This window comes from Nicotiana attenuata, unplaced genomic scaffold, assembly GCF_001879085.1.
Source record: "Nicotiana attenuata strain UT unplaced genomic scaffold, NIATTr2, whole genome shotgun sequence".
NCBI classification, from domain to species: domain Eukaryota; kingdom Viridiplantae; phylum Streptophyta; class Magnoliopsida; order Solanales; family Solanaceae; genus Nicotiana; species Nicotiana attenuata.
The window spans coordinates 98,435-170,523 of record NW_017672094.1 but is presented as its reverse complement, the minus strand read 5'-3'; the positions used below and the strand labels follow the sequence as shown (position 1 = coordinate 170,523).

The following is a 72,089-nucleotide window of genomic DNA, read 5'->3' as shown; positions in this document are numbered from 1 at the left end:
TATACTCGTACCTAATTGTCAACCTGGTAAATGAACTTAGGATTTTTCCGTGCTTCTACTTGATCAACTACCTACTAATAAACATATCTGACGGTTGACCATGCTTACATGGGTAAAGATGTGTGTCTATCGCTCATAAAGAGCGTGCATTTGGTGATTTAGTTTTTGATGAAACACTAAAATAAGAAAAACCAAAAGGAAAAAAGAAAAAAGGAAATCTCTCCAGATAGGCTCTTTTAGCCCGTTTGGCCAAGTTTTTTTTTTTTGGCCAAAAGTGCTTTAAAAAATTGAGGTGTTTGGTCAAGCTTTTGGAAGGAAAAAAAGTACTTTTGAGGAGAAGCAGAAAAAAGTAGCTTCGCTCCAAAAGCACTTTTTTGAGAAGCACTTTTGAGAAAAATACACTTAGAAGCAGATTTTTAAAGCTTGGCCAAACACTAATTGCTGCTCAGAAGTGCTTTTCAAACTAATTAGCCAAACACAAACTGCTTCTCACCAAAAGTACTTTTGAGAAAAGCACTTTTGAGAAAAAACACTTCTCGAAATAAGCGAATTTTTGTAGCTTGGCCAAACGGGCTATTTGTCTCCTTCTTTCTTCACGTGCCACCCCCACCCCACCCCCTTCTCCCTCCCTTCATCTTTCTTTCTTTAATTTCACATCTTCTTCGTTCAAGCTTTCATGGCCACAAAACCATTCCGGCAAATTCTGGGAACCTATTTTTCTTTTTGCAAACGGAATGGGTACTCTTCAAACCTTCCCAAGCCCCCAAAACTACTCCGGCAAGCTCGTTGCTACTGGAAAAAGTTCAGACGACGCCAGATTCAATTTTAAAGGAAAAGTTCAGACGACGGTAGATTTAATTTCAAGGCTTTACCTATTAAAATAAAAGTCCCCACGACAGAACAGACCCCTCAAGCTCCATTTTTAAATCCAACAAACAGCGGTCCCCTACCCCCCCCCCCCCCCTCGTTTTCTCAAAAAAAAATTCGAGTGGACTCCACCCGTCACACAAAAAGTTAAGATTGTAGGTCCCGCATACAACCCAAGCCTTCTATTGTTGTGGTTTCCTCGTTTTGGGCTCAAAATTTCAATTTTCGACTTTTCTAAAAATATAAATCGAGGTATTCCGATTTAGTTTATGTAGAAACTCGTGTAATAATGCATATTAGTTGTCTTGAATATGTTTCTACGTCGTTAGTTGTCTTGAATGTGTTTCTACGTTGTTTTGTGTTTTGTTTGCCATTAAATTAGCATGTTAGTTTTATTCGGATTAAATTAGTAGTGTTTAAAAAAAAAAGTTAAAAGTTGAGAAATAATTTTTCTTGTCAATAAAAATGTTCATAAATTTCTTTTACTATTTTATATGTAATTTCGTGAATGTTATGTTATTAAAATATGTTTGTTGTTTTTATTTAGTTTGGATTGTTTATTTGCTTGAAGACTAGTGCCCTTACAGCGTAGTAAAATATAGAGCCTTATAGCGTAGTAAAATATAGAGCCTTTAGCGTAGTAAAATATAGAGCCTTTTAGGGTAGAATCTCTGTAGTTTAAGTATCTACTAACTACAAACTCTGTCCAATTACACTTTATAAAAATTAATTATTTAATTTATAAAACAAACACACAAAACTAACAAATTAATATATGCTGTCCAATTAAATATCGAGCCTGGAACCCAAGATATATACGTTGTCCAATTAAAAATTAACTATTTAATTTATAAAACAAACAAAATTCTAAAAATATTGAAATTGACACACATAAGAATTCAGGATAGCTTGGTGCTGCTGGGCCTCAAATATCGAGCCTGGAACTCATAGATATATACGTAGTCCAATTAAATAATTAAATATTAATTATTATAACACAAACAAAATTCTAAAAATATTGAAATTGACACACATAAGAATTCAGGATAGCTTGGTGCTACTGGGCCTCAAATATCGAGCCTGGAACCCATAGATATATACGCTGTCCAATTAAATAATTAAATATTAATTATTATAACATAAACACACAATTAATATTGTTTAATTTACAGTAGACGACATGGACGTGCCGCATGTGCATCCTGGACCTTTCTCGGATGAGATATTAGTGTTATAGGGCGATCATAGGTCCGCCTACGTATGGGCGGGAGAGCTAGTGGAGCAAACTCTCCACGCCAGGAGAGTGGACGACGTGTGGGACTTTATGAGGGGCAGAAATGTCCATCCCTGCGTAGTCCAGCTCCTGAGGGATACCGGCTTCTATAGGATTTTTAAGATTGGGCGGCTGCAGCTCGACTGGTCTCTGATCACGGCGTTGATAGAGCGGTGGCGACTAGAGACGCACACTTTCCACCTGCCTATTGGCGAGGGCCACCATCACGCTTCAGGATGTTCAGGTTTTATATGGGTTACCTGCTGATGGACTGGCCGTTGCACTGCCTCGGTATATGAGATCTATGTTTGGACTTGCTGCAGTAGTTCATTGGTTTCAGGCCACAGGGTGAGGCTGCAGCTTCTGGGGGCAGTCGCATTTCTGTGACAGCTATTAGACAGCATTTGGAGGTATTGGACCCCGACATCACCGGCGAGACAGATGATCTACATTTTCACCGGTACACGTGATTGGCGTTGCTCCTTCTTTTTGGTGGTGTCTTGTTCCCGAACACTTCGGGAAATCTAGTGAGTATGCGATTTCTACATCATCTTCAGCAGCTAGATGAGTTACCCCAGTACAGCTGGGGTGCTGCTGTTCTCGCTTACCTGTACAGGAGTACGTGCCAGGCTAGCATGGGCACCCAGAGCAACATATGTGGTTTTCTGCCGCTTCTACAAGTGACAACATATTCGAATACTCTGTTCATTACTTCCAATTCTATATAGTCAAAATGACTCTTAAACTTTACGTCAACCTTGTATGTTAGGTTTGGGCCTGGGAGCGCTTCCTGCCGTTGCAGCCACCTCTACCACCATTACCTCCGGATGTAGCACCTCCGTTTCTCCCTCTAGCTAGGAGGTGAGTTCTCCGGTTTGGAAATTACCGAGCCATTGATGCTCATCATAATCTCCCCCTTGTTAGGGATGTGTTGGGTATGCTGGAGGCCGCACAGGTAAATATGTACCTAAACTTACTTGTTATAAATTCACTTGGTTGCGCATACTCACTTTTATATTATTATTTGATAGTTCATCTGGATGCCATACAGCGACGACTTGATAGCTGGCCTGCCCGATGATTGCTCGGCCGGCCGACTAATTTGGAGCACTTCCGTCCCGCTGATGTGCCTCGATATTGTGGAGCATCATGCCACAGAGCGGGTACTTCGCCAGTTTGGCCGTCCGCGGACTATACCGAGGGGGCCTACATGGGAGGCTACACATCATCAGCGGGATGATCGTTCGAGGGCGGACGACGCATTTCTAGCATGGCTAGAGGCGCAGGTCCATACTTGGGACCAGCGAGAGGACCTGATTCCACCGCCACCTTCACAGATCCAGGCGGCGACTATTCCGATGTATACGTCCTGGTACCGCGGCGTTACCCGACTTTTTATCGGGAACCCCGTTCATCAAGCTGGCGGTCGGTACAGACCATACGCCGGGAGGCACGAGGCACTGGTATGTTATTTTTGGAAACATACTTGTAACTGTGATATAGCGTTCTGTAATTAATATTTTAAATGTTGTGTAGGCTATTGGTCATCATTTATTCTACCAGTTGGGACTGCAGATGCAGCAGCATGCCGACAATCCTGCAGTCACTGAGTATGGCTGGCAGGTGATAGAGCTGGCTCTCCGGACACTGCAGCGAGCCAGAGAGGGCGAGAGGTTAGATCATGAAGCTTCTTATGTGGCACCAGAGCACTACCACCTGGGTAGGCCGGTCGCACGCCCGAGGGGACGGACACGAGGCAGGGGTGCCCCACGGGGTCGTGGGGGACGGGGAGGTGGTGGTCCCCTGCAAGGGGGCGTTGAGGCACCCGTTGAGGCACCTGATGAGGATCTTAGAGAGGATCAGCCGGGTTACATCACTCAGGAAGACGAGCCTTCCAACAGCATGCCGTCGTACAGCCTTCAGCTGGAGCTGCCAGCATCGCAGGTGACCCTGCCAGATCCATTGTTGATCATGGGCAGGAGCTTCACCGCAGACATAGAGCAGTTCTTTTCAGGCCCATCTACCGCAGCTGAGGATCGGCCGACTCGAGACTTGGATGGTGGGAGCAGGTTGAGTTTTGGCTCATCGTCGGCGATTGCGGCAGATCTATCACAGGCGCAGGTATGTTTGTATTAATATTAAATTTTAATATTAATGAGGTCCAATTTATCTTATATATTTTAGTTGTTCTTTATTTTAGACATGGGGAATAACTTCCGTTCATACTTTTCTTCTTGTTATCAAGCATTTTTTTATAATGTCTGAAGAGCCAAAAATAAGGGTTTCATTATATTGGGGGGTGAGGTTGTAATGGAGAATAACTCTGTGAGGTATACTTTATGTCCACAGTGTCATGTTAAATTGCCGCTTACAATGGAGTACGATAAATTGGTATCATTGATATGTAAAAGAATGAGTGTGAGGAAACGTTCGGTGAACCTTAAAGTAACCGGTAGATTTCCGTATTCTGTGACTCCGCGGGGGTTTGCTTATTATTCTGAGTTTAACATCGAAGATGATGAAACTCTTAGAGATTTTTTGCGGATTCCGGATGAATACAGGGAATTTATTGTAATAAAATTGTTGGAAATGCACATCAAGGTCGAAGACGTTCCCAATAATGAGATTGTGCATAGTAGGAATAACCCCTAGTCATCGGGTGGTTATTCTGGAGTAGTTTTTGCCGGACAGAAACCTGATGAAAGAGTTTGCCTTGATTTAAACTTATCACCACCGGCGAATGAGCAGCGAGGAAATAATTTTTCGACTTTACATAATCCACAAGACGACTGGTGATAAGTTAGGATTTTAACATGATTATACCCCCTTCTTGCTATTGCTTTTGTTACAAATTACCACAAAGTAGTCCCAAAATGCTTACAAGTTGCGCTTGATTGCAGGTTTGAGCAACAAGATGACAAATGTCAAAGATCGGCTCAAAACGGAGTGAAACCTGCCAAGTGTCAAAAACCAAGGAAAGTGGGGAACAGGAAGACCTAGCGCGGACCGCACTGATATGCCACGCGACCGCGCTAGGAGATTCAGAGACTGGCTAATTCAAGGGTATTCCGCGCGGCCGCGCTCCATTTCTACGCGGTCCGCGCCAGTCATGTTCAGAGACCACAAATGCAAGACAAAGTCCCACGCGGCCGCGCTACATTTTTACGCGGTCCGCGTGGATGAGATTCAGAGAGTTGGAGTTTTGGTCAAATCTAGCCACGCGGCCGCGCTGCATTTCTGCGCGGTCCGCGCCAGTCTTCCACCGCGGCCGCATTACATTTCTACGTGGTCCGCGGTCCCAACTTCAGAGAGCAGATTTCAAGAGTCCAAGAGCCAACGCGGCCGCTATACCTTTTTGCGCGGTCTGCGCTGACCCCGCAAGGGTATTTTTGTCCAGATTTTCCAGCCCGGTATAAATAGGACATTTTACCATTTTTAGGTCATGTTTTAGCTTCTGAACAAGGCTGCGCTCGTGAGACATGTTGTGTAGCCTATTTTGGCATTTTCCTCTTGAATATCATAAATTCTAATTAGTAATCAATTATTATGTTATTTCATCATCTATTTCTTCTGTTTCTTCACTAATTATGTCTAGCTAAACCCATTAGCTAGGGTTGTGGCTCAACCCTAGTGTGGGTAGTTAATGGGTGTTGCATTCTAGGGTGAGATTGAGTTTGGGTATTTGTTATTTGGGTTAATTTTGTGTTTCAATCTAGAATTTGTGGTTGCAAACATGAACTCAAGCTTAGTGGGTCAAACTCTTCTTGAGAAAGAGAGTCATATGACCCTAAAAGTTGACCTAACAAGGAATTGGGATGGACCCATGAGAATGATAGTCCCAATTAACGGGTTAAATCTCGAAAGAGTAACTACCCTACTTGAGCCCTAGTTGCTCGGTCTAATTGGCCTACCTAATTGGTCTCGAGAGAGCCAATTGGGCAAAATCGTTCTCTCTACCGAGAGGTGTGAGAATGAGTGCAATTGTGTAGCGGTTATAGTAATAAATCCAAATTTATCAATCTCCCCTTAGTAGTTTCTACCCGTTAGCTAGCCACCTAGGTAGTGTCAGGACCCTAGTGCCTTTTTCCTATATTAAGCACAACTTAGCAATATTCTCCTAGCATAATTTAGTTTAAATCATTAGTTTTACAAGAGTAGTTTAAAAAGGAAACCCGAAAAATGTGTGAAGTGACATTAGAAGCACAACCGCAACTCTAGGCTAGACAGATATTCTAACTCCTTTACTAGCTCCCTGTGCAATTTCGACCTCGATCCACTATTCGGGTATTAGTTATTGCTACCCACTCTTCCTACCATTGTGTAGTGTTGAGACGGCCGCGATCAGGAGTCGTGATGGCGCCTACTCGTGGAAGCTAGGCAAGCCAAGAACACTCGCAAACATTATCCTAACTCATTTTATCCATGATTAAGCAATTTAAATTATAGATGAATAGCAATTAAAATACTGCGATTAATAAAAGATAGCAGAAGTCTGAACTGAAAATATAGCAACAACGTCTAAACATCAGTACAAGTCTCTACCCAGCACCTGGTGTCACAACATTTCACGGACCATCTAAGAATGCTAAATGCAAAGTCTGAAACAAAATAATAAAACTCTATCTCGGTACAAGGGAAACAGGGCAGAAAGGGGATAAAAGAGATGCCGGGCCTGTGGACGCCTGCAGGACTACCTCGGGATCTCGTGGACTGAAGGACTGCTCCCTGGCTACTGCTGTGCACCGTAAGCTGCTATGACAACTGGATCTGTGCAAAAGAGCACAGAGTGTAGCATCAGCACAACCGACCCCATGTGCTGGTAAGTGCCTGGCCTAACCCCGGCGAGTTAGTGACGAGGCTAGGACCAGACTCCAGATAAACTTGTGAAGATATATATATACAATACAATGAAGAGGCAACAGAAATTAACAATTAAACTGGGGGAGGGAATATGCTTCAGGGATAACAGATATAAATAGAACATCAGGAATAATAGAGGAGAAATCTACAGTCTAGCTTGTAACACGGAAATAAGAAATAAGGACAATTTTCATGTTCAGGTCATCTTGTTGTAGGCGTGCAACCCAATCCCATTTCTCAATAACTCGTGGTAGGTGTACCACCCGCACCCAGTTTGTAAACTCTTGTGGTAGGCGTACCACCCGCTCCCATTTCATAAACTCTTGTGGTAGGCGTACCACCCGCTCCCATTTCATAAACTCTTATGGTAGGCGTACCACCTGCTCCTATTTCATCAATCACTTGTGGTAGGCATACCACCCGCTCCCATTTCAATCCAACACAACATAACAAAATAATCCCGGCTGGGGGACAACAATATAATAACTTCCCGGTAAGGGAAATAAAATATCAAATCAAATGTCCCGGCAAGGGAGAGTCAGCTATAACCAATCTTGTTCAACTTCTACTTGACACAATTAATACCAATACTCAGTCATAACTAAAGTCCACGCAAATAAACTAAATCCTCGCTTAATATCGAGAATCATCAATCAAGCTTTCATAGAATCCATTAAGAATACAAGAATTATCAATTTAAGACCCACGGTCATGCTCGACAAAAACGTATAGATACTCGTCACCATGCCTATACGTCGTACTCGAGACAAAACAAATAGCAAATAAGACTCAACTCCTAATCCCTCAAGCTAAGGTTAGACCGAACACTTACCTCGATGCTTTGACTTCAACTCAAACCTCAATTATAGCTTTACCCCTTGATTCCACCACCAATCCGNTAGACTAACAATATCCAACTCCTTCCTAGCTTCCTGTGGAAATTGACCCCGATACCACTATTGGGTAAAAGTATTAGCGCCCACTCTTCCAAAGGTTGAGTCCGCTGCGACCTAATCACTTTTTGGCGCCGTTGCCGGGGAGCTTACGGTGTTGACTATCTGTGTAGCTAGTTTTGTGTTTTGCTTCTCTTTCCTTCTTTTTACTAATTTTGCTTGTGTCAATCTATCAGGTACAAATGGCTCTCAACGGAAATGACCCTCTTGGCAATGTTTTGGCGGGGGAGGAGGTTGAAGATATTGATCAAGATGAGCTACCGGCACCTCAAGTACCACGTAGAGGTAGAAATGCCAATGCAAATCCGAATGAGCAAATCCCAGACCCTCCTCCGCCACCGCCAAGAGTGGCTCCAAGGGTGCCGCCAAATCAAGGGTATGCTAGTGCTATTGTTCCTCCCCGAATCCGGGCGGGGAACTTTCAAATTACAAATGTCATGTTGACTTTGCTCGAGCAAAGAGGGTATTTTACGGGCGCCTCCGACCAAAATGCTTACAAGCACTTGAAGGGGTTCGTAGATACTTGCTGGGGATGTAAACAAACAAACGTGTCCGAGGATGCTTTGAGATTGAGGCTTTTCCCGTTCTCTCTTCGGGGTAAAGCATTTGACTGGTTAGAAAGGCTCCCCAATCATTCTATCACCATATGGGATGAATTGGCGGACAAATTTATTGCCAAGTTCTTTTCTCCAAGTCATATGGCAGCTCTTCGGGACGAAATTCTAGCTTTCAAGCAAATGCCAACAGAACCATTGCACGAGATCTGGGAACGATATAGAACAATGGTGAAGGAGTTCCCTAACAATGACATGACTGAGGCGATGATCCAGCAGACTTTTTATAGGGGCATCAACACCACAAATCAGTGCATTGTGAACCAATTGGCCGGTGGGAACTTTATGAAACTTTCTTACCAAGAAGCTTGTGATGTCCTTGATGAAATGGACGACACTTATTCGGCATGGCAAAGCCGAGCAAATGTGCCCCAAGGTGACCCCACGGTCATCCATTTGCACAAGGAATTGAATGACCATGGCCAAGCTATTGCCGAACTTACAACAACAATGAATGTGTCTATGTTGAAAAGGAGGCAAAGGGGGCAACAACAACAACAAGGTAATTGTGAGCAGTTTGACAACAACAATGATGATGGTGGTTATTCGAACGAGTGCTATGATGAGCAAAGTGAGGAATACCAATATGTCAATAATTACCAAGGAAATAGAGGAAATCAGGGAAATCAACAATGGCGCCCCCAAGGTAATTGGGGCAATCAACAAGGTGGCGGAAATTGGAACAACAACAATTAACAACAAAGTGGTGGAAATTGGAACAGGAACAATCAAAACAATAACTGGGGGAACCAAAATAACAATCAAAGCAATTGGAATGGGAACAAAAGCAATTGGGGCAACAACAATCAAGGAGGGTGGAATAATAGTGGCAATCAAGGCAACCGGGGGCAAGGCTTTCAAAGGCCCCCCATGTACCAACAACCAAATAATCCACCCCCCTTTCAATCACAAGGGACTAGTTCTTCGGGGAGTGATATGGGACGGATAGAAATGATGTTCGAGCAGATGATGAAGAAGAGCAAGATTCCGACGCACAATTGGCTTCACATAGCACATCTATCTGGAACCTAGAGGTGCAAATAGGACAAATTTCCCAAGCCTTAAATACCCGACCTAAGGGTGCGCTACCAAGTGACACGGTAGTGAACCCGAAGGGGGGTAACAATCATGTGATGGCAGTTACAACTAGGAGTGGAAGAGGCGGTGATGTGCATGTCTCGGATGAGAATCGGGTTGTGAATGATGAAGTTGAGTCGCATGATGATGATGTGCCTTTGAATGTTGACAATGTGGTTGAACCAATAGTGACAAATGATGTGCGGATTGATATTGATGATGAGGCCAGGGTAGAGACTCAAGATGCCGTGAACCCGTCTAGGGAACACATTATAGATATACCCGAGCCGGCGGTGCCCAAGGCTAAGGCACCCGTGCCTAGGCCACCCCCACCTTACCCGCAAAGATTAGCAAAGCAAAAAGGAGACAACCAATTCAAAAAATTCATTGAAATGATGAAGAGTCTTACTATAAATGTGCCATTGGTGGAAGCCCTTGAACAAATGCCGGGGTACGCAAAATTTATGAAGGATTTGGTAACCAAGAAGAGGTCGATGGAGTGTGAAACAATTAAAATGACGCATCAAGTGAGTTCTATTGTTCATTCTATGGCCCCAAAACTCGAGGATCCAGGTGCTTTCACCATCCCGTGCACTATTGGTAGTGCGGAGTTTTGCTAAACGCCCTATGTGACTTGGGGCTATTATAACTTGATGCCATATTCTGTTTTCAAAACCTTGGGGATCGGTCAACCGAGACAAACTTCCATGAGACTTCAAATGGCGGCCGATCAATGAAGNTAGTCATATATAGTTGTCTGGAATTAATTAGTAGAACTAAATACCCTATTGGTATAATTATATGTCATATTGGTATCATATGGTAGTTGAAATATTTTTTTGTTGTTTTAGCTGTATTTTTAAGTGAATTCTATTCTGAAATGATTTATACGATCATGTTTTGCTTTATTGGATTTTCTTGTACCTATGGACATAGATTTTGTGTATTATGTAATAGTTTTTATATTTATATGCAGTTGTTGGAACGACCCCGAACAACTATATACCCTATTGATACAGCTATATACTATATTTGTATCATATGCTAGTTGGATCATTTTTTGGTTGTATTAGCTGCATTTAATTGGTACACTATTTGATTTTCTTTTAATAATAGTAATATAATACAATATCTTAAAATACTTTATTATATTAATATGTGGTACACTATTTTAGTAATATAGTATAATATCTTGAAATACTTTATTATATTAATATGTGGTACATTATTTTTTATTTTTCTCTTTATGCATGTGTGTTATGTTATAGTAGTATAGTCATATAGTTGCCAGAAATTAATCAGTAAAACTGTATACCATATTGGTATAGTTATATGCCATATTGGTATCATATGATAGTATGAACATTTTTTGGTTGTTTTAACTGCATTTTAAAGTGAATTCTATTCTGAAATTATTTATATGAACATGATTTGCAATGTTAGAATTTTTGTGTGCTGATGGACATAGATTATGTGTATTATGTAATAGTTTTTATAGTTATAGGCAATTATTGGAACGACCCCATACAACTATATACTATGTTAACATACGAAATGAGCAAGTTGCTTTGGCGAATATTTAGCTTGCAATAGCATGCAATTTTCTCATACTTTATGTTACATCTTTTAATATTTTGGTACAGTAGTATAGTCGCAGATAGTTGTAGCAAAGAGCAATCATATACTCTGTTGGTATACATGTATACCATATTAGTATCACATGGTACTGGAAGTCCTTTTTGCTACTAATATTTTTATTGCATTTTCTAATATTTTATTATCATTTCTATTCTAACTAGTATATATGGAGATTTGGTGGTCGTATGTTATGTTTTCTTGCTCTATAACTGGTTCTGTTACTGCGAATGGTAGAGTGTGTACTGAATTTGTAGGGAAAGAGATCAAGGTTTGCATAGCAATCACGTGGAATTAGAAAAGGAACAAGAAATAAAGAAAAAAATAAAATAAAGAAGGAGTCAAATTTAAGTGTGAAATAAGTTATGGCAAAAATAACAATAATACAATTTAGGCAAAAATATAAATGAATATAAGAGAAAAAAGAAAAAGAAAAAGAAGAAAATGAGAAAAAAGAAAAGGAGAAAAGAAAGAAAAAAAGGAAAAAAAAGAAGAAAAGAAACATAGAAACAAAAAAGAATTGGAGAAAAAGAGAAAATTCCCCAATAAAACTATTATGAGTAGAAAATATAATTAGTTTGATGGTAGAAAAACAAATGGGTAACTGTGTCATTCACGCTAATTTTATCAACATATTCAATATGAAAAATTGGGTCATAAATCGAACATCATCGTTCGGGCTAGCCAGCTAAGTCCATTGGGCTACAGCCCAAATGCACCGAGTAGGCACCAGGCCGAGTTAGGATTCAGAAATTTGGTAGATTATTAATCAATATGCGGGTCGGGTCAATACACCAGAAACGCAGAATTTTAGTTTTTTTTATCTTTTATAAAAAGATGCGATGCCTTTGCCTTCCTCTCCTCTGTTATCATAAATCGAAACCCTCGTTCTTCTCACGCTTTACACAACCTAATCCACAACAACAAGAAGAATAAGGAAGAATAATAGGTCAGTCTAGAAGATCCTTCCCCAGGTACACTCCTCATTCCCTATATATCTACATTTCTCTATCTATTAATTTTTCTATATGAAAATTGGATCAGTAGCATTCTTCCATTTCTTATATGTAATTATAATTTCTTCGTTTTACTATAAATTTCCTATTAAATAAATCTCGTAATTCAATTTTGCTTGTTAATCTTACGAATTTTTGTGAAAAAATTGAACTTTTTATGGTGGTATTTTGATGTTGTAGCGATTACCTGAGAATTGAAATGTGAACTACTGATGTTAAAGTTGCTTGTAGGAGAGTATGATCGTTGCATGAGTGACACATGCAAGGGTGTGAAGGGAACTTGAGAGAATTGACAGGGAATGATAAGTGATGATGGTGGCTGATTGTTGAATTTAGAACTGGCGTGGCGTAAGAGTCGGGCATAGCAGGGGCAGTATGGCTCAGCAGCAATCATCACGGCTAAATCGCCTGCTCACTTTATTAGACAGTATCCTTTTGCATTTTGTTGCATGCTTAATGATATACACATGCATTGATCTCTTAACACGGAAATAATGGAAATTTAGGTTTTTTGTTTGCTAGCTTGTATTTTTAGCTATAAAACTTTTAACTTGTATGCATGTGTTAGCTTTAACCAAAATTAAGCTGGCTCGACCCAAGCAACAAGATTGACAGCTGCTAGGCAGATTGGTGAAATAGCCAAATCACATCCTCAGGACCTGAACTCTTTGTTGAGTAAGGTACTGTCTTTATCTGCAGTTTGTTATCTAATTATATCAAAATTTCCGTTCTTGTCTCTCTGTTGTTGCGGCCAAACACTGGTAATGTGTCTTTGAGTCAGAAGTGGTAACATTTATCTGTTGGAAGATAGAAGCCTTCTAATTAAAAATCCTCCTTTCCCCGAGTCCATCTGCAGTAAATCTATGAGATATGTACGTTTTTAGAGTAGTCCATAAATGTTAGATAGTGAGTGCACTTGGCTCAGCAACATATTTATTTCTGACAGGAAGTAATTCTACAGAACTTTACGTAATGATAGGTGGTGTTTAAGTAAACTAGTACTTTGCTGGTCGAATTGCAGCTTGATTTTCAAAATGCTACCTTTTTTTTGTTTTGAAATGGGAAAAGTTTGATTGATATAAGGTATCAAGATGGTACCAGAAGTACAATAACAAAGGGAATGCAGATCACAACGTAAAGAACATCAAAACTGCATCTATTGTCTGCCCCTTAGCAAATCCAAGAAATCCATATACTCATTTGTTCTACCAATAAGACTACCCTTACACAATTAGAGAAGATTCTGTAATGTTACCTTTTAATGAACAGTTGGGCATAAAACCCCAGTTAGAGGCAGAAAAAAGCTTTTGTAGTAGTTCCTGTTGCATAGCCTCTCGGTGATGTAAGAGAAGGTTTGTGTGATTCTGACTAGAATGTTAGTTGTCAAGCAATATTGCACATAAATGGATGTTCTATCCTTTTCGGTCTTTGGTCTTGTAGCAGGTCTTGGATATTGAACTGTTTATGCGTCAACATGATAGCCATAGGTAGTTGAACCTACTAAATAAAAGAAGCGAAAGGGTGATGTAGAATAAGAAAGGAGAACACTAGATCCAAAATATGAGACCCAACAATACGAGTAGTGCAACAATAACCAACTTAGGCTAGATTTGCAGGGTTTTGTGGCTGAAGTGAAACATTTAGAAAAAACTTGGTGGTTAAGGCCTTTAGGGTACCAGAGGATGGTGATGATTTATTTATATTACAAAAAAGCAAAGAAGAAATAAATAGAGCTGTGTACTGTAGCCAGGTGAGTAGTAACTAAGAATGAAGAAATGATATTAGAATTCCACCTAGAATGCGTTAGGTACCTCCTACTGTGAGGTTGCACAAGTTCTAAAGAAGCAACCCAGAAAGAATAGATTCTCGTATTTATTATTTATAACTATTGAATTTTGAAAATTACTGGAGGTTTTTTGGACTTAAAGAGCTCTGCTAAACCTGTTAAGAATATATCCAGATTACATAAATGACCTGTTTTCCTACCCAAAACAGTTATAACCTAAAAATAATAGGGAACATTAAGAAAGTACCTTAACAATATTCTCCGTATAATTAATGCTAAAAACACAAATTATACCGAATTAAACTTGACTTGAAAGCAATCTACAAACTGAAAATAAAACACAAGATTAAACCTAAAACCATTTATAGATGCTTTAATGGCTGGCTCATATAACAGAAATGATTTTCTCTTCTTTTCTCCTTTTGCCTCCCTTATCAAATGCTGTTCGGATTGAGATTGTCACTCATTTTTTTCTTCAAAAGGATGAAAGCACAGAGGAATTGTTGATCAACTTATGGTGGAACAAAATTTAGAAATATCCAAGAAGAAATTTTCTGATAAAATAAAATAGTGGAGGACTTGCGAGAGGGTTATTGCTTAACAGTGGGTCATCAGGTTGCTCATTCTTAAGTAGAACAGAAGAGGAAACAAAATATTTTTGACAATAGAATAGCTGGAAGAAGATCGGGTGACAAGAGTGTAGTGGAGTCAGAGAAGTGTAGACAAAATGACGAATAGCATATTAAGAGAGAGAGAGGGCAACAAAGATTGGAAGAGAGGAGGAATTACCTGTTGGCGAGGGATCCACCACAACATTTTGATTCCTTCTTGAACCACCTTATACGGCTAGGTCCATTGATGTTTGTGGGATACTATATTTAAAGGCCAAGGAAAAAACACACAGAGACCCGCTTCTACTCTTGTTTTACTCTTGTAGCTTGAGCCGCTCATCAGTTAGGGATTTCAATAAACAATGACATTTGTAGCTTCTTTGCTTGTTAAGTGTCTTCTGCCCAAGCTTTGGCCTGTAAATTACGAGTTATTTTCGTTGCAAAACTTTCCTTTTACCTGGATGGTGAACTGCTGTTTATTGGTTCAACTTGGACATGTACTTTCTCTTGTATCTTAGGTTATTCTATTTGTTGAGAAAAATATGCTCTTGACGTTGAATGGAAGATTCTTCGTGTATAACATTGAGTGGTCACCATAATTCCCTTTTGAGTGTAGGTTTCGCAATATCTTAGGAGTAAAAAGTGGGACACCAGAGTTGCTGCTGCTCATGCCATTGGATCAATTGCTGAAAATGTTAAAAATACATCTCTGGCTGAAGTATGTTCATCTGTAGAGGTGAAAATGTCTGAAGCAGGGATCTCAGGCAATGTTGCAGAATTGGTAGCTTGGCCTAAATGTTATCCTAAAATAGGAGGGACCTCATTTAGAAGGTTGCACATTCTGTATTTATCTTGTATTTATCTTTCTTGATACGATATCGTATATTCCATATTTTCTTTTGAAGCTATTTGGCTGCAGAGATGTAGTATTTGATTGCTCTTTTATGTAGTTCATTGGTACTACACTTGATCTTAGCTAAAAGGCCGAGAAAGGTATGGTATTTTTGCAATGTTAGATCATTGAGTTTTGTATTTTATGTCTGCAGTTTTGACTTGAACAAAGTACTGGAGTTTGGGGCTCTATTGGCGTCTGCAGGACAGGTACTCTATTGTTCCTTTTGACCTTGGCAACTATCATGCTTCCTCAGTGGGAATGCATTAGGATTTTTTTGATAAAATGTTGCTTATAGTTATTGAGATTCTATGGTTGTTTATTAATGGAATTTGTCAATGAGACATTAAAAAACAGGTATTTTCTCAATTTATTTTTGTTGTCGTCTTCTAATTGCGTGAAGCTTGTAGCACGCCACCTAATTCTTATTAAAGATGGCGTTCGCGAATGCATCTTATTAAACTCAGTAATGAGGACTACCCAATCATGCTATTTTACCTGACCGATATTAATAGAATGAAATACAGAAGTTAGACAGGTTTAAAATTTAACCCACGATTCAATCGAAAGCTCATTTATGCAATTACTAGATTGCAAATGGTACTGACAGCACATCATCTTAGAGGTGCATCTTAATGATCTTATAAAAATTCTGAGCTCTTCTCAAGGTCAGTTTATAGTCTTATATCTTGTTATAACTAATCACGGGGATGCATACCTTATCTAAATATTAATTAGTTTTTTATGCTTGCATTTTATGCAAAGCAGTATTTTTACAAGCAAAGCGCAATGAAGTGACTAGGTCCATGGGGCTTGAAGTGAAAAGGTAGAAGTAAAGTGCATGCTTCTTTAAAGTGAAATGCACAATTTACGAAAAATTAGAAGTACCCGATAATAGTCAAATTTCAATAGTATTACTAATTTTGACATCTAATATCCAATAATGCTGTCTAACCCCTCGAAGTTGAGATTTAAAGAATTGATTGTTTCTTTTTGGGGCAACTTTGATTCTTATTTTTTAAACTAAGAAATCCTCGTGGGTCATTGGCGCATGTTTTGAAACTCAGATAATGAGCCTGCCGGTTTACTGTCTCCGCTTAAATACCAGACTTTTGTCTACAGCAAGTTTCAAACCCAGAGACCATGGCCCTGGGGCTTTTGTGCGTCATTGTTTGAAGCACACTTATCTGAAGCCTATGGATTCACAGATGAATACACCTTGTTTTGTAAAGCAATTGCATTTAATAACTCTGATGCAAAGATATGCAGGAAGTAGAGATTAAGAAACAATTTTTGGATTCATACAATTGATTGTTGTGTCTATCAAATGCTTTTATTTGTTGAATGACGAGCTTTATTGTCATTTGCAAGCACTTAGAAGCATCATAGTAATGTTAATCTGGCTATATAAGCCATTATTACAAGTATAGAAGATGGCTTAGACCCAATCAACCACTCAAAAGCCTTTCATAGAGTGGATCTCTATTTGATTTGTGTAGAATCAATAACCGCTTCTCCTTTCTTCCTAGATGCTTTTCATAGGGACCCTATGATATTCTAAAATACCAAATTCGCAAGGGTATTCACTAAGCAAAAATGTGCCACCAAGACTTAAAGGTAAGTTTATAGAGTGATTGTTAGACCAACTATGCTGTATGAGGCGGAGCATTGGTCAGTTAGAAGATGAAAGTAGCAGAAATGAGGATGCTGAGATGGATGTGTGGGCATAATACGAGAGATAAAATTAGGAATGAAGATATTCGGGACAAGATGGGAGTGACCCGTGTGGTGGACAAGATGCGGGAAGCGAAGCTAAGATGGTTCGGGCATGTGAAGAGGAGAGGCACATATGCCTAGTAAGGAGATATGAGAGGTTGAGTATTGCGGGTCCAAGGAGAGGTAGAGGTAGGTTGAATAAGTATTGGGGAGAGGTGATTAGGCATGCATGACACATCTTTAGCTTATCGAGGACATGACCCTTAATAGGAGGGTGTGGAAGTCGAGGACTATGGTAGTAAGTAAGTAAGTAGTCTAGTGTATTTCTTTTTAAACCTGTACTTATTTTCCATGGTTGTAGTATTAGTGTTATCCCTTTGATCTTATTTTAGATTTGTGTTATTACTTGATATTTTTTTTGCTTCGATTGTATTATTATTTTTTGGTTGTTGCTATTGCGTTTCTTTCCGTGTTCTTTTGTCATAATTACTGTGATTTTGCTTTCATTGAGCCGAGGCTCTACGGAAACAATACAAGGTAGGGGTAAGGGCAGCGTACGTACTACCCTCCCTAGACCCCACATGTGAGAATACCCTGGGTATGTTGTTGTTTGCTACAGGGTTCTTGTTACATGATGTGGTGGTCGTGATGAATTTGTTTGGACTACATTGAATTGATTGCAATTACATGTTTGGACATTCAAGAGAAGGAGAATGATGTACAGGCTCCTTTGCAAGTGCTTTGGAAGGAGAGAAATATAAGAGCTTTTGGGGGGTTATAAACAAATCTGCCCAATTGAGGGCATGTCATGCCTTTTGTTTTGGGTTAATTTTTGTGAGAAAATTGTCTTTGTATAGGTTTTCTACTTTAATGTATACCACTTGTATACTAGGAATTCTCCGTCAGAGCAATAAATTATTATTATTTAAAATTGGGTTATAGAATAATTTATAGGATTTATCATTACGCTTTTTACTCCTCTCCTTAAAGAGAATGGAGTTAATATCGTTTTCATTGTATGAATTCTTTGATTAAGGCAAAAGAATAGGTTTTATCAAATGATCAAAAGAGAATGGAGCTGTTATTATTTGGGGACAATTACGGTTTTAGAAACAATTGTTAAATCCTTCTAACTATAAAAAGTGGTGAATTGTGTTGCTTTTATGTAATTTTAAATGTGTGAATTTGCTTAAAAATTTTAGAGTTCAATATCCATATACACATTGAAGCTGATGTGTCTTGACCTTTGTACTTGAATCTATGTTGCGGGGACTCTCCAAAACGTTGCCGCACTCATGTCGGATCCTCCAAAAGTACACTACTTTTGGAGGATCCGACACGCACCCGGAGACATTTTCGGAGAGTCCAAGCAACATAGACTTGAATGCTATATTCTTTGGTACAAAGGGATAAATTTAAGAGTTCAATACTCTGTCGTCTTTTCCTACATTGCAAGATAACTTATCATATTTGGAGCTTGTTTTTTGCTATTTTGGGCATATCCCGGACAATGCGTGTCACTCCATTCTGGATTTCTTACATAGCTGGAGAAGAGATGGTTTCAATAGGAAGACACACAAGCTTTCAAACACTATTCCTATGGTTTAGTGGACAATTTGGACCGAGAAACAATAGAATTTTTGAAGGCCAAAGTTAGCAACATACATAGCCTCAAACACACATATATTTCTTTGGTAGCTTTTGGTGCAACATGGCCTTTGTAAATGATGTAGATTCCAGTGTTGTCAAAGGCTCAATTAAGGCGCGTTTAAACCATGAAGCTCAGAAAAGCTCAGGGAGGTTGCTTCGCCTCGCTTAAGCTGTGCTTCAGTGTAAGACAAGGCACTAAGACATGCTCCTCATTGGCCATGAGTTTTATCGTGAATCAAGTGGCACTAAACAACAAATATAATCAGAAAATAAATGTAGTAGCGGTAAGCATTATAAATGAATTTGTTACTTGGTTCTTGAATTACATATATATATATATTTTATCTTTTCCCGTAGTTGCACCTTTTTTTTAAAAACTAAAGCCCACACTTTAAATGTGCTTTGCGCTTAAAGCGCTAATAGACCTACAATGTTTTTTTAGAGCTTTTCGCCTTTACAATGGTAGATTCCATGCTAGATATGATTGAGGCATTGCACATTTTGTAATTTTTAACACACTGTCTTAGTGTTGTAATACCATATATACACATACACACACACTACTTATCAAAAATAAAAAAGATACTCCCTCCGTTCAAGTTTATGTGAACCTATTTCCTTTTTATTCCGTTCCAAAAAGGATGACCCCTTTCTGAATTTGGAAGCAATTTAGCTTAAACTTACAATTCTACCCTTAATGAGAAGCTTTTATAACCACACAAATACTCTTGGGCCCCTTTTTAACTTGTTTAGGATCACAAATTCCAAAAGTCTTCATTTTTTCTTAAACCCCATGACCAGTCAAACAGGTTCACATCAATTGGAACGGAGGGAGTAACATCTTAGCATGCAAATGTGGAAGTAGTCCAATATTTTTAAAAGAAAGATTAATAGTGTTTTTTGAGAAAGATGAAAGAATATAATGAGTTAAGCACAAGTTAATGTTGAGGAGTAGTTTTTATACAGCTAACGGATGGTTAGCCTATTCCTAAGCTAATTGGGTTAAGCACAACTTAGGAGTGTCAGTGTTGGGGTAATTCACAAGAAATTTTAGACCGTAGGAGGGTGGTTAATCCATTTCCTTATTGCACAGAGGTGAGCTCAAGTCACTAATATTGAAAGGGGATAATATGTAAAAGGTGTACATATTTCTTATGTCTTGGAATTGAGTTCAGGAGCTCTACTTAATGCCAGAGTTTGTTCTTTGACATAACAGGAAATGTCTCCTTTACTGAGAAATTGCTGAAATTGACACTAATTATTGGTTTTCTTTTTTGCTTCTGCTTTATTTCCTTTTTAAGAATATCCTTCTAATTTGAATTATATGGTAATTTTGTTCCTGAACCAGAATTAATACTTGAGCTTCCACCAATAATTTAGTAGGAGGAATTTAGCTATTTTAAAAGATGAGGAAGAACTGCAAGCTTTGTAAGTTAAGACTTTGTGGTGATGTTGTCTTTGAGAATGATGTTTCAGCTCAGAAAAATCTCATCAAAGAGTAGACTCTTAGTTGGTATACTTATATATTCTCTTCACCGTATCAATCCATTCTTAATCAAAATTATTAATTCGTTAAGGACTACATCTGTGGAAGAAAATGAGGTACAAGGTGGTGATGCCGATTCTATCATGTCTTGGTAGCAGTAATTGATTGATTGAAATCCTTATGGGAGGATTAGGAGACAGTTGATCCTTCATTTATGATGGAGGTAGAATTGATCCTACATAATGTTTGCATTTATGTGAAGACAAATGCAAAAATTGTAAGCCAATGTCCTGGATTCCGGAATGTGTGCCCTACTTGTTCTAGTGAATTCTTTGTGCTTTTTTTCTTCTTTGAATTTTGTTGTTTTGTAGGATATTGGAATTGTATGCAAGTGCATTACTCAGATGCTTTATATTGTCTTCATTCAGGAGTATGATATTCCCATGGACAATAGCAAGAATTCAAGGGAGCGATTGGCCCGCCAGAAACAAAACCTGCGGCGTCGATTGGGTGAGTTCACATCAATAGCTGGTTAGCTGACCAAGGCTGTTGATAGCTAATTGTTTTTATGCCATTAAAACCACTTTATAATAAAATAAAAAAGGTTTCAGATTGAACTGCTGCTTGTGTGTTTGTGGTATTGAAACTACTAAAATTGGTTGAGTGTAAAACGGGCCTAAAAACTTTGCAGGCTGGGTAGGGGAGTGTTGTCAAATGGTACAAACTATGTTCGAAGAGACGCTCTAATTAGACCTGCCATTAAAAAATCTGTCTTGGTTTATTTTACCTTATCAATGTAGCATACTAAATTGTAAATGCTGCATCTAAGTTAGAAGAACTGCTCCATGGTTCTACTCTTCTACTTATTCCAACTAACTAGAATTCGCTAGTGAAATAAGTTCTCATAGGGAACATGCTTGCTACTTCAATTTCATCTCTTTCATTTTTCTTGATTGACTTTATTATAACTAATTTTTAGATGATAACTATTGTCTTCTCACATGAGAAATCTAGACCTTGGCTATCTCTCTTCTATGTTAGTTAATGTAGCGGCGTGATTCTTGTTCTCTCTCCCATGTGGCTAAATGAATAAATTATTTGCAAACTAACAGGTAGTCATTCTCGTAATCAGGATTAGATGTGTGTGAGCAGTTCATGGATGTCAATGAAATGATAAGGGATGAGGACCTGATGGTGCAGAGAGCTAATTCTCCAGGAAATGGTGTTGCTACTCAATATTATTCATCAAGGCCTGTCGGCAATATCCGGCATTTTGTTGCAAAAATGGTACCAAGTGTCAGATCTCGGAGGCCCAGTGCAAGGGAACTAAATTTGCTGAAGCGGAAAGCAAAAATAAGTTCAAAGGACCAAACAAAAGGATGGAACAAGGATGGAGAAACAGAAGCTCCACAATCACAAGATATAATATCTCCTAGGGGCATGTGTCCCGATATATCGAGCTCTAATAAGGTTACAAGTTATCCTAACTTTGCTATGCGCTTAAATAATTCAGATAAAAGGTGCTACTAACATCAATATGCATGTGTATTTTCACTCACATACTGAAATTATATCTTCTTCTAGTATCTTCATCTTTTTGGGTTCTCTTATGATCTCTTTTTCTTGTTTTTCTTGTCGTTTGAGGTTCAAAATTCGTATTTGCTCGCTCTCCTATCATACATTGTATGTTGGAGAAAGATATCTATGCGTGTAATGGAGGGAAAATTTCTTCATATTAAAAGAGTCCTGTTAATTTTTTGTTCTTGAACTTTTAGTGTTTACAGGATATCGGATTCCTAACTAGTAGATGATTGTATTGTTTTCTATTGATATATTTGTGTTTTCTTTTTCTTATTTCATTTGTGGATTGATTTCAGTACAGTCTTGAATGGTGAATCTTATATGCGCATCGTACTGGGGAATTGTTTTTCTTTTGGTATTATCTTTTCACTGTCAATGAATGCTATGTTGTGGTGTTTTCGTGATGTTATCTTGCATTTAGATTCTAAATAAATTTGTTAGTCTGGGAACTTTTAAATTCCTGGTCTTCTTTGTACAATTGCTTTCGAACCTAAGTTAGTTCATTAGTCTGAGAAAAGTCTAGGTCTCGAGGTCTCTGTCCAGGATTATACTTTGGCAGCATAACTGTATCTACTTTTAGCTGGACCTTTCCTTCGATTAGTTATCCTTAGCTGCTTTGCCTTGCTTCTAGTAAGTTCATCTGTTTGGTGCATTATTTCTTTTGCAAATTGATATGCATTGCTAGTGAATTAATATCGAAGTGCAACTTGCAATCTTTTCGTGTAAGCGGTTGCTTCAGGATTAAGTTTAGGAATGCAGGCTGTCCTCAGATAATTTTCTCTGTGATTTCTGGCAGACTTTAGGTGCTGCCTTTGCTAGGAACCTATGCTGCTCTTTCCTTTGCCCTGATGTCCTATTCAGGCTTTGCAGTGCTGCTGGAATAGGAGCTCATAGTTCTTGATATCTGGAAGCCTGTTTAGGTTTCGTGATTCCTGCCTGCAATGTGAACTTGAGACTAACTGGACATAAACTTGTTTAGAGTTGGAGTGACATAAAAAAAGTAGAGGATGTTGATGTGGAGCTTATAGGTTTGAGAGCCACCTAAAGATAGTATGGTGCAGTGAATCTGGGAGTTACGTTGTCCTGTGAAAATATAATTAAAGGTCGTGGGTGGAGTAAGTTGGTTAGCTATCAATTACAGTTGAGATCATATATGCAAAAGTTGGCACCACTGTTGAATTTGAGCTATTGCTTATGTCGGTAGTTTTAGGAGAGTTTGAAACAGTAGAAATGGGTACTTTAAATTGTTCTAGTTGTATAGAATTGAAGGTATGGTCAATTGACATTAAACTTTATAACTGCCTTGAAAATTTGACGTTAAAGCTAGCAGGGTGAATTAGTTGTTTATTGGTTAATTTAAGTTGAGGTCATGTATGCAGGTTGTGGCACCATTGTCAAAAATTTTAACTGTTAGTGGTTTGTTGGGTGGTTTAATGTAGTTTTGAAGCTGTATTAACGGATAAATTTTAGCTGTTCAAGTCGTTTAGAATTGAAGGTATGGATGTACAACTAACAGAGTTTTCTTCATTAGCAATATGACCTACAGAGAGTTCCGGTGTTGTATAGAATTGATGGTATGATGAAGAAAGAGGAACTTTTCCATTTGAACAATCTGTATTATTTCATCCAAGCAAGGAAGAAGCAGTTTTAATGATGAATAGAGTAACGGCTCTAGTATACCCTTAAAGATCAATTGAAATCATCTTGTGGATCAGATAAGATGTTTTGTTTCAATCATTTAATCAACCATGCCTCAGTTTCAAACTAATTTTTTTTTCTTTCTATTTTTTTTCCATGGCAATGGCCAATCATCCACTTTTAAATTTCCGGTTTAGTATTCTTGATAAATTTGTGTATATCATTTCACATCCTTCTGCATTCAAAAGCATGTGCTTAAGTAATTATCAAACATTCTCTATATTATAAACTGTAAATATCAAAATCTTGAAATATTGTTTCTGCAGCTACTTGGTGAAAACATCTCTGATGAAGATGGATTAGAGAGTGATGGAGATAAGATTTGGCCATTTCAGAGTTTTGTTGAGCAACTCATCCTTGATATGTTTGATCCTTGTAAGAAACTTCCATTGTGCAGTTGCAATTAATTCTTTTCATGGTTTTCTTGTGAGATAATTGTTTCTGATTTCTTCTCCAGTATGGGAGGTTCGTCATGGCAGTGTCATGGCTATGAGAGAGATCTTAACCCATCAAGGTGCTAATGCAGGAGTTATCATTCCAGACTTGAGATGTGATAGTGCATTAAATATTAAAATGGAAGATAGGGTAGACGAGAATACTATCAAAAGGGAGAGACCAATTGATCTGAATATGCAAGTTCCACCTGATGAGTTAGAGTCAGTTTCAAAGAAACTGAAGGTTGAACCTGAAGGTGCATCTTATTTGGCGATGGATACAATGGTCTGTACCAGCAGGGATGGTGATCCTGGTGGTGTTAATGTGAAAGCGGAAGATTCTGGATTGAGTTTGGCTGTTGAACAGGCTAATGGTGAATTTAGCATTGGTTCTGTTAAGTTGGAGACTCAATCTCACCTCAGTGGTGGTGGAAGCCTGGCTAATGATATGTCAGCGGAGAAGGAAGGTGGCGTGGATAAGGCTTCGTTCGAAAAGATGGATATTCTAGAAAACCTTCCTGAGAATTGTGAGCTGATGAACTTGGTTAAATTGGCTAGGCATTCTTGGCTTAAGAATTGTGAATTTCTTCAAGATTGTGCTATTCGTTTCTTGTGTGTCTTATCATTGGATCGGTATGGTCTTTCCTCCCTTGATTTGGTATCTTTGAGCTTAGGTTTGTTCTCAAACAGCTTCCCCCAAATCCACCACAAAGAAATGAAAGAAAAGAAAAGGAAAAAGAAAAATTAAAAATAAAAAGTTCTGCTCTTTTGCTGTTGCCAGTTTTGGAATGCAACTTTGCTGTACTACTTCTGGGCTTCCCCCTTGATTTCATAATTACTGATAAGAATGGTTATTTTTCTCTAGGTTACTGACATACTGATACACCCCACCTCACCCCCCAATTCTTTGTTTTTTTTTCCATTGACAGTTTTGGAGACTATGTGTCGGATCAAGTTGTGGCTCCTGTTCGTGAGACTTGTGCACAAGCTTTAGGCGCTGTGCTGAAGTACATGCATCCTACTCTAGTTCACGAGACACTGAATATCTTGCTGCAGATGCAGGTAAATATGAACCAAGCTCAGCCTTTCGTTGCACACTGAGTATGGCTTTTAAGATTGTTAACTTGCATAGTAAGTTGATACTCCTTTCGCTCTAGCTAGAAATCTCCTATCGAGATGGACTAATATGGGTGTTGTTCTTCTTACAATTCACTTTCATTTGAACCAATTACTGAGAATTTTAAAGCCTTACCATATCTTATATTACTCCTTTTGCTCCATTTATCCAATCCACTGTGTAGGAATGCCAAAAATGTTTGACTTAGGTGAAGAGATACAGAGTTTTATACACATTTCCTATTGTACTAACTTTTAACTGAAAATGTCAATCATTCCTTTTTCCATGTGAAATAAAGCAATAGCAGCAGCTTAATGTCATGATCTCTTCTGTCATATAGTGTAAAGACAGTTGCGTGAAGAGAGGGGATGCAAGAAAAAATATCGGTCTTGCTTTTGCTAAGTGACTTCTTTTTCTCTTTTTTATCCTGAAGCAAAATGCTTTTATGCTCCAACATGTGGGCCCATCCAGTATTAGACAACACACGATTGATCTTCGCCGATCATGCTAATTGCTACAGACCTAACTATTTGAGGTTAATCATACGTACCTCCCTTGAGGTTTGCCTAAACAGGTGTTGTGGACTCAATAGTTCAAATGGCATAGACAGGGATTTTGAGTCTTTGTTGCCACCCACAGTCAAAATATTTTTCAATGTGCTTTGCTGAGGAAGGAATCTGGCTTGCTTGAGGGAGTGCTAAAAGACCAGTGTTAATATAAGTCTCTCCTCTACTGTATCAAAAACTATTACGTCTCTCCTCTATTAAACAGTTTAAGATTTTGAGGTTTAATATCATCTGAAGTTTCGTATTTCAAGTTCCAACAATAGTTTTCAATTTGGGGCCGACACATGGTTGATTTGTGTCCCTCCCAGAACAGTTTTTGACATCTGTTTTAATTAGCTGTTCTGGGTTTTCAGCGTAGACCGGAATGGGAGATTCGTCACGGGAGTCTTTTGGGGATCAAGTATCTAGTTGCCGTGCGGCAGGTAAATCTTAATCTATTGGATGGTGTGCTTGCTGAATCTTTCTGCTGGCTTCTTGCCTTAATAAATCCAAGTGTTCTATGCAATTTGACTTTGAAATTTGTGTAGTGAAGTTGTTCGTGCTCAAGTTTTTTGAGTCCTTAGAATTTTCATTATTGGATTATGGTCACCTAGAAACAAAGAGGGAGCTTACGAACAGAAAAACAATGCTACTTGGAAAATCATATGTATGAGTGTATAGAGGAAGGAAAGGTTGAAGTTGGATTGTTCATTGCTATTTTTGCTGTAGTTAAGCTTATCTTGGCCAATGAAATACCTAGGATGGTCAAAGAAAGTTATTTCTTTCTATTAGTTTCTTTTATCTTTTTTTTGTAGGTATTATGGTTTGTATAGAGAAGATGTATAGTCAGAAAATAAACTAACTGTCTCCAGCATTTACTTTTGCTTTCTATTAGTTGGATCTAAAGTTGCTTTGGCGATGCGGTTTGTATGGTATTTTCCTAGATTGATTACACACTACCTTTTTAGAATGTTGCAGTTTGATCTTTCGTCTCCTTCGTTTTCTTTGAGGGTGGATATGTTAAATACAATCAGGGGTTGAAGAACTGTTACTTGATAAATTGTTTTGGTCCTGCAGAGTTGGCAGTATGGTCTCATATGTTACCTGCTGAAGTTTCCAAGCTCAACTCCTTTTTTTACTCATCTTAGTATTCCTCTTGCTATGTACATTCTACAGACTATGATGTTTTTGTTGCTAATTTGATTCTCCAATGATAACAGGAGATGCTTCCAGAGTTGCTTGGCTGTGTTCTCCCGGCATGCAAAGCTGGGCTTGAAGATCCTGATGATGATGTGAGAGCTGTTGCGGCAGATGCTTTAATACCTACTGCAGCGTCTGTTGTTTCTTTAAACGGCCAGCTGTTGCATTCAATAATCATGCTGCTCTGGGATATTTTGCTTGACTTGGATGACCTCAGTCCATCTACGAGCAGGTAAGTCTTTACAAGGCAACTTTGGTACTTAAAATTAACAAATATTTAAATACCAAGATTTCTAATTTTGCCAGAGGAGCATTAACATTGATATATTCCAATACGTTACTGTTAATTCTCTTGACGTTTCTACAGGTTAACTCAAACTCAACAACATGTATCAGGTTAAATTTGCAAATCATACCTGAAAAGACAAGTTGGATATAAAAAAAATTAATTTGCAGTATCATGAAATAAAACTGATTTGGAGGTGATGTTATCATGAATCAGTAAGACTAGTCATGAGGATATTTGATTGTATAACTGAACTAAAGCAAGCACGCTGCCAGCTTGACCAGATTATTGACTAACTGCGGTGCTGACGGTGACATGCTGTCTATAAACATGTCGCTGGATGGTGATATAGCACTCATTTGCGCTGCCTAGAAACCTGCTAGTGGACGATGTTGTGCACTGACTTTAGATGATATTTGCTAGTTGGCGACTTTGATGTGTCGCTTGACGGTGACAATCTAATGAGATGCTAAGTGGACAATGATGGGATAGATATGACTTGTTGACTTTATAGGTGAACATATGTGGATTGGTGATATTTGCTTGGGTTGATGTGGACTGTTTGTAACATGGCTCATGACGCCTAAACAATGGAACAATGATAGGAAGAGACCGGAAAGATTAGTACCGCCTGTTTAGTCACCTGAAGAGACAAAGATTAATATCATTAGTAAGCTTTTTGAGCTTAAAAGCAAGATTAGTAAAATTGTAAGCTTAACTTTTCAAAAAAATTACTCCCTATGTGAACCTATTTCCTTTTTAGTCCGTGCCAAAAAGAATGACCCATTTCCCTTTGGAAATAATTTACCTTTATGCAATGATTTATAGCCACACAAAATATATGTGCCTCATTTACACCACAAGTTCAAAAGTCTTCTCTCTTTTCTTAAACTCCGTGCCCAGTGGAATGGGTTTACCTAAATTGAAACTAAAATATAAAGAACTTCTAGTATTACTCATATTTATTATTCTTATTTTATATAATATTGGCCTAAGATTAGATTAAATGGAGTAACATGGTTAGTGATGAATTTGAGGATTCATATAGCCGACCCTTATTTGGGATTGAAGCATTGTTGTTGTTGTATAAGCTTATAAAACAAGACTGGTACAATTATTAAAGAATGTAAGCCTTTGATTAAGCGGGCAGCATAAGTCTGTTCACCAGTGAATGTAAGCTATTTAGATCCAAGATCGCAGAGGCTTTGCTACTATGTGAAAATAAGAAGAAAAGTCGAGAGACTTGTACAAGTGCTCCTTGTATGGGAGTTCAAACTCTAGGGAAAAGGTAAGTTGGAACATGGTGAAGGGAGAGTTGATGAAGACTGTAGCAGCATTTTAGAAATCCAAAAATCCCGAAAAGACTCAATGACTCAATGTATCATTTACTGCCATCACGCCGGAAAGAGAAGGGGCGGTGAACATTAAGGATTACAAGCCTTATAGTCTAGTTGGAACATTTATAAGATCGTTTTGTGATAAGTTAAATAATTGTATATTTCTTGCGAAATCCTCGTATACATGCAATATACCAGAAAGTCTATAACCTACAATAAAATATGGTTCTTTACCGTACTCACCCAATCAATGTATCTTTTATTGCCATCACGCCAAAAAGAGAAGGCAGCAACCAACCTAAAGGATTACAGGTCTATTAATCGAGATGGAACGTTTGTAAGATCATTTTTCGATAGGTAAATTAATTTATATTTGCAAGAAAATCCTCGTGTACATGCAATATACCAAAAAGTTGAGAACCTACAATAAACAAACTCATGCAATCATCTTTACAAACAGGGACCTCATTGGTGCACCAAAAAGAAACTAGAGACACAACTACCCCTCAAATGTGTAAAGTCATTCTCAACTCCCTCAAAAGCTGTCCTATTTCTCCTTTCATATAACCCACTTATGAGCTAGGGTGAAACATCTGAAGGCGTGGATCTTCTCTTTCTTCATCCTAAATGCCATCTAAGCAATGTCTCCATCACTGTGCTAGTGTTCTGCTGGACATTACCCATTGTACTTTGGACCAATTCAAGACCAACCATTACAAACGAGCCGGTGACACTGCAGCAGTATTGGATCATCTTCTCGGCGATTACACATATAGCACCAGCTTACATGTATGACTTTCCTCTTCAAATATTTATCTCTTACCATAGCTCCTGTTTTTGTCGACCCTGCGAAGGAGCACACCTATCTAGGTTGCCCTTAGGATCCACACTGAAAGATGCAAAGGTTTAAGATTGAGAGACATTCGTTATAGAGGGGGAGGCAATGTAGATAAGAACGGAACCGTGGATCGGTGATGAAGGAGAAGGACTAGGAACTGAATTAGCTTTCAGTTGTGGCCATTGAAGAGTTATTATGAAAGGTTGGGAAGACGTTTTGGTAAGTAATGGTGATGTATTATTGAGGTATGCCAGCAAAGAGCTGGGGGAAATTACATCCAAAAGAGCAGAACTTTACAATTTATAAAGAGCTAAAAAAATCTATCACAACCTCAAGTTCGAAAACATTGTCCTCGGCCAACTTACACAAAAAGTTAAGCGAAGATATATATATATATATATATATATATATATATATATATATATATATATATATATATATATATATATACACACACACACACACACACACACATATGTATATATTTCTGGTCTATCAATATTATTCTTGTTCTCTTTATATATTCTAGTATTTATCTCCGTCCAAATGACCCCTAAACAACTGCAGTGATGGTATTCCGAATAAAGGAAGAATATTTGGACATTCCCCTCCTTTGCCTAGCAAGTAAATAGTTCGGTGTATCTTGGGAACAACACTTGGTGCCTTGGACATTTAAGAAGTACAGTATTTGACTTGAAAGTTTACTGTGAAGGAAAAGATGGTTGACATCTTCAACATTTTCTTTGCAAAGAGAGCATCTATTGCATAGCCTCTTTATTGAAGGTTATTAAGAGAGGGACATTTTCCTTTTACAACTGATTGAGTTTGTTTAGAGCCTTGTTCTTCCAAATAGATTTCCAATGGTCATAGTGTAAGAGGCCGTGGAGATCTTATAAAAAAATGAGTAACAACTCTTCCTAGAAAAAGGAGGATTCCAAAAGATATTATCGAGAGAGGGATATGTGGTACACCGTTGCAGAATAGAGTGAATTGACCATAATCTTCAAGTTCCTACTCATTGTGATGTCTCCTACAATGAATAAACAACCTTGACTCTTGCTTATGAGTCAGGGCACGATGTACATTTGGAAGTACAGGAAAGTTATCGTTAAAAGGAGAGAGGCCAAACCATATATCTTGCCAACTTCATGAGGGTTTGAGTGAAGATGTGGACTACCTTCTATTACATTGTGACGTGTCAACATCTTTATTATCGGTGGTGATGATTTGGTTAAAGTACATAGGACAATGCTAGGGACAATGCCGAGCCTACGGAAAAGGGATGAAAAGGCACAAGGCATGGAACTCGCTTCACTTGCTGTAATGTGGGCACGATCATTAGAGTGGAATATGTGAGCTCTCGTGATGTTGAGAATGATCTTTATATTTGAGTTTCTAGTATTTATTCGGGTGAGCTCTTGAGATTCCTGTCACCTCTAAGGCTTTGGTCTAGTGGTAGGAGTGCAACACGTAATGTGTGGATTAGGCACACGTCACAAGTTTGAACCTTGCCTTAGATAAAAAGCTTGGTATGTAAACGGAGACGAGTAGAAGGGCACATCCATTATCCGTTGCTTCGAGCTTTGCGCCACTAGACCAAAAAAGTTTTCTCCATTATAAAAAAAACCCCGAGGTAGCAGCTTCAAAAGCAATGGCACAAGAAGCAGGGGAGGGTGTATTGTCATCGATAGTCAATGATGATTAAAATAGTATCTTGGAATGTTAGGGGACTTAACAGAGCTAGGAAGAGGGAGTTGATAAAAAATATGTTGAGTAGCTGGAAGGCAGAAGTCTATTGCTTTCAAGAAACCAAGGTAGAAGGGGAAATCAGGGAGATAGTTAGAGAATTATGGGCAAATAGATGGGTGAAATATGCTCAGTTGGAAGCAAGTGGTACTAGAGGGGGTATTCTCATTATGTGGGACAGTAGGGCATGGGAAGGGGAAGTCAGTAGTGTGGGTAGATATTCTATCACATATAAGTTCAGTGGCAAAGCTCAAGATTTTGTTTGGCATTTAACCAGTATTTATGCTCCTAATGACAGGGTTGATAGAAAAGAAGTATGGTGGGAGATAGGAGCTGCTAGGGGTCTTTTCACTGGGCCTTGGGTTGTGTGTGGGGATTTTAACACTGTTAGATATCCCTCAGAGAAGAAGAACTGTGTTAGGTATACCAGATCAATGGCAGACCTTTCAGATTTCATTGAGGACATGGGCTTGGTTGATTTGCAACTACTAGGAGGAAAGTTCACATGGAAGAAAGGAACAAATTCCAACATTGAGGACATGGGCTTGGTTGATTTGCAACTACTAGGAGGAAAGTTCACATGGAAGAAAGGAACAAATTCCAACATTGCTGCTAGGCTGGACAGGTTTTTAGTCTCTGAGGAATGGGATGAAGGATTTAGGAACATTAAACCGTCAATTCTTCACAGGGTTACCTCTGACCATTCACCTGTGATGATTCAGTGTGGCAATTGGGAACCAGTGAAATCTTTTTTCAAATTCGAGAATTGGTGGCTGCTGACTGAAGGTTTCAAGGACAGAATTAAAACATGGTGGGAGTCCTTTTCATGTACTGGCAGACCTGATTACATCAGGGAAAACTTAAAGATTGGAGCAAGACAATTCAAGGCAATCTGAAGATACAGAAACAGCATATATTGGACCAACTTGCTGAAATTGAGGATATACAAGAACTGAGGAGCTTGAATGAGGAAGAGACATACAAAAAAACCTCTCTATTGCTAGAATTTGAGGAAAATGCAAGGAAGGAGGAGATAGCATGGAGGCAAAGGTCCAAGGCCTTATGGTTGAAAGAAGGTGACAGAAATACCAAGTTCTTCCACAGAACTGCAAATGCCCATAAAAGATATAACAATATTGACAAGCTACAAGTCAATGGGGAAACTGTGGAGAATCCTGAAGATATCAAGAGGGAGATAATTTCTTTCTACCAAAAATTATATACAGAAGCTGAGGAGTGGAGACCACAATGCAGCCTAAGGGAATGCCAAACCATAAGCTCAGAGGATAATCAGATGTTATTGAGCCCTTTTGAGCCTCAGGAAATCTGGGAGAATGTCAAAGCATGTGCAGGGGACAAAGCTCCTGGTCCAGATGGGTATACTATGGCTTTCTACATTCAATGCTGGGAAGTGATCAGTCAAGATGTGATAACTGCTGTCCAGAATTTTCAAGTTACTGGGGTCTTTGAAAAAAGCTTTAATGCCACTTTGGTGGCTTTGATTCCTAAGAAAGTTGGAGCTAAAGAACCGAAAGACTTCAGACCTATCAGTCTGATAGGTAGTGTCTACAAAATAATCTCAAAACTCTTAACAGAAAGAATCAAGAAAGTAATGGGAAAGTTGGTGGACAATCAACAGATGACCTTCATCAAAGGTAGGCAAATAATGGATGCTATTCTCATTGCAAACGAGAGTGTAGATGCTAGAATGAAGAGCAAAGAACCTGGTATCCTGTGCAAGCTGGACATAGAAAAGGCATATGATCACCTTAACTGGGAGTTTTTGCTGGGAACACTTTCGAAGATGGGCTTTGATGAAAGATGGATTAGTTGGATCAAATTCTGCATTAGTACTGTCAAATGCTCTATTTTAGTCAATGGTTCACCTGTTGGTTTCTTCCCTTCTCAGAGAGGCTTGAGGCAGGGAGATATGGAATGGTGTAATTGAGAAATGTGAAAAGAAACTTGTTAGTTGGAAGAGCCAATACCTATCTCTGGGAGGTAGACTAATCCTAATCAATAGTGTTTTGAATGCCATGCCTACTTACATGATGTCTTTATTTCCAGTTTCGGCCAGTGTAGTTAAAAGAATAGATGCACTGAGAAGAAACTTTCTATGGCAAGGCACCTGTGATAAGAGTAAGTTTCATCTGGTCAGGTGGGAAGCTCTTATTACCAGCAAGAAAGAAGGGGGAATGGGGATTAGAAATATAAAAATTCAGAATCAAGCATTGGTGATGAAGTGGTTATGGAGGTTTGCCACAACAGAACAATCTTTGTGGAAGAAGGTAATTCAGGCAAGGTATGGGATGGAAGGTAGTTGGACACAAAACAGTTGTACTCCTATATGGGGTGAGTCTGTGGAGGTCTATCAGAAACACATGGCCAAGGTTTAGAAACAATTTAAGTCTCCGAGTTGGAAATGGAATGAAAACATCCTTCTGGGAAGATAAATGGCTTGGTCAGAGAACTTTAAAGCAACTATTCCCGGACATCTACAATCTGAATCAACAACAAAGAGCTACTTTTGGAGAACTTTGGACAGGTCAAGAATGGAACCTTACATTTAGAAGATTTCTATATGACTGGGAAATTGAGAGGCTGACAGATTTTTATGATACTCTAGAACAGTTTAGAGGGACCACCAACAATGAAGATAGGCTGTTCTGGCAAGGGGGGAAAGAAGAAATTTTCTCTGTTAGATCAGCTTACAAGGAGTACAACCATTCAAATAACCAGATTGGTTGTTGGCCTTGGAAAATGATCTTGAAAGTTAAAATACCTTACAAAGTGGCATGCTTTGTCTGGCTCCTAGCAAGAGAAGCTGTCCTAACCCAAGATAATCTCACTAAGAGAGGATATCCGTTGGGGTCCAGATGTTACTTATGTAAAGCTCAGGAGGAGACAATCAACCATCTTTTTTTGCACTGCAGTGTCACAGATCAAATTTGGAAGATATTCATCAACCTGAGGGGAATTAAATGGGTTATGCCAGGGAGAATCAGGGAAGTCCTAACAAGTTGGAAGAGAGATGGATTGCAGTCTGGCCAGAAGGAGAGATGGAAGATTGTCCCTGCAGGACAATTTGGAAAGAAAGGAACCAAAGATGTTTTGAAGATACACATAGTTCAATACAAAAGTTGAAGATGAGCTGCCTTACGCTCTTTTATTTGTGGTGTAAACAGGAGTGCTTAGAAGAGAGTGAAAGTATTTTTGATTTTTTTGACCTCTTATGATCTTTATAGAGACTTAGGTTGTCTCTCTTTGTACTCCCTTTTGTAATTATGGGACTACACTGTTTTAGTGTAGTCATGTTTATATCTAATACAAATGTTACCAATTTCAAAAAAAAATAAAAAAAACCGAGGTTCCTTTTTTTTTTTTTGGTAATTAAAAACATTTTATTACCACTGAGTATATTTACAGCTTGATAAGAACAAAAAATTAGGCTCCTACTTCACTGGACATTGCGTCCCCAGTGTTGTGTTGTAGTAAACAGAATCTCCATTCTAGCCATCCTAAAGAAATCAGCTAGTGAACAAACTCTCTCCTACTTACTCTAAGGACTACTCCGCTATTCCAGCTATTAAGGGTAGAATTTCAAATCCTGTAATCTCCGAGCTAGTTCTAGCCATCCTAAAGAAATCAGCTAGTGTCCCCAATTATAGCTCTTGGTGATTTGTTAGTGCAGAAGACAATTAGCAAACTAATTATTGAGGATCTCTAGAATTTGTTGTAGGTCAAAGTCAATTCTATTTACTGTAACTGCGTATANNCTTTTAACTTACTATACAACCAACCTAGACCCCCCCAACCCCCCCCCCCCCAAAAAAAAAAAACATATGGTGGTCATTGACAAGCTGCCTTAGGTGGCAGGATTTTCAGGCAGCAGAGTTTCTCTGCTTTTTCCACTATCTCATTTTGCATAAATTTGAATTTCCAGATTGCCCCCAAATATGTATCTTGATAGCCCAGTAGGTCTTGATATTATTCCACTTGCTTCTATGGAAGACCCAAAATGTTTTGATAACATTTTATATGCATCAGATGAAGGCCCATATCCAGTTGGACCAAGACCCGATCCAGTAGGTCTTGAAATTGAAGCGAACTCATCGCTCTTATCAATCTGTTCGATGACTTCAAAGTAAACGCCTGCTGAATACGTATCCAAGGGGGAAAGCTCATCAGCACCTGTCCAAATTCAGAGCTCTATGCATGAGACACAACATGATGATTATGTTACTAACCAGGAAGAAGAATTATGTTTGGAGAATCAACTAGTACAAGTACAAAATCGATGGCACACAATGTTGGGAGGGAGAAGAGGTCATACCTTTAGACATACAAAATCAGATGGCTGAAGAAGATGCATCCTTATGGGTACATAAGAATGTTATCAAGTTGAGCAAACAATACGGGGTTGACTTCCACGGCTGCGAATGGGAGGCTCTCTCTCTATTCATGAAAATTGACAAAAGAAGATTGCAGAACAGAGTAGAGGAGACACTTACAATCTGTGATACACCAAAGCCAAAAATCAATAGAGAAGTTAAGAACCTAGAAATTGCGATGAAGTTCAAGGAGAGTGGATCATAGGAGCAGGGGGGAAAATATCACTGTTATCCAATGAAGGTCAAAATTATATCGTAGAATGTTAGGGGATTGAATAAGAGGAGAAAAAGAAGGGTTGTGAAAGCACTTGTTCATAAATGGAATGCTGATGTCTATTGCTTACAAGAGACAAAGCTGGAAGGGGACATGATAAGGGAAGTTAAACAATTATGGGGGAGAAGATGGATCGATTGGGCTTGTCTAGAGTCTAACGGGAGAAGTGGGGGGATTTTACTACTGCGGGACAAGAGGGTTTGGGAAGGGTCAGTAGAAGGCTACGGGACACAGAGCATATCTTGCAAACTATCCTCTGTTTATCAAAACTTTACATGGTTTATCACAGGGGTGTACGGATCAAATAGCAAAAAAGAAAGGCAAGATCTTTGGTGAGAGTTAGCAGCTTTCAGGGGGGTATGCGAGGGTCCATGGGTGGTTTGTGGCGATTTTAACACCACCAGGCACACACAAGAAAGAAGAAGTAGGGGGAGATACAATAGTGCTATGCAGGAGTTCTCTGACTTGATAGGGGAACTAGAACTCATTGATCTTCCACTAGCAGGAGGCATTTATACATGGTACAAAGGAAATAATCATATTGCAGCGTCAAGAATGGATAGATTCTTGATATCGACTGAATGGGATGAAGAATTTAGCAACATCAAGTAGTGATCATCTACCTATCCTGCTGCAATGTGGAGAATGGGAGAAAGAAGTCTTATAAAAGAATCCATGGCTACACTCAAAGCTTTTTTTTGCCGACTTCTAAGTTCCTCTCCGTCTCTCTTTGAAACAACTCTATTTTCTCGAGTTTCAGGCAAATATAATAAAAGCACATAATAGAGGAAGAAGAAGTAGGAAAAAATCTTACTTCAAATTCGAAAACTGGTGGCTGGAAGTAGAAGGTTTCTCTGAGATGGTTGATGCATGGTAGAGCTCTTTTGATGTCACAGGTGCACCAGACTACATTTTAGCAGTTAAGCTAAAAATGTTGAAAGGGAAACTAAAAGAGTGGAATCTTAACAACGTTGGTAGTTTGGAGAACCGGAAAATAGAAATTTTGAATGAAGTTCAAAACCTAGACAGGTTACAGGAGCAGAGGAACTTGACTGAAGGTAAACTTGTTCTCAAGACAAGCTTAGAGATGGAATTTGAGGAGATGTCAAAGTTTGAGGAGATTGCTTGGAGGCAAAGGTCCAGAATACTATGGCTAAAAGAGGGAAATAGGAACACAAGATTCTTCCACAGAATGGCAAATTCACATAAGAGAGCCAACAACTTGGACAAACTTGAGATCAATGGAGAGCAGGTTTCTGACCTTGAGGTCATCAAAGATGAAATTCTGCAGGATCATACCACCCTCTACACTGAAACTGAGGCATGGAGACCAGATTTCAACTATGTTGATTGCCCAAAATTGACTGATGAGGAGGCTATATGGTTACAAAGACCTTTTGAGGAAGAGGAAGTTCTGGCCGCTATTAGAATTTGTGCCTCTGACAAGGCACCTGGGCCTGATGGCTACTCTATAGGATTCTTTCAGAAATGCTGGGACATCATGAAAACTATTGAGAATTTTCATTCAAAGGGATTCTTTGAAAAAAGCATAAATGCAACTTACATTGCACTAATTCCAAAGAAGAAAGGAGCCAAGGAACTGAGGGACTTCAGACCTATCAGCCTAATTGGGAGTGTTTACAAAATTATTTCTAAGATGTTAACAGAAAGGCTCAAGTCTGTAACGAACAAGCTAGTGGATGAACAACAAATGGCATTTATCAAAGGAAGACAGATTGTAGATGCAGCTCTAATAGCAAATGAATGTGTGGATTCTAGACAAAAGGGGCAAAAACCTGGAATCCTATCTAAACTTGATTTAGAGAAGGCTTTTGATCATGTCAATTGGAACTTTCTAATCAAAATAATGAAGGACATGGGATTCGGGAGCAAATGGCTGAAATGGATATTGTTCTGCATTATAGCTCTGTCAGGTTATCTATTTTGATTAATGGCTCACCCGAAGGTTTCTTTCCCTCGCAGAGAGGCCTTAGGCAAGGTGACCCTCTCTCCCCCTTTTTGTTTATCTTAGTCATGGAAGGTCTAAATTGTATGATAAAAAGGGCAAAGGCAAATGGTTGGATTAAGGGATTTAAGGTATCCAACAAACCTGACTGTGTGATGGATATTTCCCATTTGCTATACGCAGATGACTCTCTGATTTTGTGTGACGCTGAGGTTGATCAACTGAGGCATATCAGATTGATCTTAACTGTGTTTGAAGCAACTTATGGGCTCCATGTCAATTGGACGAAAAGTCAGCTCTTCCCCATTAATGTGGTGTCTCATATGCACATATTAGCTGGAACTCTGGCTTGTGAAATTGGCAGCCTGCCAACTACCTACCTAGGTATGACTTTGGGGGCTAAAAAAAAGCTTTGGAGATATGGGATGCGGTAATTGAAAGAAGTGAAAAGAGATTGGCCAAGTGAAAACTCAATATCTTTCGCTTGGTGGCAGAGTGGTGCTAGTAAACAGTGTGTTAGACTCTATTCCAACATATGTGATGTCTCTGTTCCCTTTACCAGCTAAGGTGGAAAAGAGAATGGATACTATCAGAAGAAATTTTATCTGGCAAGGTAACAAGGAAACAAAAGCTTTTCACCTAGTGAAGTGGAAGAATGTCATCTCAAGCAAAGTTAATGGTGGCTTGGGCATTAGAAATCTGAGACTACATAATAGAACCTTACTATTTAAGTGGCTCTGGAGATACAACCATGAGCAGCAAGCTTTATGGAGAAAAGTAATAGAAGCAAAATATGGTCAAGACTCCCAATGGTGCACCAAGAGAGTTACTTCCTCTTATGGGGTTAGTAACTGGAAGGCAATTAGGAATCTGTGGCCTAGTTTTTTTCTAGAACACTGAAGTCAAGCTAGGAAATGGTAGGAAGGCTGCTTTTTGGGATGACAACTGGATAGGACATGGTCCTCTAAAAGACCAATATCCTGATCTATATTTGTTAGCTTCAAATCCTCATGCCAAGGTGGATGAAATAAGGGGACAACAGGGCTGTAAATTGAACTTTCGAAGCCGGCTGAATGATTGGGAAGTGGACAGAGTTGCTACATTGATAAACCAAATTGACCAACTGCAAGGCCTCTCAGATTGCGAGGACTCTTTGGTGTGGAAGGGGTCAAGCACCGGATATTTCTCGGTGAGTTCTGCTTACAAAAGCCTAATGGGAAATGCTCATTCGGATAGGAGTTGGCCTTGGAAAAAAATTTGGAAGGTAAATGCACCCACAAAGGTGCTATGCTTTGTATGGTTGGTGGCCAGAAAAGCTTGCTTGACTGATGAAAAATTTAAGAGAAGGGGAAATCAACTGACTTTCAGATGCTATCTCTGTGGAAGGGAAGCAGAAGACAACTCCCACCTGTTTCTTCACAGTGTTGTTACCTCTCAACTGTGGCACATGTTTCTAAGTATTGTCAGAATGAACTGGGTCATGCCAAAACATACATCCGACCTCTTGAGATGCTGGGCTGGTGTGACAGGTGGAGTCAGACAGAAGAAATGAAGATCCCAGCCTGCGTTTGGTGGTCAGTCTGGAATGGGAGGAACTCCAGATGTTTTGAGGATGTTAGCAACTCCATTCAGAAAATCAAAATGAACTGTTTAGTACTTTTTCTTTTTTGGTGTAAAGAATGCCCTGTAAATGATAGTGACTCCATACTTGATATCATAGAATCCTTGTAAGTTTTTGTAGTGTGGGATTCTTTTACTTTTTTGGGGATGTATTCTGTCACTTTTAGCAGCACAAACTTTGTGCTGATTTATATTTATAAAATGTTATCATTCTCAAAAAAAAATGTATCTTGATCTTCTCCATGTCTTTGGTACTGCAGTGTGATGAATCTGTTGGCAGAGATCTACTCTCAAGAGCAAATGATTCCAAAAACGTTTGGGGAGAAAAAGAAATTTGATCTCAATGAAATTGATCGACAAGATGACCCTGGGGAAGGGACATGGTCTTCAGAAAATCCTTACATGTTATCAACATTGGCGCCAAGATTATGGCCTTTCATGAGACATAGTATCACTTCAGTCCGTTATTCAGCTATTCGGACTTTGGTAGCCTACCTTATCTGATCCTCTTTTTATTTGCTGTTAACGTAATGGACTGCTGTTAGTTGTGTACATCACAGTGGCAATGTCTTATCGCTTGTATTTTTGTTGATTTGTCTACGCATGAATTGGTTTTACACAATGCAAGTGCACATAAGTATAGAAGATAAAAAGCTGATTCTTAAATTTTCTTATGCAGGAACGATTGCTTGAAGCCGAATATAAGAGGAGCATTGCTGAATCATCTAGCTCTTTCTGGCCTTCATTTATTTTGGGTGATACTCTCAGGATTGTTTTCCAAAATTTGCTGCTTGAATCGAATGAGGAGATCGTGCAGTGTTCAGGCAGGGTTTGGAGGATCCTTCTCCAGGTTTGTTGTTTATACCTGTCCTTCCCAAGTAAACCCCTACATTACACCCTCTTGGGGTGCGGTTTTCCCTGGACCGTGCTAGCACCAGACTGCCCTTACCTGTTCATCCCAAGTAAACCCCCAGATCAGCATTCCAATTTCATAGTGCTGTATTTAATTGGATCAACACAAACATCCTGTGAATGGCTATGATAATGCATTATCGTCTTAATCGATATCTGATATTTGAATCAGAGTGTTCTAGCAGAATAGGAGCATTCTCTAAAAAAATATTATTTTATGGATATCCTATTTGGTGATTGGGATAGAGAGGGATGCTATCCTATGTTAGTTGAAGAGACTTTTCTAAGATTACATATCTGGAGGTGATTATAAGTCTGGTATTCAGCTTGGACTTTGTTAGCTCTTTAACCTTAGCATAAGATCATTGTAACAGAGCTAACAAACTCACTACTCTGCTTTCATGCATCTTCTTGATGCCATTTATAACACTACTTCTATCAAAAAAATAAAAAAGTCTGGTATTCAGCTATTTGGTTATTTTCTAGAGATACTGGTAGGTTGTATTTAGTTGGATAGAAGAATGAAGTGGATGGATATTTTATTTCTTCCCTTAGATAGTGGAGTCATTCATTTGATGGTTTTTTGGGGAAAGATTAGGATTCATATGATGGTTTTAATCGGATTTCATCTGAGAATGAACTCCTGCCTCTGAAAAGATTCCTGAACCTCTTCTTTATCTAATTTGAATGTTCTTCCTTTCTTGTTCAAGTGAACCTTCCAAGTCAAGTGACGACCAGAGACCAACTACCTATGGATTTTCTTTATTGTTCTTTGGGAAGGAGGGTTTGGGCCTTTTGGGGAATAAGGGTGAAAAGGTGATATGCATATGTCCCACAAGGTGTCTTTGGCTTTTGTTTCATTGTGTCCGAGGGAGACATGGGGAGAGGTGGAAGTCTCTTCAAGTCATTTAGGTCCTGTGTGGCAATGTGTTATCTATTTGCTTTTTCTCCAATTGTCCTGAACGTAAGCAAAAGAACAAAGCAAATGCTTTGTTGTGGTCATCTTTTGACTTTTTTTGTCCATGTCACTGATCCATTGTTCTTGGGTCCTCTTACTAGGAGGGTTTTGTAGTGTGGGGGAAGGCTCTGGCAGTGGATTTTTAACCCAGGCGGGTTATAATGCTGTACTTCAAACAGTTTGGCACTACTTCGTTTTTCAATTGGATTATTAAATTTAAGACATCAATTACAATAAAACCTTTAAATCATTGGAAACTTTAAAAGATGATCTTCAAGGAAATAAAGGAGAAAGGATGAGCGGGTTGGTCACTTCATCCCATAAGGAGTATTTTTGGTAGGTTCTTATGTTTTCTTTATGATATAATGTGTTTGGAAAGTAGGAAAAAGGACGATGGGGAAAAAGTGAAGGAGAAATGTGATATTCCACTCAAAGGAGTAGCAATAGGAATAACCCAGTAACAAATTGATATAACCCTGAACTAGACTACCACAAGTGAGTTGCTTTAGTTGGGTGAAGTGGGAGTTTACACTTTGGTAAAGGACGATGATAATATTATGGTAGCAGCATTGTGCCCAGGGCTTACTTCAAGGAGCAAAGGTTGATGGACTTGTGATTTAGGTCACAGGTTCAAGCCATGCGCCATGCGAACTAAGCCTGTTATGTAAGTGGAGATAGGTAGAGTGGCGGGCTTATTATCCCCGAGTTTTGAAGGCTGCGGTTTGTTCCAAGGGTTCGTCCTAGACGGATTTCTCGATCTTCAATTAAAAAATATTGTTGTAGGGCGAACTTTATGCCAGCTTATCCAGGAAAAAACATTATGCTAGCTTCAAATAATTGACTATAAGATAAATTAGAACAACAATGTAGTTATTTAATGGAGTGAAGGTTCTGTGTGTTTTGGTATACTTCTTGTATACGGGTTTTCCCCCCATCATTAATAAATTATTTACTATAAAAAGATGTTATATAATGGAGACCAAATAGGCTTTTCAAAAACAGGATTGCCGTTTCTTAGTCATTAACCTTGAGCAAATATTTTGTGGTTAGCTGAGAAAATTGTTTCTTAGTTATTTCATCTTCTTATGTTTGAGATATCTATTTCAATTGCTGTTAGTGCCCAGTAGAAGACTTGGAAGATGCTTCAAAGGCATATTTTCCTTCTTGGTTGGAGTTAGCAACTACTCCATATGGTTCATCATTGGATACTGTAAAAATGTTTTGGCCTGTAGCTCTTCCCCGCAAAAGCCACTTCAAAGCAGCTGCAAAGATGAGAGCTGTGAAACCAGAAAACGATTCCCTTCAGAGCATATGCTCAGATTCAGGTGAAGGCACTACTGTGCTGGAGAAAAGTACAGAGGCTTCCGCCAGCAGTGGAAAGATAGTGGTTGGTGCTGATGTTGACATGTCGGTTACGTATACACGTGTCGTTACTGCCACAGTCTTGGGCATTTTAGCTGCTAGGTTACGTGAACGTTCTTTGCAGTTTTTTATTGACCCCTTATGGAAGGCGCTTACCTCTCTATCTGGAGTTCAACGCCAGGTACATAATCTTAAACAAGTGTTTAGCATTGATCTTCATTTCCTTTATATTGCCCCTTCTATGTGCCAATCTTTTGAGAATGACTTTTTTTTTTGAGAATACCTTCTATATGCCATATTTAAACTGAAGTTTTGATGGTGAATCAGGTAGCTTCAATGGTGCTTATTTCTTGGTTTAAAGAACTGAAAACCAGGAACATCATGGATATGAACGGGGTTATTGCTGGCATCTCAAGTAATTTTAGGAGCCAATTGATGGATTTGCTAGCCTGCATTAACCCTGCTTTTCCGACGAAAGATTCTCTTTTTCCTTATATTGAACTCTCAAGAACGTATGATAAAATGCGCAATGAAGCTCGTCAGCTCTACCATGAGACCGAGGCAGCTGGCATGTTTAAAGATTTGTTGTCATCCATTCAGGTTGACCTAGAAAATCTTAGCGCCGATGATGCAATAAATTTTGCATCTAAACTTCAATTCTTAAGTATTAATTCTATGGGGGAGGAATCTGCCGAGCTGAACAGCTTGGACGAATTAGAAACATTCAAACAGAGGCTTTTAACCACTTCTGGGTATTTGAAATGCGTCCAGGTAACTTTTGGGGGTGAATCTCTAAACCTGGAGTCTTATTAACTGGATAAGTTTATTACATCATTTTCTAAATTCCAGTTTTTCCTTTGACAACTCGCAGAATAATTTGCATATTACCGTCTCTTCTTTACTGGCCGCTGCTGTTGTCTGGATGAATGAACTTCCAGTGAAACTGAATCCAATTATTTTACCTTTGATGGCTTCTATTAAGAGAGAACAGGTAAGTGTTCAATGTGATATTTCCTGAAAAGAGAGCACTTGCTATTTGCATGTCATAATTGTTCATTTTTGAAGGAGGAGATATTACAAAGTAAGGCGGCTGAGGCTCTTGCAGAACTTATATATTGTTGTATGGGACGGAAGCCTGGACCAAATGACAAGTTAATTAAGAACCTCTGTAGTTTGACATGCATGGATCCTTGTGAGACACCTCAAGCCGGAGTTTTGAATTCTATCGAAATAATTGAAGAGCAAGATCTTCTATCCTCAGTTAGTAGCAGTAATAGACACAAATCGAAAGTTCATATGCTCTCCCCTGGTGAAGATCGTTTAAAGGTTGAGGGCTTCATCAGTAGACGTGGATCTGAACTTGCCTTGAAGTACTTATGTGAAAAATTGGGTGGATCTTTGTTTGAAAAGCTTCCTAAGCTGTGGGACTGCTTAGTTGAAGTTCTTAAGCCTTGTAGTCTTGAAGGCATGACTGAAGAAGATGAAAAACTTATTACTCGAACTATTGAGTTGGTTAAGGATTATCAGAACTTGATTAACAATATCCAGGTCAGTCTCAATGGTCGTAATTCTTCGTTTCTTGCACTTTTTGATTATTACACGTTTATTGCAAATGCAACCAAGAAGGGACTAAATCTGGTACAAAATTGCTTTCCATGAAAGTTGTTGTCATCCACTTGGTGGATGGGTGGCTGATATGACATTCTGGGTGCTATGGATAAAATACATAAGTTTCGTTCTTACACTTGAATGGTGCACAAGTGCTAATGAAGCCACCTACCATGCTCTATTTTTTTTCTTTTATTTGCTACATTGGGAGATCTTTCACGAGGGCAAGAGGGGATACCTGTAATGTTTTGTTGCTTTTGTAGTAGGAAATGACTCTCTTTGTGAAGCTACCCTTTATTCTGTTAGGTAATGATGCCATGATGAGTCCTCCTCTTTGTGAAGAAAAGATTAACAACCCTTTGTTGATGTTAATACCTATAGAAAGCAGATATTGCTTTTTAGGTTGTCACAAAACAAAGTTGAATCCCTAATTCCTTCTGGGAGTTTCTCTTTTTAGTAGATTAATATGGGTATGCCTCACAAGTATCTTCTTGGGTGGTACTAATTTGTTACGAATGTTGAGCTTCAATAATCAAAGTAAGAAAAATTCATTGGGTTGGGATTTCTAGGAGGTTTTTAGTTCCTCTGCATTGATTCTGATCTAATTATTAATTCCACTTCATCAACTGAAGAAGGAATGGAGTTCTTATCTTAAAAATAAGCTCTTACACATTCTCTGTTCCTTGAAGGCCTGTGTTTCCTCCTTTGTTTGTCCTGCTTGCTATCTGAACAACCACCAAAATTCTTCTCTGATCAAAGTTCCTTTATATGTTTGCTAGTACCTTTGACATATCTCCTGAGTTTTATCTGTTTTTAAAAAACTTAAATTGATAGATGTTTGAATCTACAGAAAAATTGCTTATTTCATTTGCTAAGACTGAGTCATGTCATTACTTTTGCGATGGAGCGAGTGCAAGTTGCTCGTACAGAGAACAGTAACAGAGGTGTAACTAGTCTATCCCTTAAGCTGAAGCAGTTTGATCACATGCTTACAAAAACAAATTTACAAGTGTTGTTGCTTAACTGATATTGGCTAGGGGCGTAGTTGCAAATGAATTCTGCACCAAAGACATTATATATTTGTTTCCTCTCGGAAGCAGCAGCTGCAAGTTTTAGCAAGAAACAAATTCATCAGAAGTGTATATGACAGCTAACATTTTCCACCACTTTGCTTGTTATTGTTTCATAAATTATTCAGAAAGACGTGATTAGTTTCAGTGCTCTAATTCAGTTGGATGTTCTCTTGCTTCCATGACTCCTTGGCTTCAGCATTGTCTGTCTTCTTACTCTTTTTTCCTTTGAGTGGCAGGTGGTCCGTTCCATTGCACCGATGCTGGACGAGACGTTAAGACCAAAACTTCTCACTCTTCTTCCGTGCATCTTCAGATGTGTTCGTCATTCACATATTGCTGTGAGATTAGCTGCATCTAGATGTATTACAACCATGGCCAAGTCAATGACATTGGATGTGATGGGTTCTGTAATTCAGAATGTTGTGCCTATGTTAGGTGACATTACATCTGTACATTCTAAACAAGGAGCTGGCATGCTTGTCAGTTTGCTTGTCCAAGGACTCGGTATCGAGCTGGTTCCTTATGCTCCCCTTTTAGTAGTTCCCCTCCTGAGGTGTATGAGCGATTCAGATCATTCTGTCAGACAGAGTGTGACACATAGTTTTGCCACCCTTGTGCCTCTACTTCCATTAGCACGTGGTGTTTCTCCTCCTGTTGGTCTTAGCGAACACCTATCACGAAGTCAAGAAGATGTTAAATTTTTGGAGCAGCTAGTTGACAACTCTCACATTGATGATTACAAGCTCTCAACTGACCTAAAGGTGACATTGAGAAGGTAACTCCTCCAGATCCACTTATTATCTCTCAAGTGTCTGCATGTGATGCCTACATCCCTGTGCTGAGCTGACTTTTTCTTTAAAACTAATATCTCGGTCTCTCGCTGCCTTAATCACAGTGTTCCCATCACATAGGCCCATCCTACGTTCCTCTTTCTCCTACATTTTTTTCCTTGTTTCAGTTTCTCTCTGTCCATATAACAAGGGATGGTGGGACCAAAATGACTATCTATCGTCATGCTGTAAGGTGCATTTTCTTGTTGTGAGATGATTAGACATTTGGATGTGCCAAAAGAATTAGTTTAAAAGTATATCATGAGCATGAATATTGGTAACATACAATATGAGGAGTTTTTTTTTTTTGGGGGGGGGGGGGGGTCATAGGATCTACCAATGACGTATCCTTTCTGTAGTTGAATTGATGCAATCACATGAAAGTATACATGAACCACACTATTGGAAACACAAGCACATCTAGATGGTCTCTCTGTACCTGCTTTTATATTCACTAAGCTATTGAGCCCAAGACAAGATAATTCATGCTACCTGAATTACCCTCTGGAAAGAACTAATTGGACATTTTGTGTAGCAAGCTTACCATGCTCGGAATTCTTTTGTACACTTAAGACATGCTATTGTAAGTGACCATCTGCTAAGTTTTCAGCCCAGCATACAAAGTCCAGGCTAAAAGATAAAGAGGAAAATTGACGAAAGGACAGCATATTACTCTTAAATATGTGCTTATACAGTTTCTTCTACTTCATATTGTCCACAGTCCATCTGTTTCTAAACGGCCAGACAACTGCTTAATTGCATGGTTGCAGAAATGCATAACTATGTCATGCGAGATGTATTCTTTTGGGAAACGTGATGTCAGCTAGTTTCTAGTCACTGTTGCTCCTACATCTGCATGGAAACTAGGGAAGAAATGCAAGAAATACAAGGTTTAACATTGTTGATCTTTCTTGTTTGGTTTGCCTCTGAAAAGAAAATAAAGAGGAAGAAAATTGCTTTTCTTGGACCCCTGTTGGTGCAAGTGGAAATAAAAATGATGACTTCCTTCTTTTCTCTCAAACTCAAGCCGAGGAGAAGAGATTTCTTATTTCAGCTTGATTTCTCTTTATTTTTATTAGTCTCCTTGCGGGCAGTCATTTAACCTTGGTGCCTTATTTGAAATGCATTTACTATTCTTTAAGCTATTCCCCCTTCACCCAGACTGAAAAAAGAGGGGGAAAAAAGAAAGGGGATTTCAGTTTATACATGACGAGCCTTTGTATTTTGGTCTAAGATTTTTTCTCTTATGCTTTCAGGTACCAACAAGAAGGTATAAACTGGTTGGCATTTTTGAAGCGCTTTAATCTTCACGGGATTTTATGTGATGACATGGGCCTTGGTAAAACCCTTCAAGCATCAGCAATTGTGGCTTCTGATGTAGCAGAGCACATTGCTCTAAATAGTTCCCAGGATCTACCTCCATCCTTGATAATATGCCCCTCAACCCTTGTCGGCCACTGGGTTTATGAAATAGAGAAGTTTATTGATGGTTCTTTGCTTACTACCCTCCAGTATGTTGGTTCTGCACAAGAGCGCATTTCGCTACGGTCTCAGTTTAGTGAGCATAATGTTATCGTGACATCATATGATGTTATCCGCAAAGATGTTGATTATCTTAGACAGCTGTTTTGGAACTATTGCATTCTAGATGAGGGACATATCATAAAGAATTCTAAGTCGAAAATAACAGTTGCTGTTAAACACTTGAAGGCACAACACCGACTCATTCTGAGTGGAACACCGATACAGGTGTGTTAATATTGTTAGCAATTCAGCCAGAACTGAATATTTATAACAGTTCAATGGGTGCTTAACAGTTAATCCGTCTCAAATTGCAGAATAATGTGTTGGATCTGTGGTCACTTTTTGACTTCCTTATGCCAGGGTTTCTTGGAACTGAAAGACAAGTGAGTTACACCATTTGCTAAGTTAAAATTGCACTTTTTGTAATTCTTAGTTTGTTCAATGTGCCTAATAATTGAGTGATTTTGTTCCGACTTATTGTTTCCTAAAAGTTGTCTTTGGGTTGAGAGGTATGCACAGGGAAGCTGTCATACTTCTTTCCACCCCTTCAGGTCACGAGCTAACCTGCCCTCTTCTTCCCTTCAAATTATTGATTTTACTTTCAGAAGAAGATATTGAATTGATATTAAATGGCTTCGATTGCTTTAGTCTTTTAGGACCCTTTATTCATAAGGGTCTGAATTAGGCAGGGAGAAAGCTCCATTCATGTTAACCGCTCGTGTCACGTCAACCTCTTCAGACACTTCTAGAAGCTTGATTTACGTCTCTTTGAAGAGTTAATTTATTGATAGCAACATACTATCCTAGGAGTGCAAATGATATGTAAGGGAGCAGAGTGCAGACAACAATTATTGAAATATGTGATGTTTCTGACTTGGATAAACAGGGTTTAATTTGGGTAAACCAATGAAAATGAGTTACATTGCAAGTAGGCTATTCCTCGAGAACTGTTTTACATGGTTATCATATGAAGCATCGTAATCTTTTCGTTTTGATACTGTAAGTGGGAATTTCCTTTCATGTTGATTGTGGGTATCATGAATTTCTTTCAGCATCTAATGTGGATGCTTAGGGAAACTGAGCTGGCTAGTTACAAACTTAAAAGTTGTTATATGACACTTAACTTAAATTGTTAATTTGACAGTTTCATGCCTCCTATGGTAAACCGCTACTAGCTGCCAGAGATCCCAAATGTTCAGCGAAAGATGCTGAAGCAGGTGTGCTTGCTATGGAAGCATTGCACAAGCAGGTGGGTTCATTTCTACTTGCATCTGGCCCTCTGTTCTTGTCACTGCTGATCTAGAATCAAACTGAAAGGTTTTCCTTGACAGGTGATGCCTTTTCTCCTTCGCCGGACTAAAGATGAAGTCTTATCTGATCTGCCAGAGAAAATTATTCAGGATAGGTACTGTGACCTGAGTCCTGTTCAGCTAAAACTCTACGAACAATTTTCTGGTTCACATGTGAGACAAGAAATTTCCAGCATTGTGAAGCACAATGAATCAGATTCAAACCAAAAGAATGATTTGCCAAAAGCATCTTCTCATGTATTCCAGGTAAGTTGAGAATAGTCATGATTATCTCTTTTGTGGTTGTGGTCTAATATCTCTCTTGTTTCAGGCAATTCAGTACTTGCTTAAACTTTGTAGTCATCCTTTGCTCGTGTTTGGGGAGAGAGTTGCAGAATCACTCTCATCTGTTGTGTCAGAGCTCTTCCCTCCTGGTTCTGACATTGTTTCAGAACTCCATCAACTTCACCATTCTCCCAAATTAGTCGCCTTGCAGGAGATCCTTTCGGAGTGTGGGATTGGTGTTGACTCAGGTTCTGAAGGCACTATTTGTGTGGGACAGCACAGAGTCCTGATATTTGCACAGCATAAGGTAATGCCTCTAGCTTCTCAAGTTATATTTTGAGTGATTCTGTTCCTGTCTTAGCCTGGAATTCAACTTGAGTTGTGCAGGCCCTTTTGGATATCATTGAGAGAGACCTGTTTCACACTCATATGAAGAGGTAAGGATAGTTCTTTCTTTTTTTTTAATTTTCAAACTTCCTTTTGAAGTAAACTATATAGCCTGCCTATATTTCCATTGCCATTGACATATCTGTGACTTTTATATGGAGGTTGAGGCATCTGTACTTCTTGGTTTATCTTGTGGGTCAACTCTTGGTTGTCATAATTAGGTTTTTTGATATTAGGGGCTAGTGTGTTGTTAACCATTAATTCTGCAGCAGTTTATACTGGCGGTCTTGATTTGACTAAACCTTTGTCTGTTGAGAAAGCAAGACATAGGAAATACCTTTTGGAGTCTCCATGCTTGTAATGCACAGTAATTTGACCTGTTTAGCTGGAGGCATGATCTTGGAAGGGGCATAAAAGGGAGGGAAGGCTGTGGTTTTCATTCTTTAGTTTTTTTCACATTTCACCTTTTAGAACTGGTTTTGATTTTAGTGCATTGAGCTACTCTTTGTTTGACATTAGTTTTTGGAACTTGTAATCTACCGATTCTCTAAATTTCTGAACAGAAAATATCAAATTGTAGGCTACATAATATGTTGCATCTACAAGTATGGATAAAGAGAGTTGTATATGTTCTCAACTGTTTTCTAGCCCCAGAATTTTAGGATACACAATTTTTTCTCCACTTCTTTGTATCGCACCTGGAAATTTCTTATTAATTTGCAATCATTTTGGACGGTTGAGATTGTCTCGGGATATAAATGGACTTCGTATGCTAAATCTTAACTTTCACAATTAATAGTTTCCCCTGTAATTATGGATAGCTGTACCTGTTTTGATACAGTTAATATATATGCAACAAATGTTACCTTCTCAACCAAAAAAAAAAAGTTTTGCTTGTGCACATGCGAAAGCCTTAGAACCGGAAAAAACAGATGTTAGAGGACCAGTAATGCACCTATGTTAATCGAAGGCTGTCTTGAAGTACTTGAGCCTGTTCCTTTGGTTTGATATTCAGTAGCTAAAGAGATTGTACTCCTTTTTTGAGCAGTGTTGCTTACTTGAGGCTGGATGGATCGGTTGAACCGGAAAAACGCTTTGACATTGTGAAAGCCTTCAATTCAGATCCTACCATAGATGTTTTGCTGCTTACAACACATGGTATGATTCTACATTTTTGCATGGTTTCTCTAGAGTAGAAGACCTGTGCTCATGTACAAATACTTCTTGCAGTTGGTGGGCTTGGTTTGAACCTGACATCAGCTGATACCCTTGTGTTTATGGAGCATGACTGGAATCCAATGCGGGATCACCAGGTATAGAGAATTAGTCTTAACTTGCAGATTTTTTTTTGAATATGGTCCAGAACCATTCTCATAATTTTTTGGCTTATTTTTGGCCCTGTTAAAGTAAAAATGCACTGATAATCTTTGGGTATCAGTTGCCCTCTGTGTGTTTTTGGGGGGCAGGGGGTGGAGGGGAATTTGCATGGTGGGTAGGGGTGGGGGAAGTCTCTCTCTACAAGTTCTTTGGAGTCTTTTATAGAGGTTATATGTTTCTTGCCTCTTGCTTTAATTTTTAGCCCTTTATTTGTCATCAATATCCCTGGATGATTGATGGGAGGCAGAGTTTGTTTAACTTCTTACTTATTTAGGTGTTCTGCTTCTTAGTAGGCGGGACTAAGTCTGATAAAGTATGAAGAGGCATGTTTATTTGACTATGCATCCATATCCCTACTTCAAAGCCAGAAGAATGCCTTAGGTAGTATACGTAAAAGCTTAAAAATTTACCAAATCCTGGGCATATTGTTGCTTGACCATCCAATTTGAATCACACTTACTGAGAACAAGATTAATTGAATAAAGTGATAAACTAAAAGAACACCTGTTAAAGTTTAAAGTAGTTACTGTAAAATTAGTTTTATATGGCGCTGATAACTTTTTGGTGTTACTTTAGAGGATCTAGTACTTATTGATTCTAAATTTTGAGACAGCACGGATAATTTAGGGTATTTTGATTTATTTTGTGCATAAAGCGGTGGTTAGACCGGCTATGATGTATGGGGTTGAGTGTTGGCCTGTTAAGAACTCATATATTCAGAAGATGAAAGTAGCAGAATGAGGATGTTGAGATGGATGTGCGGACACACTAGGATGGATAAGATTAGGAATGATGATATTCGGGAGAAGGTGGGTGTGGCTTCCATTGATGACAAGATGCGGGAAGCGAGGCTCAGATGGTTCGGGCACGTACATAGGAGAAGCCCTGATGCTCCGCTAAGGAGGTGTGAGCGGTTGGCTTTGGAGGACACGAGAAGAGGTAGAGGGCGGCCTAAGAAGTATTAGGGAGAGGTGATTAGGGAGGACATGGCGAGGCTGTAGATTTCCGAGAACATGGCCCTTGATAGGAAGCTGTGGATAGGGATGGCAAATGGGGCAGGGCGGGGCAGGGCAAAACCTTAACGGGGCAGGGCAGGGCAAAGTCATAACGGGGCAGGGCAGGGCGGGGCGGGTCAAAACACATTTTTAGAAAATAATAAATGGGGCAGGGCAGGTGTAGGGGCTGGATTTTTGCTGCAAGCACAAACAAACAAACTGGAGTATTCTTCACTTGGGTGCGCATATTTCTGTACAAAGGCTTCAAATCGTTTTAGCAAAGCATATAATTAATTAGTTGCCGAAATGTGTTCACTTATGAGTATTAACTGAAAGGATTAATCATACTGGTCTTCCCATTTAAATAGTTTTAAAAATTATTCTTTCTTTCCTAATGTTTCGTAATCAAGACGACATGTTACTAAAGCGTAATATCTGGTTAATTCATCGAGTTTAAATAACAAATAGTAAATGAGAAAGAAATCGAAGCTGGAAAAAAATGATGTGCTTCTTATTCTAAATACAAATTACAGTAGCATAATTTTGAGAAGAAAGACTAATTCAAAGTCCAGGCATAAATTGACCCTTTCATTAAGTAAAACTGACAGTCCTGTGGTGTTTGTTTGAAACAAAAAAGGAGCTAATTAAGTCTACTATCGTTTCTCATTCTAAGTAAAAATGACAGTAGCGTAATTTTGAGATGAGTCAACTAGTAATTTACAGTCCTAAACTTAAAAAAAAAAAAAGCAAGAAAGAAACAAGGAGCTAAACAGGGCGGGGCGGGGCAGGGCAGGTTGAAAAAGAAAAAAACTGTTCAATGGGGCGGGGCAGGGCGGGTTAAATTTGTGGCAGGGCAATGCTTCGCCCGCCCCGCCCCGCCCCGCCCCGCCCCATTTGCCGTCCCTAGCTGTGGAGGTCGAGTATTAGGGTTGTAGGTTAGGAGGTAGTTGAGTCTTCCCTTTCTTCGTACCTTTGTGAGGCTAGTCTGGTAGGGTTTTTGTCTGAGACAGCTAGTGGCAATGTTGTGTCTTACTACTCTTTCGTTTTTCATAGTGCCGGGTCTATTTACTGGCTATCGTGTTTGCTTTGCATCTATCTTCTGGCTTTCATGATGTTGCTATTTTTCCTTTGATTTCTGTTGGTGGTACTGATATTGTCTCTTTTTGTCTTCTTGAGCCGCGGATCTTTCGGAAACACCCTCTCTACCCCCTCGGGGTAGGGGTAAGGTCTGCGTACACACTGCCCTCCCTAGACCCCACTAGTAGGATTTTACTGGGTCGTCGTTGTTGTTGTTATTTGATTTACTTCCTGCAGATAATACCTATCTGTGTTGGGCCGTTTGATGTGTTGTATTGATATTGCAGTAGTTGGTGTTCTGCTGATTTGAATTTAGTCAACCATTCTTGTTGAATCTTCTCATGTCCTGCTTGCTCAAGATGATATAGAAAGGCAGGATAACTTCTTTATATCCTTTTGTAGGCTATGGACAGAGCTCACAGGTTGGGCCAGCGAAAAGTTGTAAATGTTCATCGTCTCATTATGCGAGGAACGTTGGAAGAAAAAGTAATGAGTCTCCAAAGGTTTAAAGTGTCAGTTGCCAATGCGGTAATCAATGCAGAGAATGCAAGTCTGAAAACGATGAATACAGACCAGTTACTTGATCTATTTACTTCGGCCGAAAGCAAAAAGGTGATTTAACTTTCAGCTTTGGATCTGTAGTCTCTCTTGATATTTTTAGTATTTGAGATGCATGTTTTCTGTTTAAATTGTGTTAAGAAATGGATCCTCAACCAATGTGGGACTCGACAACTTACAAATGCTGGTTATTCTCAGGGGGCCAGTAGATCCAGAAGAACCGATGAAAAATCTGATGTGGACTCAATCTTGCCACGTAGCGGGAAGGGATTAAAAGCCATTCTTGGAGGATTGGAGGAGCTGTGGGATCAATCACAATACACGGAAGAGTATAACCTGAGCCAGTTCTTAGCAAAGCTTAATGGTTAATTATCTGAGCTCCTTGCATGCTTCTGCATACATTAGATTGGAATATGCAGAGCAGGGAGGGGATGAGATGCAGCTCTGCATTCCATGTACAAAGTGTACATTCTTTGAGTCAGCCCAAAATTTTGTCGATTAGAGGTAGTTCCCTTTTCCCTCTTTATTTTGTTTCATTTTCTTCTCGTGATAATTCTAGACAGGCAATTATATTCTTGGGACTCCATTAACATAGAATAGTTTATAGCGGAGCACAGTTGTGGGATGGTGCTGATGATGCCCCCCGTTAGGATAGCTGAGATATTGTAAATTGGATGATGTACATACATTTAGCTTTTCTAAATTTAATGCATTCGAGATGAATATCGGTTTCATTATGAAGTTATGACCCGTGCTTTCTTCTATTTTTCTGTCAATCTCGTTTTCGAATGCTTGCTCCTTTCTCCAACATTTTGCGATTTCTGTTTCAACTGACTGCATGGTTGATTATTTTCAAATATTTTAATGTTAATGTTTTATTCAAGTAGAACATTTTCAAGCAAGTTCCGTAGGTCATGTAAGTACACTTCCTTCTCCCCATCGATCACTCTCCTTTCGTTTAGGTGTAGCTGACCATGAGTTGGAAAGTTTGGTCAATCTGTTTCAAGGTGTAGAACTGGATTAAAACTTCAAAGAGATTTGGATTGAGCTCTATGCGAGGCAGGAATATAGCAGTTGAAATGAATCACCTGGGCAGTAAAAGTAATTCGTAGGTTAGTTATTATCAGCTATTAATAGTCGGTTAGTATATGATTTTATGCAGTCATACAAGCTCAGTTGGTGAACTGACCCGTTAGTTATTATTCTTTGCTAAGTGACCCATTTTTAAGGTCAAGGAGAATTAGGATTAGCAAAGTGAAAAAGGTTTATTTACTCACCCCCAAAGTCTTGAATAAGACAATTTGACCGAAAATATAAATTACTATATTTTGCCAAAACAATGAAAAGAAATCAAGTCAGTTCCCTCCATAAATCTCCTGCTTCCGGCGTGCCATAGCAATGTTTCCGTCCAAATTTCTTGCTTGATTGAGCTCTGATTTTGCTTCATAGCTAGCAGATATCAGTTCCCCAAGCTTCCTCCATCTCTATTGCAGTCAGCTCACCTGCGCCGTTTCATTTTTTCATTTTTACGAAGATTCAATTTGTCCATTAGGTGATCGTTTTGTGAGTACAATATGTTGGCCATTCATTGTAAGAGATATATTTTTCGACTTTTTCATAAGTGGTAAAGAGCTTTCTATCATTGCTTAGACATTTTCGAAGATTTAATTCTATTATAACTGGTCGATCATTATTAATTTGTTAGGTTGATTTTATTTGTCAAATATGTGGGACAGTATCGTAGTAGGTGGTGATTATATGGGTGAGTGGGTGGAGACTGTAAAATACTGAAAATGACACTCTAAGTTGGCGTCAAAATTATTATTGTTCCTCGTAGCGATTCCTTCAACATTAAATGTGGACAATTAATATGTAAACTAGTGAGTAGTGACGTTTCAGCTAGCTATACAACAACAACAACCCAGTAAAATCCCACCAGTGGGGTTTGGGGAGGGCAGAATGTACGCAGACCTTCCCCCTAATCCGGAGGGGATAGAGACTGTTTCTGGGAGACCCTCGGCTCAGAGACAATGATCTGTGACAATAAAACCCGAAAAATAATATCAGCAACGTGAGAGACAGGAAATAAATGGAAAAGCAGTAACACAAATATTATGCAAAAGTGTGAAACACAAGATAAATCGCTAGCAGGGCTAGATAAAACACTATCATACTCGTCGATACAAAGAGGGAAACCGGGACAAAGAGGAAAACCGCTCGACTACCCGTAACCTACAACCCTAATGCTCGACCTCCGCACATTCCTATCAAGAGCCATGTCCTCGGAAATCTGGAGCCGCGCGATGTCATGTCTGATCACCTCGGCCCAATACTTCTTAGGCCGCCCTCTACCTCTTCTCGTACCTGCCAAAGCCAACCGCTCACACCTCCTAACCGGGGCATCTAGACTTCTCCTCTGCACGTGTCCGAACCATCTAAGCCGCTCTTCCCACATCTTGTCGTCCACCGGAGCCACGCCCACCCTCTCCCGAATATCTTCATTCCTAATCTTATCCAGCCTAGTGTGCACACACATCCATCTCAACATCCTCATTTCTGCTACTTTCATCTCTGGATATGTGAATTCTTGATTGGCCAACACTCAACCCCATACAACATGGCCGGTCTAACCACCGCTCCATAGAACTTACCTTTGAGTTTTGGTGGCACATTCTTGTCACACAAGATTCCAGACGCTAACCTCCATTTCATCCACCCCACCCCAATACGGTGCGTAACATCCTCGTCGATCTCCCTATCATCTTGGATAATTGACCCTAAGTACTTAAAACTTTCTCTCTTGAGGATGACCTGTGAGTCAATAATTGTTTGGTTTTCCGCAATTTTCTCCATCCTCAAGCCTGACTTCCACATCCGCTTTCCCTGTCACGTCGCTGAACTTACATTCCACATATTTCGTCTTAGTCTTACTCAACTTGAAACCTTTAGACTCCAGGTCCTGCCTCCATACCTCCAGTCCCCCCATTAACGCCGCATCGCGTCTCATCAATCAGAACTATATCATCAGCGAACAACATACACCATGGCACCTCTCCTTGGATATGGTGTGTCAGTGCATCCAGCGCCAGGGCAAATAAGAACGGGCTGAGCGCAGATCCTTCGTGTAACCCCATAACCACCGGAAAAGGCTCTGAGTCACCTCCCACAGTCCTAAACCGAGTCATAGCTCCATTATACATATCCTTTATTGCCCTAATGTAAGCCACCGGCACACCTTTCACCTCCATCTCCAAAGGACGTCCCTGGGGACCTTGTCATATGCCTTCTCTAGGTCAATAAACACCATATGCAAATCTCTCTTCCTATCCCTGTATTGTTCCACCAACCTCCTGATAAGGTGGATAGCTTCCGTAGTAGGACGACCCGGCATGAACCCGAACTGATTTTGCGATATAGACACCGCCCTCCTTATCCTCCCTTCCACCACCCTCTCCCAAACTTTCATGGTATGACTTAGTAACTTGATACCCCTATAGTTGTTACAAATCTGGATATCACCTTTGTTTTTGTACACCGGAACCATTGTACTCCACCCCGCTCATCAGGCATCCTCTTCGTCGTGAAGATAACATTAAACAACCCAGTCAGCCACTCCAAGCCCGTTCTACCCGCATATCTCCAAAACTCTACTGGAGTCTCATCTGGTCTGGTCGCTTTACCCCGACTCATCTTACCCATCGCACCCACGACCTCTTCGACCTTAAAGCGCCTACAATACCTAAAGTCGCGGTGGCTCTCGGAGTTCCCTAATTGACCTAACACGATTTTTCCATCCCCCTCTTCATTCAGAAGTTTATGAAAGTACGACTGCCATCTTTTCCTAATCTGGGCCTCTTCCATCAATACTCGATCGTCCTCGTCTTTAATGCACCTCACTTGATCCAGGCCGCGACCCTTCTTCTCTCTAGCTTTGGCCAACAGAAATAACTTCTTGTCCCCACCTTTGCCCCCAAGTTCCTCATACAGCCGACCAAATGCAGCAGTCTTAGCCTCTGTGACCGCTAATTTCGCCTCCTTCCTAGCCTCCTTATATCTTTCTATATTCGCTCTCTTCTGATCCTCGTCGGTGCTCTCTACTAACTTAATGTAAGCCGCTTTCTTGGCTTCTACTTTACCTTGGACCACGTCATTCCACCACCAGTCGCCTCGGTGCCCGCTAGAGTAACCTTTCGAAACTCCCAACACCTCTCTCGCTGCCTCCCTTATACAGTCCGCCATCGCCGCCCATGTAGCGCTAGAGTCCCCACCACTGTTCCAGGCACCCATAGTCGTCAGCCGCGCCTCCAACTCCCGCGCATTATCCTTAGACAAAGCTCCCCACCTGATCCTCGACTGACCCCGTACAAACCTCCTCTTCCTCTTCATCAAGATACCGACGTCCATCACCAGGAGCTTATTTTGAGTCGCGAGGTTCTCACTCGGGATCACCTTGCAATCCTCGCACAACCCCCTATCACACCTCCTGAGGAGGAGATAATCAATTTGAGTCTTAGACACCATACTCGGGAAAGTAACCAAATGTTCCTCTCTCTTCGGAAACATAGAGTTCACGATCACCAACTCAAAAGCTCTAGCGAAATCCAACAGTGAGGTACCAACCCTGCTCCTATCACCAAAGCCGAAGCCACCGTGTACCTCACCATAGCCACCAACAGACTATCCAATATGACCATTGAAATCCCCTCCTATGAATAACTTTTCCGTAGACGGAATACCCCGCACCACCTCATACAACGCCTCCTAGAAGCGCCTTTTAACCTCCTCGTCCAAGCCCGTTTGCGGCGCGTAAGCGTTAATGACATTCAGGGTGCTCCCTCCAACTACCACCTTAATCACCATCAATATGTCATTCACCCGCCTAACCTCTACCACCGACTCTCTAAGCTCCCTATCCACCAAAATGCCCACTCCGTTCTTGCCCTTCACGACTCCGGAGAACCATAATTGATACCCGTCTGCATCCCTCGCCTTCGATCCTACCCACCTAGTCTCCTGCACACACGCTATATTGACCCTCCTCTTCTGGAGAATCTTCGCCAGCTCTATAGACTTACCTGTCTACATCTCTAGATTCCACGATCCAATTCTCAACCTACAGGCGATCTTGTTCCCTTTACCCTATTTAGGCCCCGTCCCACCCCCTGACCATTACCCTACCCCCTCCCCACCACCCGACCTCCCCGAGGACATGACCCTACTCTGCCATTACAAACCACAGTCTCTATACCTACAAATGTCTAAAAATGAAAAAGAAAAAGCACCACGCAGAACAACAAAGGGAGAAAATAGTAACTATAAGCCGACTACTAGACTGACTAGACTAGTACGAAATATTACGGTAACAAAGTAATTAACACCGGAGACAGAGAAACAGGAGGCGGGAGGTACCAAATCCCGTGAATAGAACGTGGAACTTTCGACTTGGTATACTCCCGATGCTGCGGATCCCGGCGTATATCTACTGCTCTAGTGCTTGTGCGCTGCACCTCCCTACCGCCGCCAAAAAGCCACAAAAGTGATACCTGCAAAACACACAAACACCCATGGAACCAAGAGAAATGGGGGAGATTATGAACAGTTCAAATAAATCCCGAAGATGCACCAACGATTTCGCCAACTTTAGATCGATTTTGCCGGAGCCGGAGCAAGAGACCGGCGTGGAGTTCTTGACTGCGTAAACTGACTATTGCTTTTGGACCGAAAAACAACCAATCAATCAAGCAGGAAGTTTCCTCTTTATAACAGTAGATTTGAACGAAATCCGGACGATGAGATCTTTTTCAACAAGAAAAGCAAGAATGAGAAATGAGAATCTATTAGGAAGCCTATATTTACAGTACACCCCCAAAAGTCCAAGAAAACTGTGACGTATTACTACACCTTGCGCCTTCGATGACAAATTCCAAAAAGAAAAAGAATGATATGAGGAGAATTATAATGTACTATAATGGAACAAATGTACCAAAAACCAAAATTTAGCCGGTTCAAATAAAGTTAAAGTTGAAACTTGAACACAAATTTCAAATTCTAAATTAGCGATTTAGAGTTTATTTATTGGACTTGATACTTGACAGAGTGAAACCTTAAGAAAGAAATGAGATTGAAAGAAAGGTGGATATTGAAATCTGTGCTATATGATTATTAATTTTGTGCCTAGTAAGGTAAAAATATCTCTTTCTTTCATCTTGAATGATGAACATGTGAAACTGTATTTTCTTGATATTGCTAGTGATGATGTGGTTCAAGCTTCACCACCATCACCACAATCACAACCAATAGTTGATAAAGAGATAAATAACAATGAAGGATGTGATAATTAATATATTCATCAGTTGGATCGTAATGGAAAATATCCAAAGAATATAGATATTCCAACAGATGACGATGTGCCAGAGAATCATAACATCGTTGCGAACAATATAATGTTGCTCCTGGAACACAAGACTTTTAGCTTCTTCTATATAAAGAAGAGTAGTAAATCATTGTATCTATTATATTAGCAAGTATCATAATAGGAACACTTAAAATTTGCTGATGGCGAAGGGCCATCAATTACACAAATTGAAAGTGTAGTTCATAAAATTTGAATTGTGAGGCAAGCTACTGGAAGGGGGTGTTCCAAACTTAGCGTGTGAGCTTTGATGAACACTTGAATCACTGTTCGTTTCCTCGTGGCTCGATTGCTCAAGGGAGGTTCTTATACTTTTTGTAGCATATGAAGCTTGCATCAGAGAATATTTGAACATGACGAAGGATTTAGCTATTAATGGAACTTTTTTAACAAGCAAGTGTGGTGGTGCTCTGTTAAATGTGGTGGCACAGGATACTGAGAACCATATCTATCCAACAGTATTTTATGTCGTGGACAGGGAGTGCGATGACACATGACTATTTTTCGAGCAGTTGAAGACCGTAATTGATGATATTCTAGAACTGTTCTGATAGGCATCTTAGTATAGCCAATGTAATTTTTTGGGTTTATCAGCATGCTCGTCATGGATTTTGTATGAGACATCTTGGTGAAAATATGCGCCAAAGGTTTATATGTGGAGATTAGCACCATTATTATACGGTAGCACATGCGTATAGTAAAAATAAGTTCTTTGGCCATTTTCAGCAACTCCGAAACGTTTCTGTTACGACCCCAATTTTTCACCTTAGGATGTCATGATGGCACATACTCTCTAAGATTAGGTAAGCCTAACACATGCTGATTTAATAATAAATTGAACTATTTAATCTTTTATGATAAATTGTTAAATGACATACATAGCCGATAGCGGCCAATAGTTATTGTACGGAGACATAAGCACTACTAAAACACACTAGAATTTCTAAACACAATAGTGTTTTGAATTACAATTTAACAGTAGCATAATGAAGCAAGATGGTGACTCCGAGGCCTGCAAACGTCAAGCAGGTATACCTTGAAGTCTCCTGCCGCGCATAGGCAACTCTCAACAACAAAATCAGAATATCTGGATTTGCACATTTTTACACCACAACGGTACCAAGTAAGTATCAAGCCTAACCTCGGTAGAGTAGTGACGAGGCAAGGTCAAGACACTTACTAGACATAGAAACCTGTTCAAGATATACATAAGCTAATAATGGAAAGAACATCAATGTAAGACCAACGCCGAAAAAATTATTGATTTACAACCAACAATGAAGTAATAGAAACATAAATGGGAGCAAGTAATAGATGAGTAATAAATACACAACATAATCAGAACACCGATAAGATGTAAATGAATTCAACTAAGGAAAAAAAAGGATGATAACTAAAGTAATCAAACAGCTCCCAGCGCATGGACCTATCTTAAGAGGCACATAGACATCAACATGTTAATAATTTTTATTTAAACCATTATGTTACCAAAAAATTAACAGAATATGATATAGTGACTCCACACAATTAAATTTACATTGACAATCAATTCACCAAATTATAACAAAGGCGCATATTGGCATGTTAAAACAACAGAATAAATCACGAAGAATGCATGGCTAACACAAGAAACCACAATCTTTCCAACATCAAGATAATAACGAATAACCAAACATAATCAAAATGCGGATAAATGATTGAAGGAAGAACAATGACCGTTCAAATTAACAAGTTATCCCGAAATGAAATATACAATAAAATCACAGCCGAGGTAGCGCCTCGTATTCACATTTCACAATTTCAATCTTTCCTTATACCACCGCATGAGCCTTACATTTGAAATAGATTTTGAAAACAGTTTTCCCGAAATAGCTACACGCACTTTAGCCCACTTATGATGCTGCGTGGCTTCACGTAGTTTCCCTACAAGCAATATGCACATAAGTCCTACATTATACCGGCGCATGCACATTAACCCGAAGCCTTATACCGCCGCATGTGCGTCAATATCACATCACAATAACAACTCGCACCACAAATGCCCATATATCACAATTTGCCAACAATAAAAAATATCAGCATTTCCACAGTAATAGCCCATGGCTCCACCACAACGGGTACAAGAATATCAATAACAACAATAAATGTAAAATGCCCAACAAGGAAGATATTTCAACAGTAACAATTTCGCCTCAACATGATAACGGCCTTCACAACCTCAACACCAACAACTCAACAATGAAATAATGTATAATCATAATATTAAATAAGAATGACTCACAATGGAAGAAATGACCTATAACAATGAATTCAAATAGTTAAAATCAACAAGGAAAAAGATACATGAACAATAACTTCAAGTATGGTAATCAAGAATGAAGGAGATAACACGAACAATAGCTTCAAATAATGATAATTAACAATGAAGAAATAACATGTAACAATAAAAGAGGCATCAAGTTCATCTAAGGCATGAGAGCAATTTATCAAGTAGGATGTAGAACAAGTTTTAAATAAGTCAATTAAGGCATGTACGGATAAACTAGCGCAAACAAGAATAAATTAATTAAGAGAATTTAAAACATGATATGGCATTTCAACTAAAGCATGGAAAATAGTTTTAGTAGCCTAAACTGGCCAAATACCACGTACAACATGTGTACCCACTCATCACCTTGCGACATGGCTTTCACATAGCACAAATAAATCAATCAATACCAAATCCTAAGGGGTAGTTCCCCTACACAAAGTTAGGCAAGACACTTACCTCAACTAGGTCCACTCAACCCTGCGAAATAGCTTTTCCCCTAAAATTTGCCTCCACACGGCTAAAATCTAACAAAAAATAACTTAATAACATCAAACAATGCAATATAAATCAATTACAATAAATAAAGCTATGATCTTTATATTTTAACCAAAAAGTCAACAAAAGCCAACGTCAGGCTCTCCTTGGATTCTGAATCCAAGCTTACACGAGTGAAGCCCGAACCGATACAAGCTCACACGAACAAAAATCGACTCAATCGTTGTCCGATAGCTCAATCAGTTCGCCAAAACATCGCTCTTGGGTGTTCATAACTCAAGAGTCCAACCCACACTAATTGGGTCCCATATCTCCCAAAGTTCTCCTCCAAAACTCGCCAGTTTCGAGTATGTTGTTCTCCTAATGTAGGAGAAAAAACCCCCAAAAGGAATCGGGAAATAAACGTGTCTAACTCATTTTTAATTTTTAAAATTTAGAACATAACCCTAGGCCAAAAACGCCCAACTGTTCTATCTCGTTTTTTGTGCCAAATGATCCCGAAACTTACTTTTGATGCCTCCAATGGATTTCTCGTGAAACTTCAGTCAAGTTAGGCCTTTGAATAACTCCATTTGACCTTATAATGAAGGAGATATGTTCGTTTCAATATTTAAAAATAGTGCAGATTTTTAAATACTAATTAAGTGGCAATTTTATAATTAATCTGAAAAATCTGTTAAGCCAATTCTTAGTAAAAATGACCATAAATTCCTCATACGATGTCAAAACTTGATGATTTCAGTTGCTATGGTTCCAAAATTACGATGTAGATATAATGGTTCAGTTAAAACACGAATCAATGGCCGTTGGCTCAATATGGTAGCCTTTGTGTGCAAATCGACGTCGAAACCAAAGACAATCACCATGCAAACCAAACTTATCCAATACTCATCGGAATTTAACCAAACTTTGTGGACATGTCCAAATCATCATACAAACTTATTGAAATAATTAAAATTCGATTCCATGTCCGTTTACCCAAAAATCAAACTTTGATCAACTCTTCCAACTTAAAGCTTCTAAAACGAGAATCATTCTTTCAAATCAATCCCGAATCGCTCGAAAACCGAAATCAACCATACACGCATGTCATAACACATAATATGAAGCTGCTCATCTTAAGCCACCGAATGAAACACTAAAACTCAAAATGACCGGTCGGGTCTTTATAGTTCCCTAATGCAACTAGATGTCTTGAGCTTGGTGTTGGATTTCACAGATGGACCAGGTCTCATTTTTCAGGAAACAAATACAAGGTGATGACCACAAACATTGCCGAGTCGCTTAATGCAATATACCGGGAAGAAAGAAAATTTCCTTTGATTTTCCTGTTTAACTGTATTAGTCGAAGGTTCGCTGAAAAAATTCAAGCAGAGGAAGGCAAAAATTAGCAAGATAAATACTATATTTGTGCCTTTGGCTGGAAAAAAAATAAAGAAAAATATGGAGAAAGAAAACTCCTTGCGGCCGGTTTATGACTTAAACAGACAGCTTAATGAGTTTAGTGTCCTGGGAAGAGACACGGATGCAAAAGTCAATCTACATGACCAAATATATTCATGTCGAGACCTGGTGCTAATTTTTTGGACTATTTGGAATGAAAGGAACCGTAGATGTTTTGATGGGATTTCAACTCCCAATCACACTCTTAAAGCCACTTGTTTAATTAATTTATTTAGTTGGTTCAATCAGGCCCCTATAACTAGTGTTGAACTATTTCTGAATTTTGTCTAATCTTTAATGTTTGAGCAACAAATTTAAGACTATTTTAATCAAATCAATTATCAATAATGAAGAAGGTAAATCTTAGCCAAGCACAATTAACTTCAGATCCAAACATATAAAGCGTCAAATAATGAAAGGTAGGAACATATTAGATTTATTGACATGGTGATCTTACATCAAACGTGAGAGATGAGCTTACATCTGAAGCAGAAAAGAATTGTAAATGAAGGAGTAAAGAGGAAAAAGTGAAGCAACCGTTCATCCGCGAGAGATTTTTCTTTCCTCTTCATATTTTCTCTGTTTTTCCTCCCATGATTGTTGTCCCTTTTTTCCTTGAAAAAAGTCCCCTCCCTTTCTGAGATTACGTGCCCTATATATATAGTTCCTAGAACTTTTTATTCAATGGTCTTTGACCAACATGCTTTCTTGCGACTGTCCCTTTCGTCATCACTCGAACACAGTATTTGACTTGACGTATGCTTTTGATGATTTGACCCGGACGATGGCCGAGGTATTCTTTACTATTTCGCTACCTGGGCGGGATCCCAGCTTGGTCGACCCCCTATCATTCCTATTGGGGGCGACCGCTACGGTCAGATTTTGACCCATACAGTTAGTCCCTCCGTCCGTCGAGGTCTCTCTTAGCGGGTTCGACGGGCGGACTCTGTCGATTCGAAAGTTAGGAGAAATCTGAATGCTTACGCCTTGAGCGAGGTTTTTAGATCGAGGTGATGGCGTGACGCTTCAATGATACCCTTGGACCATCACATCCGTTCGGAGTTGAACCATTGTGTTGATTCGAAATGTCATTTATAGTTACTGTTATTATGACACACGTTCCCTAGGGATTGAACCATTTCTTATGCCCTATCAATTTTGATTGGCGACTCTCGGGTTTCCCGCTCGGGGCATTTATGTTCCTATAAATAGGAGGAAAACACCATTCTATTGCCACACTTTTCGATCTATCAAAGGAATTTTGCGAGTCTTTACCTTCTCCGATACTTCAGATTTTTAGTTCACTTTCCTGTTAGTCGGAAATTGACGTCACCGTCTTCCCTCTTATTCCCCCCTGCTCGTTCACTCTGTTCAATCGAGACAAATGTCTGGTACTTCTTCCCGCGCTGACAGACTTGCCGAAGTTCCTGTGCCGGAAAATGATGCTCTTGCTCCTGGAGGAGTGGAGATGGCGGAGGATGAGGGAGTTACAACAGTGACCGAAATATTGCCCCGTCCGGGGAAGTTATGGACCGATTTCAATAGCCATGCCGGAGAGGAACCGGAGCCTATTTCCTCTATGATGGATGAAGCGGCCAGTGCAGAGCTTAAGACCAAAATGGGGGATTTTGCACTATGTTGAGATGTTGCCGGCGGTGGGAGATGATATTGTAGATTTTGACCGCCCTGGATATTGTGCATTCTACACATACCCTCTTATTGTCGGGTATACGCTTCCTCTCCCTTCCTTGGTGGTAGATTTCTGCCGTTTCTACGAAGTATACCCGGCTCAACTTTCGCCGTACGTATACAAGTTGTTCCTCATGCTGCTCAAGTTCGCGGAGCTTGCCGATCGGGAGATCACTCTGGGGCATATGCTCAATATTTTTGCCCCTCAACTTATTCGAGGCACGATGACCCACATGTGCCATCGAGGAACAAAGAGTCTGGTGGTAAAGATGGACGATAAAGCCAATCGGCATTTCTGGGAAAGCTACTTTTATGTGCGGACCGAGCACCTTGTGGTGGACTCGACAGGGTTCCCTGAGAAATGGAACTTCGCACGTAAGTTTTTTTTGTATCTCCTGTCGCAGTGGTGGTCGACCGTTTTTCTTTGGGCAGCATTGTAATCGTTTTTACTTTTGCAGCCGAGAGATTACCTCCTACGCCTGTTGACGACATCTGCGAATGGGTGAATGCCATTCTTCCCCATAGGGTGGGGGTTCGCGAATGGGCGTCCTTCTATGAGAAATACGGGCGTAAGCCTCTTATTGGTAAGTCGACTTGCTGCAGCTTCTCTGTTTTTCGCCTTGAAATTTGACCTCGTTGCTTACACGACCATTACTATTAACAGGGAGAGTGCGAAGGACGAGGGCTCCTCCGCCTGCATTCCGTCGACCGACGTCTTTTGCTCGGCTTGCACCGAGGTCTACTGCCCGACCAACATCGATGGCTACTCAAGTTGAACCTACGACCAGAGCCGTGTGTATGGAAATTGTTCCCCAACCTGGGACTTCAACTCCTACTACGCGCTCAACGAGTGAATCTTCCCGTGCTGAGGACGGGGAGGGTCCGCCGAAGAGACGATAAGTAGAGTCCGAAATGGCTTCTTCAGCCACAGTATATTCATAGGGAGACCTTCCCTTGATGGTGTCTGAGATAGGTGGTGGTGCTAACTCGGCTGCAGAGGTAAACTGGGTGAACGAGGCCAACCCGACGACAGAGGCTTTGGCTGCTGTGATTGATCAACAGGCTACCGCGACGAGAAGTCGGGGTCCCGAGATTGCTATTGCCACTTTGGGCAGGCTTTCATCTTCCGGCCCGAGTCGAGCTTCTTCTTCGGCCGCAGAGAGGGGAAAGGGTGTCGTGGTCGACGACTACGAGTCTGAATTCGATCTCGATCCTGGTGATATTAGGATGTTCGAGGAGGGCCTTACCCGTATGGTGGTAAGAGCGGGAGGTCCATCCCGTATACTTGAGATTCCGTCGGAGCTTAACCTTTTGCCGGACACGGAAGACTTGGTGCCGCAGTTTGACCTTTTATGCTCTGCCGTAGAGTGTGAGGATTTTCGGGACGTCCGTGACATTGATTTGATGCATGAAGTGGCCGCTATGGGTCTGAGGGTATGTTTCTCCCCTTTGTTCTTTTTTGTGTTCCTTTTGTTTTGGCGGCCTTGGCCTTTACCGACTCTTTTCTTCTTTTTTGGGCTTTCAGTCCTACATGCTAGAGGTTAAAAGTGCTCGCAGGGCCGATCTCGGGCCAAGATTTTTCTGACGATGTTGGAAAAGTATCGGCGCCACCGCAACAAGTGCCATGAGATGCATGAACGGCTCAGGGCGAATGCCGGTAATCAATCTCTCGGGGAGGAACTGGAGAAGAGGGATCAGGAGCTGATATAGTCTATTCGCAGGAATAGTGAATTCGAGGAGCTACTTAGTGTAAAGGACGAAGAACTCGAGTTGGGAAAAGGGGTCGCTGCGATAAGTGAGCACCTTCAGGCGAAGGTGCTGTCGTTGCAGTCTGAGCTGGATCAAAATGTCATCAGAGTTGAGGCTTTGAGTGCAGAGTGGATGGGGAAATTAACCGAGCTGGAGAGGAAGGTATCCGAGTTAGAGAGTGCTTGGGTGTCAGCTTCAGCGAGGGCGGCGACGTTGGAGGACACTATCCGAGTCCTTCAATCTGAGCAGGAGTCCGAGAGGGCGACAGCTACACCGAGGGAGGCGAGGCTTGAAGAGCGCATTGGTGAAATTGACCGGGAAGCTTCAAACTTGAAAGATTGGGTCGCGACTCTTGAGGCCGAAAAGGCAAATTGTTGGCGCGAGTCGAATCTTCCTCCGTCGCTTTCCCTCGCCACTTGCACGAGCTCTGGGTCAATGCTGAAGCCCAGCGGCACATATACAAGAGTTTATGGGAGGCGAGAAACATTTCTGAGGCTGTTTATGAAGGAGCTCGGGCGAAGGCACGAGAGGCTCGTGTTAACTGTGGCTACGATCCTGTGACACCGGAGGCCAGCGAGGATGTTGATGCTGAGGAGGAATTTCTTGGAGACGGTGATGGGGAGAATGGCGGTGATGATGCCGAGTGAAAAATCGTTACCTTAGTCTATTTTGCTTTGTCTTTTCTTTCTCTATTTTTTGTACTGGGCCAGTTTTGGCCGTGTATAATCTGCCTCCATTTGCGCAAGTGTTTAAATGAAAGGGTTTTTGTCGTTGTACGTCCTTTGTATTTCTCTCCCTTCCCCTTGCTTTACACATTTTTTTTGCTTTGGCGTTGACTTTTGGATTTTTGTATGGTGAATTCCTGACCTTTTAGGGAAACCAATTTTAGTCGGACCGAGTAGGATTTCGTCGCGTGAGTCCGAATGGAGTCTCTTCGGATTCACATATTTGGGAGAGATTGACTTTTGACTTGTCGCTTTAAGTAGATTCATCTTTGACTCAAACGAGGTTGTATTCGAATTCGTCGTTTTGGACAAAGTCAGTTTTGACTCGAGTCATTCGAGGGGGATTGAACTGTTGTTGATTTAGGCGAAGTCGCTCTTTTCATATATATTCGGGCGAGTTCGAACTTGGGGCTTGTAGCGAAATCAATTTCTTAGTAAGTAAAAAATATGTCTGACGACGACCGATGGCTGTAAAGGCGTTATTGAGCGTATGACCGGGATGTTAGTCCGTATAATTCGAGCGAGGTCGAATACTTCTCTTTTGCGATGGCTCTTGGCCGTGGGGGTGTAATTTCGAGCTAATGTCGAAAAGTTAACCCGTTTTGATTCGAACGAGGTCGAATCTTCTCTTTGCGATGGCTCTTGGCCATGGGGGTGTTATTTCGAGCTAATGTCGAAATGTTAACCCGTTATGATTCGAACGAGGTCGAACTCTTCTCTTCCCCTTTTTTTTTGCGATGGCTCTTGGCCGTGGGGGTGTTATTTCGAGCTGATGTCAGATTGTTAACCCGTTATGATTCGAAAACGAGGTCAAACTCTTCTCTTTGGCGATGGCTCTTGGCCGTAGGGGTGTTATTTCGAGCTAATGTCGAAATGTTAACCCGTTATGATTTGAACGAGGTCGAACTCTTCTCTTTGGCGATGGCCCTTGGCCGTAGAGGTGTTATTTCAAGCTAATGTCGAAATGTTAACCCGTTATGATTCGAACAAGGTCGAACTCTTCTCTTCCCTTTTTTTTTGCGATGGCTCTTGGCCGTGAGGGTGTTATTTCGAGCTGATGAATTATACCTTGAACTTAGAGACGTCCCCTCATCGCCTTGTTAAAAACCTCCCCGAGAAAACCTAATTGGGACAAAACCCAGGTGAGGGAAAAAGAGTATGCCTTGAGGGACGTCATTTTTCAGAAGTTGAAGTGTTTGAGATGGGCGACATTCCAGTTGTTTTGTAGCAGTTTTCCTTTCATTTTTTCTAGTTGGAGTTCTCCTTTGCTCGCTTGCCCGTACGGCACTTGCGTTCCTGTGTAAACTAACAATAGAGGGTAAACCAAAATGAGATTTTCCTTACCTCGATCCAATGAGTCAGTGAATGAGGGTAGCCTTATAGCGTTGCTTGCTGTGCCTGGCATATAAATGGTTGATGGAATGGTGGTTTTTAGATTCGGCGGCCGTATTCAGCTCCCCCCATTTTTTAGCGGTGCCCGAGCTCCGCGTGGGTTGGGTTCGCCTTACTGTTGCGGTGTTGAAATCGAGTCCCGGTTCGATCTCGTCTGATTCGTACCCACAACAAGGGAGACATGTCGTACTTTGTTCATGAATCATCCGATGTGTGGGGGGATGTGAGAGCAGGGCAGGATGTGCCCATTCTCTTAAAGGATTGCGCAGGAGGTGTCGTCCTCTCATGTGTGGGTTTTGCGTGGTATTGGTTGTAACTTCTGCTTTTATGTAGCAGCCTGATCTAGATTAGCATGTGACGTTTACTTACCACTCTTTCGGGTGGGTGGTTACATTTCGCTGGTTTTGGATTTGAAGGAAACTAGGAAATTTGGCTAAGAAATTTCCACAGACGATGCCAAATTGTTTGAGCAAATAATTTAAGACTATTTTGATCAAATCAATTATCAATAATGAAGAAGGTAAATCTTAGCCAAGCACAATTAACTTCAGATCCAAACATATAAAGCGTCAAATAATGAAGGGTAGGAACATATTAGATTTATTGACATGATGATCTTACAACAAACGTGAGAGATGAGCTTACTTCTGAAGCATAAAAGAATTATAAATGAAGGAGTAAAGAGGAAAAAGTGATGCAACTGTTCATCCGCGAGAGATTCTTCTTTCCTCTTCTTATTTTCTCTGTTTTTCCTCCCATGTTTGTTGTCCCTTTTTTCCTTGAAAAAAGTCCCCTCCCTTTCTGAGCTTACCTGCCCTATATATATAGTTACTAGAACTTTTTATTAAATGGTCTTTGACCAATATGCTTTCTTGCAACTGTCCCTTTCGTCATCACTCGAGCACAGTATTTGACTTGACGTATGCTTTCGATGATTTGACCCCGACGATGGCCGATGTGTTCTTTGCTATTTCGCCACCTGGGCGGGATCTCAGCTTGGTCGAACCCCTATCGTTCCTATTGGGGGCGACCGCTACGGTCAGATTTTGACCCATACACTTAATTGTCCAATGAGTTTTTGTATATAAGCAGACAATACCTTTGTGTTGTAATTTTTTGCTATGCATCTTCTTGATGCCATTTAATGAAATTCCCTTACTTCATCAGAAAAAAATATATTCATGTCGAGAGTATGACCTTGTCAAAATACCCTGATTTCATGCGATGGAAACAGTAAGAATAATGTATGAAGTTAGATATGGCATGAGCATTTATGAGTATCCTTCACTATTTTATAAGGTTCAAACTTACATCTCATATATGCAAGAAAATATTTTTCAGTCCTGTATGGGTCAAAATCTGACGGCATATGGATTAACGTTAACAGGAAAGGAAGGAGGTCGACTAAGACGTGGTCGTACCCACATGGCGTAATAACGACGAAGATCTCGGTCGCAGCCGAAGATGGAGCCCTCGAAAAGCCTGTATGGTGGAGTGGATATCGTGATATTTAAGGGAGGCAAAAGGACAATAAGGAGACGAAGGCACTCTGGTGAAGGACCGATGAACAAAAGGAAATACGGATAATATATATATGGGGCAAGGAGACAAAAGAAGGGGGAATTCCCTCGGAGAGAGAAAAGGGAGAAGAACGGAAGACCAAGAAAAGGGTTTAGATAGCAAATACACATCTCGGTACTTATGATGGCCAAATCAATAAATATAGATCTCATAGTCATCAATACATTCCTTCTTTTCCTTCTTCGCTCTTGCACTACGGAACGATACTCCAAAGATGTAAGTTTATTATCATGCTTGATATCTTTTGATGATCTTAAATCGAGCTACAAGCTTTGTTATGTCTCATTCTTTTATCCATTGCACTTAAATCTAGAGTTAATTATCCTTGGCTAGGATTTATCCTCTATTTTCTTCATTAATTAGTTTAACAAAAAGCTTAACACTTTTTTGTCAAACAAGTCCCTCCAAGGAAAAAATGGATGGTGCCCCCAAAAGGTGGTAAACTCAAAAGGTCTTCCACCACCTTACGTGCCTTAATAATATGGAAGAAAAAAGATTAAGCGCATTGACATGTATTGGAAAATCATTTGGGTCAAGAGGGAGAATAAACAGATGCTCGCAATTCGCAAGAAGAATGACCACAAGAAA

General features: G+C 39.9%; 1 protein-coding gene across 3 annotated transcripts; it reads left to right on the top strand.

Annotated features, from left to right (window-relative positions):
* The first annotated feature begins 12,132 nt into the window (after positions 1-12,132).
* On the top strand, positions 12,133-54,449 carry LOC109211772 (TATA-binding protein-associated factor BTAF1). Of its 3 annotated transcripts, none has more exons than XM_019375344.1 (29): positions 12,133-12,253; positions 12,527-12,722; positions 12,881-12,975; positions 15,309-15,523; positions 15,739-15,793; positions 20,865-20,946; positions 21,569-21,906; positions 23,982-24,090; positions 24,173-24,782; positions 25,079-25,211; positions 26,186-26,254; positions 27,032-27,243; positions 39,730-39,955; positions 40,149-40,319; positions 42,457-42,882; positions 43,029-43,472; positions 43,573-43,692; positions 43,767-44,249; positions 45,619-46,157; positions 47,469-47,961; positions 48,051-48,119; positions 48,881-48,985; positions 49,068-49,292; positions 49,357-49,617; positions 49,698-49,747; positions 50,746-50,855; positions 50,928-51,010; positions 53,549-53,758; positions 53,903-54,449. In XM_019375344.1, the coding sequence occupies exons 2-29, from the start codon at positions 12,671-12,673 to the stop codon at positions 54,071-54,073; spliced, it is 6,156 nt and encodes a 2,051-aa protein (XP_019230889.1). In that variant the 5' UTR covers positions 12,133-12,253; positions 12,527-12,670; the 3' UTR covers positions 54,074-54,449. The 3 variants fall into 3 exon arrangements, with proteins under 3 accessions (XP_019230889.1, XP_019230890.1, XP_019230891.1); XM_019375345.1 differs by having other exon boundaries at positions 12,517-12,722; XM_019375346.1 differs by lacking the exons at positions 12,133-12,253; positions 12,527-12,722; positions 12,881-12,975; positions 15,309-15,523; positions 15,739-15,793 and having other exon boundaries at positions 20,867-20,946; positions 21,549-21,906.
* Positions 54,450-72,089: the final 17,640 nt, after the last annotated feature.

What these genes read in the sequence shown, in the direction of transcription:
- LOC109211772 (XM_019375344.1), top strand. Translation starts at nt 12,671, where the DNA reads ATGGCTCAGCAGCAATCATCACGGCTAAATCGCCTGCTCACTTTATTA. An exon ending in ATCTAGTTGCCGTGCGGCAG is followed by an intron (nt 26,255 to 27,031) that starts GTAAATCTTAAT and finishes CAATGATAACAG; the next exon opens with GAGATGCTTCCAGAGTTGCT. An exon ending in TATCTGGAGTTCAACGCCAG is followed by an intron (nt 42,883 to 43,028) that starts GTACATAATCTT and finishes ATGGTGAATCAG; the next exon opens with GTAGCTTCAATGGTGCTTAT.